The sequence below is a fragment of the Lathamus discolor genome, chromosome 5 (genome assembly GCF_037157495.1).
Source record: "Lathamus discolor isolate bLatDis1 chromosome 5, bLatDis1.hap1, whole genome shotgun sequence".
Classification (NCBI taxonomy): domain Eukaryota; kingdom Metazoa; phylum Chordata; class Aves; order Psittaciformes; family Psittacidae; genus Lathamus; species Lathamus discolor.
In genome coordinates this window covers 56,583,754-56,655,842 of record NC_088888.1, presented here as the reverse complement: position 1 = coordinate 56,655,842, position 72,089 = coordinate 56,583,754, and the positions used below count along the sequence as shown (strand labels likewise).

The window sequence follows — 72,089 nt, the reverse complement described above, 5'->3', positions numbered from 1 at the left end:
TCAGGGGGCTGGAGCACCTCCCGTATGAAGACAGGCTGAGAAAGTTGGGGCTGTTCAGCCTGGAGAAGAGAAGGCTGTGTGGAGACCTCATAGCAGCCTTCCAGTATCTGAAGGGGGCCTATAAGGAAGCCGGGGAGGGACTCTTCATTAGGGACTGTAGTAATAGGACAACAGGTAGCAGGTTAAAACTTAAACAGGGGAAGTTTAGATTGGATATAAGGAGGAAATTCTTGCCTGTTATGGTGGTGAGGCACTGGAATGGGTTTCCCAGGCAAGCTGTGAATGCTCCATCCCTGGCGGTGTTCAAGGCCAAGTTGGACGAAGCCTTGGGTGGGATGGTTTAGTGTGAGGTGTCCCTGCCCATGGCAGGGGGGGTGGAACTAGATGATCTTAAGGTCCTTTCCAACTCTAACTATTCTATGATTCTATGATTTTATGATAAGATTACTCGGATATAAGCAAAGAAATGCATAGAAACACATTGATTGCCCCCAGATGAATGCTAACTCTTTTGTGGCAATCCATAATACTGCACACTGTTTAGCAAATGTATCTATCTACTGAGTAAATTCTCTATAGAACTATATGAGAAATTGTAGAATAAAAGTAGAATGTGTGCTTTACTTCTAAAAGCAATAGAGCTAGTGGCACTTTGGATCATAGGGAGCAAAACAGATCTTGAGGACAGAAGAGGGAAAAACATGCAAATGGTTTGGTTTAGATTCCAAAAGAAAGTAAGAAATCAAAACCAAATATATAAACATGTAGATATTTATCATCATCATTATTGCATGCTACAATGCTCCACATCTCATAAAACCTTTCAGACAAAGATTGTGAAGCCTTAACAGACTTTCAATAATTAATGAAGGTGAAAAGCAAGGCACTGGAATGAAAATTGAGTTGTACAACAATTGGGGGATTTATCAAAGGTCAGGCACTGAATTGGTGACATGTGGAAATAAACGCATGATGTTTCCATTCCAGGACCCTCATCTCACTACTCTACTCCCTATAAAAGTTTTGATGCTTCTCACAGACATTCTTGCAGAAACTGAGGGACTTAATAGAGCAAAGCAGTACAATCTGCTGGGGTTTTAAAACTTGTATTTGCCTGCCTCACCATTTTGCTTTTTTAGGAAACATGATTGAGTAAAATTCCCTATAAAAATGTTCTTGCTTAATGTCAGCTGGACAACTATATGCTATGGATCCTTTAGCCACTCAGTCAGTATGACTGAGCAAAGTAGAATCTACCAAAATAATAGTTCTCCAAGAAAGCTTTTTTATACCTTTTTATACGTATATAAATAAACTTAGATATGGATTTAGATAGTGTCATGGTTTAAACGAAGTCACCCATAAATCATACAGTTGCTCTCTCACTCCCCCACTTCTTGCCTTCCCCCTGCACCCGGAGGGACAGAGAGGAGAATCGAAAAGAATGCAACTCCCACGGGTTGAGATAAGAACAGTTTAGTAACTAAGATATAACACAAATCACTGCTGCTACCACCAATAATAATGGTAAAGGAAATAACAAGAGGATCGAATACAACACCTCAACACCACCCGACCAATAACTCGCCCCACTTCCCCCATCCGAGCACCGACCGATACCTCGTCCAACCCTGCAGTTCACTAGCCCTTCCGAGTAATTCTCCATTACATCCTGGGCATGACGTGCTGTGGTATGGAATACCTCTTTGGTCAGTTTGGGTCAGGTGTCCTGTCTCTGCTTCCTCCCGGCCTCCCCTCCTCCCTGGCAGAGCATGAGGCTCAGAAAGTCCTTGGTCAGACCAAACATTTGAGCAGCAACTGAAAACATCGGCGTTATCAGCTCTGTTCCAAGGCCAAAAATCAAAAACAGAGTTGTACCAGCTGCTAAGAAGGAGAGAAATAACTGCTACTGCTGAACTCAGGACAGATAGGTATAGGTCTGTCTTTAAGTTCAGCGTTAGTTAAATTATCATCTGTCTCCACTAAGCATGTCTCACTGGCTGCTCTCACACCAATGATCCCCTTCATTGTCCTGAGCTGAATTTAAGAAATAAGAACAAGTTTAAGTTACACAAACTGAGTCTACTAGAGATGCCATGTAACACGAGCACTGTTGCAGCCATATTTAACACAACAAACAAGGTCTGTTCAGAGGTTGTGCTGAGCAATCCAACCGCATTAGCCATTTCTGCTGACTGCTGCTGACTGGGAGCACAGGACCGCAGAGTTACCTCATGAGCCTGTGAGCAAGAGAAGCTGCATTCATACACTGAGAACTCACAGTGGATTGCTGTAGCTGGCAGGAAGAGAGTTAATGGTAAGGGTCAGGAATAAAAACCTCAGAATGTGCCACGTATATTGGAGGTTCACAGAATCATCAGAACTTTTTCATGATTAAGTGATCCAGACCAGGCTCCTAATTGCCTGTGGTTTGTCTGTCATCATTTTTACATGTGCCATGACTACTTTGTAAAAAGTTACCCATTTGAAAAGCTAACCCCTTTATTAGGGTCAGACCTATACCACATATAAAAGTACAAGGAACAAACAGAATCAATTTTCATCCTTTCAATGAAGTCTAAATAGCCTTCCCCTTTTGAACTGTTCACAGCAAAAAGAAAGCACAAGAGACTGTCATTTGCTCTCTCTGTATGTTGCCAGGGCAATCTCCAGAAATGCCTTGCAGTATATTGAAGACCTATGTTGCATGTACTAACATGTATCTGAATTAAAAAAAAAAAAATAAAATAAGAAAAGGTTAATTATCTTCAAGACTTGTTTAATTTAAACACCCAGTGCCTGCTGGGTCCCTATTAAGGATATGCCACAATCGTGATGGATAATATTGATTGCAATTTCCACACCCAGGACTGTGACTGAATCTAATTTGCTGGGTGCTTCTACAGCAATGAACTACCAAATTGCAGTGAGACACTTACTGGCATATTTATCAGGTGTATCATGAGCAGTCTTGCATTCAGCCACCAGTAACGCGTGTCAGTAGTCTTCATATTCTCAGTCTACTATGGCTTATCACCATTTAAATAAGTCTTGTATGTGCAGTGATAATGCTTAACTAAAAGTGTTGGGAGATCTACAGGAGGAAATCTGTCTCCAGGAGTGCTCTTCATAAGCTAAAGGTCACTGGTCACTGGTGATTGCAGGGGTCAAGTTCTGCGACTGAAAGCATCCCTGGGACTAACACATGCTTCTGGAAAAAAACAGTCTCTATTATAAATTTCATGGGGGAATCTGGGGATCCTGTTACTGAAAGGTAATGCAAAGCAGTGGTGGATGGCTTAGCCACAATCCTAGAGTTTTAGAATAAGCAGCTGATGCGGTAAAATGATGCTTCAGAAATCAATAATGGATAGTCAGCCAAATTCTGAGCTCCCTGATACTCCAAGTAACTCCAGTGAAGTAATGAATTTACACTTGTCCCAGCAAATGAGATCAACACTGGACCCGTTTAACAGAGCAGATCCCCAGCTGGTGTTACCGTTGTAGCTCTGTAATTATCAGAATCAGTTGATGTTCTGACTGTAGCTTGAATCATAGTGGTAGTGTGTCAACAACTCTTTACAATCCAAAAACTTTCACTGATCAAGACAAACCATTGATCTACTTGTACTTGTCTTTATTGCTGCTTAGGGTACAATCCTTATTTAGACTGGTGAATAAAAGTCAGTGGCATATTCCTTTCAGTGACATTGCCACTGACATCACTGTTGACATCAGTGGTGACGTCACTATTGACATCAGTGGCGGTGTCACTGGTCGGGATACATGTGGTATGCCACATATTCTTAGCTCAGCAAAGAACCGCTTCTTCTAAACACACATCTTTACCTCATCCCTTCTCTCAGTTGGATTTTCAAGTCGTAAGGATGGAGCGCCACACAATCAGGAATATTTACTGTGGTTTGTCATCCCTGCAAGCTTCAGACAAGGTGTTCTGCTTCAGAAAAAAATAATATTTATTTCGGTTACTTGGATTACTGCCTGGACAGGAAACAGTGAAACAGATGTCAGGGAGCCGGATGAGTAATAGAATAATTCTGAAGAGTGATCTGAGCTGCTAAAAAGATGACACTTGAGAGGTCAGAGGCACAAAGCATTTTCCACTTTCCTTCTGAACTCAGAGCTTGAAGCAAAAGTTGTGTGTAATTCAGCCTTGTGGATCTGGCATGGTCGGTGCAGCTATTGTTTAGATATATTCGGTCACTATGAAGGTCTCCAACAGTGCCGTTTGGGGGGGGGGGGTAGGGGGGGAAGGGAGAGAAGGGGAAGATAAAAATATAGAAAAGATGGCAAAAGCAGGGAGGTGTGATACAGCTGGAGAAGCTGTTTCATGTACTGTTGTGCTGTGACAGACACAGATTTACCAGAAAAGCTGAGAAACCATTAGCTACACAGCCCATCCCCGGCAGCACAGCTGCACCACACAGCTGTGCAAGCTTCCCCCTCCCTCCCATTTAGTGAAGATCTGCAGTCAGGGCTGCAGTCAGTGCTAAGTGGATGTTGGATCATTATTTATGCTACAATGATAATGACAGCCCTTCTCTGTCCGGACAGGGAGCCTTCTCCCCACCCCAGTGCTAGTCCCTGGCCAAATAACAAAGATGTTTCCAGCCCACAAAGCCTACAGCCTAAGGTGGTAGGACAGAATAAAGGTGTGTGGTCACCCTGTTTTTATCTCTCCTCTGAAGTGGAAAAGTGGGGGAACCCAGACCTGAAGGAAGCAGTCTGACTTTACAAGGGAATTTTACTACAGGACAGGGAGAGGGCCAGTGGCCTCTCAGTCCCCAGGCACCTTGATCACAAACCCATCTTTGAACAGAAGTTTGTAAAATAGACAGATCTTTACCCAAGTATAACTGGCCTGGACAATAATTCTATCCAGGATAATGGGGACACTTACAGACCTCTCCACCCTTGACATGATGAGCAGCCAAAATCCAAACAGCATTGGAGGGTACAAGGCAGCTGAACAGGGACCCCAAATGAGCATCCCCCTGAGGCTTTCACGCAGCAGGCTTGACATAACACTGTACCAGGGGCAAGTGACAGCTGCAGTTGGAGGACCTCTGTTAACAGTATTACCAAGGCATTAAAATGCAAATAGCAAAGTATTCAGTTATTCTGCTTTTATTACCCTACATTGCAAGTTATCTGTAGACAACAATTAGTAGACTTTCTGGGGATGTTACAGCTCACACTGAAAGCTCTCTGCTCCAGAAAGCAAGCACAGAATACATCTTCATTTACCCGGCTAAAACTGCTTCTAATGTAGAGAACAGAGAAAAACAGGATCAAGCCACAATGCGGAGGAACAGGACTAAAACTGTGTATGGAAGCAAAATGCTGCCACCTTCGGACCAAACCGAGGATTAGCAGAACCCCCATGGAGGTGGAAACGGGAAGTCAGAGGAAAAGGCAGCAAACAATGAACGTCTCAGTGCCGTGTCAGTACTACTTAGTTACAGGTTCTTCTGATACAACATACACCTTTGAAGTGTAAGAAAGAGAGCAGAATAAATGATGACCATGCTTCCTCCAGTTAAGTTCCCTGAGAGCTTAACTCCTATTAACTATTTGGTACAATGCTCTTTCCTGATAAATAAAGGCTTGTAAAGTACTTTAGAATAAGCACATATAGGTTCTGTGCATTGCTATTTAGCATTAAGAAGTCTTTCTCTTGAGGTGAAAGGCAATAGAAACGAGACAGGGAATTGCATAAAACTATAAATTAGTTGTTCAGGTCAAATTCAGGCTAACGCATGAAACTCAGTGTGTTTTATTGCTCATTAGGAAGATGGCATAGATTTCTTAATAGCTGTAGGTACATGAGCATGATCAAGGAGAATAAAAATGTAAAGGAAGGTTTTGCTCAAATAAACCATGGGAAAAGGACGGCCTGTTTTTATTTTTCACCCTATCTCATAGAAGCTCCCTGGATTCCTCTGGTATTTGTACAGATTTTAGGGACCTGGCAGAAACTTGGAACTGTCCATGAGAAAGCCTCTTCTCTCAGCTTTGAGATCTCAGTGCCCTTCTCTGCCAGCTTCTTGGCAATGTGACTCGGTTGGAGTCACGACCTCAGCAGCTCACCAGCCAAAAACCTTAGAGAGCCATCTGCAAGATAAGCTTCTGAAAAGTGGAGAGGGCATAGAGCAAACTTAAGAAAGCCTCTGTTTGTTTTCACTTTGTTATGTATTTGCACAGAGATGGGATGTCTGTATGCACTCTGCACACGATAACCCAGAGAGCTCCCACTTGTGGTTCAGGAGAGTAGAAAGATGATCATGCTACAGGTATGGCCGTCACCCTGTGCAAATTAGGCAAAAAAATTAGCAATCAAGGTTGTTTTGGTGGTGTAGATCAACGGAGCCCATGCCACAGGTGGCCAGGATCTCAGAGCCCACAAGATGGTACTCACCGCACCGTCCAAAAGGGACGTGCTCCATAAACCACAAGCACTGCTTCCCAGCAGGTGTCAGAGCAGGGTACATAGCTGTAAGATCAAAGCACGGTGTGCTGGAACTCGGTGCAGAGAGCAGCCTGTGCCTTCCAAAGAAACACAACCAAGTTCCAACAATGGAATACTGGGTTTCTCTCTGAAAAACAGAAATATACCTGAAGCCTAACAGGCAAGGCTTTAAAAATATAAATATGTATGTGGACATAAATACATTTATAAGATACAGTATTCCTTGTTAGCAGGTTTTCTTGAGGATGACTTTAACTTCTTCTCAGACTTCAGTTATGCTGAAAAAAGTTAGCATCACAAAGATCAGGCTGCATGAAAGTCTGCACCAGTCTTTTTATGTGCAGGAACACATCAAAGGGCTTCAAAGGGTTTAATAATGGAACTATGACAGCCTGAAGAATAAACAGAATTTGAGTGGACAGATGCACAGGACTTAAAGCTTAATCTAGGAGTCTTCAACTTGCTGAAAGGAGCCAATATTAAAGTAATTATGCACTTAAAACAATTACTATTTATTCTTCAAAGAGTCATACTCGAGTGAAGTAACCCATTTTAAATTATTTCTGGTGATTGCATTGCATCCCCAAATTATATGTTGCATACTCTTTGAACTAGGCTTTCCCAAAAAAACCAACCCACCCCTGGATTTTTGCTTAAAGATTACCCCCCATCTTGAATACTTCCCCTCTAGCTTATCATTTCCTGCAAGCGTAATACAGGGTGTTATGCCTGAGCAAATACCACTAATTTTAGTTTCTGTATCTAGGACAGAAGCCAGTTTAACGATGAACAATTGTGAATGCCCAGACTGTTCACTTACTATTAACTTTTGACAATTTGGGAAATTCCATAAAAGTATCAAGGCATTTCTATTAAAATTGTGGTAGCTCACCAACACATAATTGCACTTAGCAAAATGACTGAACACAAACTTAGGAGGGAACAACGTTCTGCTTCACACAGCATAAAATACCTTCCATTCAGGAACCTCAACATGCAAAGTCCGACTTAAAATAATTTCCGGAACTCCCACCATTTCTACTAAGATGAAATCACTGGTAGATGAAATCACTCATCATCTCTACCTTCTGCTCACTAGCTGGGACAGTAGTGTAAATTTCACTTCTAATTAACATAGATAATGATCAGTTTGTGGGGAGATTCTGCTTAAAAATATCTCCTGCTCATATATATGTAGAAAGGCTAATTTTAACTAGCTAGCTGTAATACTGCTGGCAGTGTAAGTGCAGCAGAGCAGGCTCACTACAGACCCCACTCCATGGAACTAGGGTCATTTTGGGCAGCTGAACCGTGCCCAGATCCAGCTTAGTGCCACCTATACTACCAGCAGTACCCGCTGCTGGTTAGCTGGCATCTGGCTCGGATGAGCCTACATGAGCTGTAGTCCCACTACAAAGTTAATATTTGCAGTGAATGCAGTGCTGATTCTAAACGAAATGGTTTGGTTTGTTGCAGACAGGATGCCGCTCCTCTCAGCCTACCTTGAGTCCACCAGACCTATTCATTCTACCCAGAGAGTTACTCTCCCTCTCCTCATCTTGTTACACGGCTCATCCTTCTTTGTTTCATCTTGAGCCTATGTCTAAGGATGGTTTTACCTCACACAGGCATGTGCTATCTAAGCTAGTTGCCTCTTCCAGTCGCATCTTCTACCATGTCAAAAGATCAGCATCTCCAGAGAGGGAATGTTGTGTCTATATCAGACCCTGTCTCAGAGGTGGGAGACCTGCGCATTGAAGAGTAGTTTCCATAACACAGAAAATCTTAGAAGCAAGATTAAAGAGATTTACTTTTGTAATATTTTCATTATTGTTTCCTAAAGTAAGAACAGAATTTCCCTCCCTATAGAGAGAGCACAGATAAGTTGTTTAGTCCTGTTCTCTGGAGCTGAATTCAGTTGCCTGAACATTGAGATCTAGTGAGATCTGATTTGCCACAGGGCATCTAAAACATCCTATGACTTTGGCAGATGTGACAGAGGACATACAAGAATCCCACTCTGTGCTGGTGTGGTAGCCAGCAGCCACACTGGATACCACTGCAAATTGCACAGATACCTACTCTTATACAACTGAAGTGAGTCTTTACTGTTTAGATGTCTAAACTTAGTTATGATTACACCAATGCATATTTTCTAAGAACATATCTTCACTATTGAAAGAGTGTGGAATTTCCATTTTCTGCATACTTAAAGCCTGTGAACTATTCTACAGCTAAAACACAGTCAGAAGTGGGCATTTCCATTTTTCTGTGGCCCACTGATGACAATTATGCATGATGGACCTCACAGTGACAGTAGAATTACAGGGTTTTGCTTATTGCTTTATTTACCTTGGGTAAAAGAAATGGAAAAGAGCTCTAAGCGTGTATTGTATCATCTTACGAGCTACTTATATGTTAGTTCTTGGTCTATTACAGAATTTAGTTGATATGAGCATACAGCATAAATATCTGAAGCTCTGATAGCACATAGACCTCTTTTGGAGCTGTTAAATCCTTTTTAGAACTCATCTCCTTAGGTAATTTCCTGATTAAAATATTTCAAGATCAACCTATTTTCTAAGTACCTTAAAATTCCCTCCTGGGTGCCATCTCAATTCTCTCTTTTTTTTTTTTTTTTTTTTGCGTTTTTTTAAGTAAGGGAAGTTTAAGCAGTCCATTACCATATTCCATAGCACTATCAACCACGTGACATCTAGGGACCTTTTCCACCAATAAGGAAATACGATATTACTATATTTTCCCATCAGTCTCCTACTTTAATTCATTTTTCCTCTTGAAAGAACTTAGATTTATCTTAGTGTCACCCCTGCATTTACCCTGAGGTGAAAAATATACAATCCATACTGCCTGAGGAATTACACATGGGGTAGACAGCTGTTCTAATTCATCTTGTACAGCCAGCTCCTTTTCTTGGTCACCTGGATTTATCTCAAGAAGCACTCTCCCATCTTCCACATCTTCTCTAAGTCAAAAAGCTTAGCCTAACCTCAAGCGTAGTCAGCCACCAAAACACCTGTACAGGACTCAGGGGTCTCCCCAGCACCTGGACATCCTGGTGGCACACTCCCGCTCCAGCAAGTTTAGTGGATCACACAAGCAAACATGCCCTCCTGCCTGAGGCCACCTCTGACCCCAGTACAAAACAGCTTTTCCAGCACTTCAGGCAAGTGGGATGTGGCGTTTTCAGTTCTTTATAATTCAGATTCCTTGCTCTCAACATCTCCTCGAGCTGATCTTTCCTGTGCTGTTTATAATTCTCTCTTTTTTTCTTTTTTTTTCTTTTTTTTTTTTCCATTCTGTCTTTTCCTTCTGCTTTCTGGAAGAGGACACACGAAAAAAACACATTCTTCTTTTGCTTTTTCTTTCAGCAACGCTGGTTTTTATTAGTACAGTTTTTTTAATCCCTAGTCAGCCAGCACCCATTAAAATAGCCTGAACTCACTGCTTGCACTTCCTAGTGTGAAAGTGGTTTACGCGGAGTCTACAGCAAACCCATCCTGTGGAAAAGGTGTGAAGGGTCTGTCCAGGTCCTGAGGGCACCGTCAGACCTGCCTGTCCCTGCTCAGGACCCTAAGGCTCCCCCTACCCTATCCATGGCCCTGAACCCTTGTTAGCCCCTGGGGCCATCAGCCTCTGCCCCAGTGATGCTTCAATACAGCTGGTCTCCAGCTTCCCACAGCCCTGCTGGGTGGTGGGCCCCCTGGTGGGCTATCCCATTCTTCTTCCTCAGGGTGAAGGTGGGAGGTGAATGTCTCTGAGCATCTCAAAGGAAGAGGTTGGTACAGGACACTGGGTAGGCAAGAGCACTGGCAAACACCTTCCAGGCAAGCAATGCAAGACTGCTTCTGCTTTGGTGAACCATCGCGCTGCATTGTTTCCATACTTTCCAGCCTTTGACTGCCTGAACAAGAAATAAGAGGATTCTCCTTTTCTCTAGTTAACTTCTACCATTACCATGCTCCAGATAATCGGAGTCCATCACAGACAGTTATTTAAGGGGACATTTGACACATCTGCAGTCAACTCTATCTCAAAAAAAATGTGTCTATATTGGTCTACATGGACACAGTCTAGCTCAGTGTAGTTCCATGTCCCTCTAACCAGTAAGTCATGAAATCTAGGAAAAGACTATAGGGAAAAAGTATTGAGAGATACTCAGACTTGCCTCTTGTGAAAAAGGTACCTTGCAGTATCATAAGCCCAAATTTGTATCAATGTATTTGTATTTAATAACTCTAGTGGATTTTTTCCCCTGAATTCATCCTGTTACTTTCTGAATCCATTTGTATTTTTGTATTTTCAGCCTCCACAATATTCTGAGTTCCAAGATAAGACTGCACATTGCAAAACATACTTTTGTCTGCCTTTAAGGCAGGTCTAGTGGTTCACTGTCATCCTTAAGAGTTCACATAAAGGCAACACTTATTAGACAGCTTAGATGAGAATTCATAGCTAGGATGAAAACTGCCTCCAGTTCTTCTCTGTTTGGTCTACATCAAGGTCTGCTGCCACTTATACTCTGTTTATGAGACTCAACAGTTAATACAGCATCCCATTTCAGAGGAACTCTGTTCTTTCTGAAGCAAAAAAATACTGAATTTTCAGATTGAAGCACCAAATTCATATTACACTTTCTTCCTGTCAGAGAAATGAGTTCAAATCTACTGCCCATAGAGGCAAATAGAAACTGGGACACAATAAGCCACAAACATGACTTCTGCTCTCAAAATTTTGTTTCTCCAGTAACACCTTATGTAATCACACATTGAATGTACACTGGAGGAGGAAAGAAAGTACCCTAAAATAACATACATGTAAAAACCACCTTATTTAATGACATAAGCAGATACATACCAAAATAAATAAATTCACAAATACAGGCCGAAAACCTGCAAACAAGGAAGGCTGTAAGAGTGAGTAACTCTTTGTGAAAATATTACTAAACCTGCTATTTCTACTCCAAATAAATAAATGGAAGTCCTTATTGTCCAAAGAAAGAAGCTACATGCTAATGCAATGATTTAAAAAAAAAAATGAAGCCATGTAATGTTAGGATTACGGTTTAAGAACAGTTGCTTCTGTTCTATCTTTGATTTTGGACGTGAAAGGATTGTTTTCTCCTAGTATGAAAATGTGGAATGATGTGGTACTCTAGAGCACCTGCTTATAATTGATGAATATCATTGCTTCTCTCTGACTGTGCAGACTTAGTAAGGATATTGTGTTCTCAATACCACTATTCCAGCCCTGTTATTTAGTCATTGACTTAGCATCCTTTGGGCTTATTTCCATAATTGTATAAAAAGGAGGAATCAGTGCGAGTTATCAATACCATGTACGGTGAAGTTAAATGTGTTTGCAGAGCATACCAATATCCTTTGCACACAACCAAGAAATATGCACTTCAGTGGCAGCTGAAGCAAATAGTACAGCTTCTGCAGACTTCTTTCCTCCCCCTACCTGAAGAAAACCAAAGTAAAAAATGTGAAGCCATGAGCTGAGTTGCTCAGTTCAGCATTTCTGCTAATATCGTGAGCTGTCTCAACAAAAGGGTGAATAAGGAACCAAGCTTATTTCATATGTAAAGTGAGGTTCAAAACAATCCACATACATACAAAAACCACTTTACTCCAAGGCTAGTGCATGGTGCAGCTTAGTTCCTGTTATTAAACCTAAACATTTATAGAAGGATGAAAACTATTCTTGCTCTGTGAGCCACATAACAAAATCTTGATCTGTCTGAGAGACACAAGACATATACCGCATCCTTCAAAGTGGTGAGAAGGAGGGCCTCCTGAAAATGTTCACAAATGGGACAAGGTAACGGTTCCACAGGGTATCACTGCGAGATTAGGTTGGGAGACTGGGAATGCCTTTGCACCCACAAAGCCCACACAGTGTTTGAATAGCAGTTGATGACCCATTTCCTCCCTCAGTATAAAGAGATGCCTTGGAGGTGCACCTGAACTGTGTATGAAAAGTGCGGCAGTTTAAAAAAGATGCAAGCAGACAACCTCTGTTTTAAAGTTAAGAGAAAGACTGGGGTTTAGAGTCAACTTTCTCAGTGCCTAGAAACTTCTTTTAGAAGTTTAACTACAAAAAGCTTGAGAGACAGAGATTCATTAAAAAAAAAAAAAAAACTGTCAAAATTCAGTCTCGAGTCCCATTTCGAAAAGTTATTTTTGTGCAGAATTCTTCTGAAAAAAATTAATGGATATATATTAAAAAACAAAACCACACATTCTAGTCTCTTTACTGTCAGCTTTTAGACAAGACAATTTCCATATCTTTACAAGCACAGACTTTCAAAACAAATGTATTGTGATAACTTTTATATGTGGAATGTATAAGATCTATCAGTTATACAAAGTGCCTTCTGAAAAGCACTTTAACCAGAAAGTTAGAGGTTCCTGTTGCCCATAATGAGTGGTCGTCTTTTGCCTGCATTTATAAAGCAGATAAATGAGAATGATTTATGAACAGAACCTTTTCTTCCTTTCTACTCCAATGTGCTTGAGTGCTTGTGCTTGTGTCACATCCAGCTTGATAAGCCAAATATCATCCCAGACCAGAGTTATTGTCTCAGAGTTTCTTAGCAAAAATTGAATCCCATCACTTGAAACTGAGTTGATTGGAATAGTACCTCCAGCCTTGGCAGGCAGGATAGGTTTGTTAGATAACTCCAGGAAACTGGGCTTGTGGTCCTGATGTTCCTGCTTGGAGAATAATACAGGTCCCCCCAAGCAGCTGCCTTTTCACAGATTCTGACATGGCTGTCTGATACCAGCAAATTTGATTCTCTTTGTCTCTAACACGGATAAGCTCAGTCAGGGATCCAGAGACATTTTGTCAAGAGCCTGATGTTGTAGGTGATTGACTGCTTTGCTGTTATCCAGAGCTGGCCTTGCCTCTTGCTCACATAGAAGGTAGCCAAACAGCTAACACTCCCTGAATGACAAGCTGTGTCCTCAGTCTCTTATCCATTCTTATATGAAACAAAGGCATGGTTTGTCTCTTTATAGGAAGTTTTTCATGATAATCAATAATAAAAACCCTTCAGTTTGTAGATACTGTGTTTGTTAGGATACACTTCCACATTTTACTGCTATACTACACTTTGGTGCCATACATAAACCCACTTAATGGCTACTCCTTTTTTTGGTATCAAAGCAGTTTCAGAGTAATAAAAAAAAACCTCCAGGATATTAATTTGAACATGGGAATGTTTATTTATATAAATATATAAATATATAAACACATTTCAGAACCACTCACTCCAAGCTGTCTGTTCTGTCACAATGTACCAGACATGGCAGAAGTATCTCCACTCAACTTCTTTATGGAAGACAGAGAAATCAACTGCTGTGATGGCTGAAATCCCAGCAGAAGGAAGATACGCTTGAGAGACCTGGAGGCAAGGTGGGCCTTCCTGTGATTACAGCTTGAGCAAGTTGGTATGAAGTGTATAAGATCTGCTCCAGTGACCCTGAATGAAATACTTGAATAAACTGCCAAAAGCTTAGAGATATCCTTTTCTACTTTGCTTGTAAAATATTCCAAAGGCCAAGAGAGAAGCTGTCAATGCTACCACCTTTCTGTAGGCCACTGCATATAAAGCTCTTGTCACTGAAAAACACAAAGCAGTTTTTATGTAGTTACACTGAGAGTATATTCCAGTCTCCCACCAATAATAATGCCTCTACAGCCGCTATAAGCAGAGGTGATGTTGGGAATCTGAGTAGATTATAGATGCATAATTAAATGCAATGGCATTAAAACAGTTATTCTGCCGTATGGACAGCTGCATCTATTCATATTCAAGTACATTAAAATCACAACTCCCCAGAGTTTTCCAAAGTCACATCCATGCTGTTTTGGAAGAAGAAAATTGTAACTGGATTCTGCCACACATGTAACGAAATAACCAGAGGAAAGAAATAACCAAACTGCTAAGTAAAAATTAATTAATTAAAGTTCTTCAATACTATCTAGCTGTTCCATAAAACTTTTTAACTATAGTATGATCTAAAGAACATAATTAATTAAATTTTAACTTGCAGTTTGCTTTGTGAGAATATATCATAGCATAAGCTTTACAAAATTACTCCAGGAATTTCCAAGATAAGAATGAATACTAACCCTGTCAGGAGCAATATTTCCTTTTTTTTTTTTTCTATAGTCAGATAGTAAGCAGAAGTGACCATATAAATTACAAACTGATACTGTGCTGTTATCTCAACTGAACGGATCAGAGTTCAGCCGATGAGCATACATCTACCAACCAGGTAGATATACACAGTTACTGAAAGCATATTCTAGATCAATGACATTGTTCAACGATCCAAAAACTGAGTAATTAAATCATTATCTACCTGAAGCTGCAGACATACAACAGTCTGAAAGAGCAATTTCACCACTGTGAGAGGCATCAGCAAGGAAACAGATACAGATGATAACTCTGGTTCCCTTTCTACACTCCACTTAGAGGCACTGCTTTCATTTGAATTTCTCTCACACACCCAGAGCTGGAGTTATACACACAGCAATTAGAACTAGAGTCCTTCACAGGATGCATGCATTTCATGATTGCTTTAACAGTTATTTTTTTTGAACAACTAAATGTCTGACTTGACTTTCTAAGTGGATTCTCAGCTTTATTTCTAGTTCTTAAAACAAATGAATCAAATCACTGACAAGTTAACAGCTCTTTTTACTTTTCATTGTGCTTTGTTTGACTTACTGAGTTTTAATTACTCTGACTAAGCAAAGGGACCTTTTCATTTTGTTTCAATACAGCAAAACTAAAATCCTCCATTGGTTTATTTTGCTTACACTAGCTTTAACTCACTAGTCAATATTTGTTTTTAAAAGTGAAGGGGGCAAATACCTTCCCCTAAACACTTTTCAGGAGTGCCACATACTGCAGTTGTAGGAATGCCAGATGAATACTCTGAAAACTTTTGTTCTGAATCTGTAACAAGGCACAGCAATGGCTCCTTTCCAGCAACTCCTTATTGTATTCAGTCTGAAAGCCATTTTCCAGCTATATCTGCAGCTAGGATCTGTAACTTGAACAAGAGGGGAAGAACAAAAAGGATGCTAGAAGATTAATGATCTTTGGAAGTATATCACCACAATCCCAGTTTCAGTCATCATAAACAGAAACACATGAACAAAATCAATATATCATGTTAACCCAGTCACTGAATATGCTTTCTATAAACTTCAGAAGAATAGCGTTTGGCTAAATTGGGTCTCTAAGCACCACCATGAAAATCAACTACAGCATACTCAAAAATCTTCTCAGAATGCCCCTTATGATGCAGAACTTCCTCTGCAGTTATCCATTCCCACAAAGAATAACGAATGTTCTTTGCTTGAACAAAGAAACATTGCAGACCCTGTTTTGCTAGCATCTGCTGATGAGCAAGCTGCATGCTTGCCCCATTTTCCATACAGTCCACCCTCACAGAGAAGCTGTAGGTGTGCAGTACATGATAATGCTGGATACCTGGAGCAGCTTTGAGTAGCCCACAAACAACTTTCCAGATGCCTACATTGACTTCAATCTCTGTACTTCTGAGATGTCTAATAAGTGCCCAAGAGAGAGTGCAATCTGGACCAGTACAGATATGATGGAATGTAACCAGAGACGCCCTTTATGGTAAAATTGTAATATTTTGAATTCTTTTCACTTCATGCACTGAGATTTCTGTCTTTTCATCTCTCCCTGCACTTCATCTCTCCCCTGTTCTAGAAACAGGGAGTCCAGGAGGAAGGATTCAGACAATGCTGCAAAGATTTTTGTTCTGTCCAGATCTAAGCATATGAGAAACATGTCAGTCTGGGCTGAGCATCTTCTCAAGACTTCAACTTTCATCTAGAGTGAACATGCTCCCCACAGACCATGACCTCATTGGTAGCAATCAGCCTATCTAAAGAGGCTGCAACCTTGTCTGGCCTGTCTTCCTCCTCACCTCCTCTGCTCCTAGCCATGAAGACCCAGTGTCTACTGCATAGGCTGTGGCATCCACTGGATCCTGCCATGATTTGATCTAACTCTCTAAGAGAGATGGCCATTTTTATTTGCCATATTAGTAAGGTAAGTTGTGTCACATGAGACCCAGAGCTAGAACAAGGTAGACAATGCAAGTCTAAACATCTAACACTGAAAGTCTTCTGTGGTTAGCCTCTTCTGTACTTGATAACTACTGTGTCTATGCATCATGGATGAAAGTAAGTTTCATCATGTAACTCCAAAATAAAAATCCAGTGGAGAGAGTATAGTGATTGTATTTCAGAGGCCATGTAAAATAAAAAGATGTATTTACTGTGGAATACTGAAAGAACACCCTGAACTGGGGAAAGAAAGTGTGAAATAAAACTTCAGAGACAGTGTTCAACAGCCTAAATCAACGAAAACTGAACCACAAAGATCATGATAGAATCATAGAATAGTTAGGTTTGGAAAGGACCTTAAAGATCATCCAGTTCCAATCCTCCTGCCATGGGCAGGTATACCTTCCACTAGACCATGTCACCCAAGGCTCCATCCAACCTGGCCTTGAACACTACCAGGGATGGAGCTTTTACCACTTCAAAGTATATTGACATCCTGCCTTTATATCATCTGACGCATCTATAAATTACTCTCATAATGGGACTCCATGCTTCAGTAAGAATTAGCAACCTAAAAGAAAAGTGGTTTTGCTATGATGCAGCAAAGTTTACCCCAAGGGAAGTATTTTCCTTTTTTATGTGGAATGATACCTCAATTTTGTGTGCTGCTGATATGAACGTAAAAAGAACATTAAGCCCCCTGTACTTTACAGTAAAACATTTTTCTCTGGTAGCGGTTACATATTACATGGAAAAATCCTGTGTGATTTTTATTTCTATACAAACCAATATCCACAAATGGTGTGTGCACATAGGTACCTTATTTTAGTTTCATGTGCATAAGACTAGGCAAATGGGAATTTCAGAGGAAACACCCATAGAACATCCTATCCTGCAAGTGCTATCACCAAGAATACCTGACAAATACTTGGCTGGTAGCTGAACCTACAATCAGAAAAAGACATGAAGCAGTAATTTCTTAAAATAAAATTAAAAAAAAAAAGTATTTTAATGATCTAGTATACAAATATTTGTGGAGTTGCTGTTAATCGTGTCGCATTCAATTCCACACAACTGCTCGCAATTGCAATATAGCAGGCAAACCACACAAACAAAAAAATAATTTGAATTTTTTTCTTGTTGGATTTAATTCTCAAACATGTCTAATGATTCTATTGTGATTGATCTAAATATTATGCATTTCCAGCAGCAGTAACTTTTACTACTTGTAAGAGTGGGTTGGATTGCATGCAGTTTAGAGGTATATGTAAGGTTTGTTGACACACCCGCTCAAGAAGTGATACAAGAAGCTTCATATATTGTTTTCAGGCTTAGTCGCTCAGTGTTTTGAATATCTTCTCCCTATCCAAGTGCATGACTGCTAAGTCTTTCCTAGAACATCCTCTGATATGTGGGAAACACATTGAGGGAGAGGGACTGTTCTAAGGAAGTTTTTCCCACTTCTTTATTGACTGGAAAATGAAGAGGGAAACCAGTGACCTAACATATTCATAGAACCACTTGCCTTCACTCCATTTTAAAATGAAGTTACCATAGGCCATAATTGACAGAAAAAAATTACAACAGTTTACAAAAGAGTTATTACAGGTATTTTTACCATTACTGTTATTTTTTAAATCATTGCAGTGCTTTATAAGAAAAGCAAAATCCTAAGGGGTAAGACTCACATGCAATGGCTCTGGTTTATTCTTCCCAAGAGGATAGTGTATTGCCTAAAAGCAAAGAAAGGAAAATAGTGGCAAGCTCACAAAGGGAAGGTGCTATGAGAAAAGTAAGTTAGTGAAATAATTTTTTTAAAATCCTAGCAGCATCACCTGTGCAAAAACTTGGGGAAAGGCATAGATGCATGCATTCTGTTTGTAGGAACTGTACAGTGCTCTTTTCCTCCAATTTAACCATAGTAGTTTTCCCTTTTTTATTACAATTTTTATCTCACAGTTTCCACACATCTACAAATTCTTCCAGTTCTGTGTTTATGAGACTGCTAACTTCCAACCATGTCTTCCCTTTAAATAAAATCATGGCTGGAAAAATCAAATACACAGCTTTAAGAAGACAGACTGAACATGAAAATGAATATATTAATGAATAAATGAATGGAATCAAACTGCCACTAGGAACTGTCCTTGCCTGCGGCAGGCAGGTTACAACTAGATGATCTCTAAGGTCCCTATTGAACCATTCTATGATAATTCTAATATTTGCCCTTCTCCTCCCGTTATGCAATCTGTGCCCCAAAATTCATACAAGTAAAAAGCAGAAATTAGTAGGTTTATTTCTATAACAATGAAAGTATTTTTTCCATATACAAAATGGTCATGACTTAAAATGTCAGCTTTTTTCCTTTATAGTCATGGTTTATCCTATTTGTATAGAAACATTCATAGTTTTCTTGCATGTAGACCAACAAAGTTTCTTATATCAGATTAAGCTGTCACATTTCCAAATATTAATGAATTATATGAAGGGAATGAGTTATATGAAGGGAAGGAGGAGGATGGCATATAGTTCCCTTCACATTTTTATATATGGAGTCATACTAACAAAGACGTAAGTTAGTCTTACAAAAAGTTTGGAAACTGTTTTAAATACTCCTGCAATTGTGTTTTGGTATCTATGTGGTATATATCAAAAAAAGGATTTTATGGAAGAATTTAAGGAATTTATTAGGTTTTTTTCAGGCTACCTGATCTAATTCAAAGGTAAATTGTTTATTTCTGAGTAACAAATATATCACAGAAAAATGTGACTTAGTACTATCAAAGGGTACCAAGCAAGGTACCCTTTTAGCAATTCAGTCTGTGAAAAAGGTGATGGAGACAGATAGGTATATGACAAGTATACATGATTAATCCTGAAGTATGGCACGAAGACAGTGAACAGGGAACAAGTTTTCAGTGTGCTTCACATGACAAGAACTAGTAAACATCAAATAACATTTACAAACAAGTAAAGGGAGATCCTTTCTCATACACAGGATAGAACTGTGAAATTCATTGCCACAAGATATTGTGGGTGGGAAGAAAAACCCATCAAGGGCTATTAAACACTAAGATATCACCTCTAGCACAGGAAATCTGAGCCGTAGATCATTAGAACCTAAAAACTGGGAAGGAGAGAAACAGTTTAACATGACTATATAGTTTATTATTCTTCCACAGTCATCTGCTACAGCCACTGTCAAAAAACAGATGCCCTTTGATAAGATAGACAGGTCCTTAATCTAAATGAGTGCAAACCCTTTTATGCCATCATGTATGACATAAATGAAAAAAAATGTATTAATTTTATTGCCATATATTTCCCCTTTCTGCATATATATATGTACATGTATATGTATGTATATATATACATACCCACATTCATGCAAAAGTGATAACCATGATTTTCTTTGGTTCCGGGCACCCTTTTAGCAGCAATTAATAACATAAACTGCTGCCTTGGGAAACCCTTTGCAGTCTACTGGTACAGGGACACTGCAAGTTCATATGAACTGTGCCACTAAGGCTTATGTTACAGATTCTCATTACAGAGACTCCTGAGCTAGTGGAAACTGCAACTTCAATAATAGTTTTTGTCAGTTTATTTTTGTGTTATGAAACAGATTAAAAGAAAAGAAAAACAACACACGACAAACAAAAACTGAAAAGAAACCAGACCAAATTCCAGCATGTAGTTCCATAATCAGACCCATATGTGTATTTTGCAGGGCTGGAACCTCTCGCTCTTGCCTACAGACATCCGTCACTAACCAGCTCCTCGAGGCATAATCTGCAGCATCCTTGTCATTACTGCTTCAGTTTCCCCAGCTCTCCTGATCCCTGCTTCTTTGTCTGTGGAGTCTTAGTCTGTCTGGCTCTAAGTCTTGCCCAGCCACCTTGTTTCAAGAAGTGTGCCTTTTCCTAGTCCCCCTCCTTTGCTAAATGTCTCCTGGTCTCCTGGCCTGGATGTCATCTTACAGACTTCAGACTTCCACTTGCAGATATTTTTCCCTAAGCTCCCAAACCCAGCATCTTTTTTCAAAATACTCCTCACCTGTGATCTTACATGCCCTTTCTCCTCGACTCCCAGCCTATCCCAGTCAGTTTTGCTCTCCACTTCTTGTTAATCAGGCTTTTTCCTAATCCCACAAGTTTTATCTCTTCCTTTCCTCTTCCCTACAGAAGATCATTTTTTCTATTTTGCATTTAAATCAGGCAATCCTTTGCAGATTTCCTATGTGTGTCTATGCAGTCACATAGGGGGGGAATTTCCCTCCCCTTGCTGGATGCACCTGCTGGGAAAGTACTTTTTTCTCCCAAAGCAAACATCTGTTTAATGAGAAAATACTTATCCAAAATAATTAAGAACATTAGTACACAGCAGTTCTATGTCCCAGCAGTGAACCTCTGGGTAGGGTATATCTCTGTGTTCCTTTGGTTGATGGTTTTTAGTCTCAGACTGTCTTTGTGCTCATTTTGCATGTGTCATCTTGGGCCACTGCTCAAGAGGCTTGTGCTTTCTGCCTTTGTAAAATTTCTTCTTCTGGTACTGACTGATAACAGTCATGGCTCTGGCAATGAATTTGGAGACCACATGTATCCTGAAGAGTCTGAAATCTTTTTCCCCCAGGACCCTTACCATGTTGAGCCATGTGGTGCTCCAGCTTCTGGTCATCCCATTGCATCAGCGGCTCCTCTTCTTCTTTCCCTTGTAAATGTCAGGCCTTGATCTTTGCCATGAGGGTGGTAGCAGCATGGCTCCAAGCACAAGAGGCGGATGCCAAGCAAAAAAGAGGATCTGCTCGACATCTGGGCTCATCCTCTCAAGCCCAACAGGCTGCAAGCCCATGAGACCTGCTCACCACCTCAACAGGGGAAGAGAGGCAGTGTAGTCAATGACAACATAAAAGTAGCAATTTTAGAGTGCTGTTTATCTGAACAGAAAGTAAGCAGACTTTTGACTTAATTAAATGAACTTTACCCACCATATTCTCAATAGTAGCCAAAATATTTTGATGGGATTTTGTACACATGCACATACAGCACCAATCTGTCAGTGACACCTAATATAGCAAAATTTTCCAAGTGACAGGGTTTTATCTGATGAGCATTAATGATTTTAGAAATTGCATCTATAGTAAAATTAGCTGTCAAGGGTTTTTTTGATGTGCAATCTATCACACACAACCCAAAGTTACACTGAAACAGACAGTAATAGACAGCTAACAGCTCTTCACACCTAATTAAATAATGAAAAATCATCTATTTGGTCAAAGACAAAGTGATGATAGCAAAGGGAAAGGTTTTCTGCGTTGCTCTGCAAGCAGTACTTGCATAAGACATTCCATAACATGAGATATTTAGGTTTAACATTGTAAATATCTGTATTTTCTGCACCAGCTGCACACCTAAAAGAGATCATGCTTCCCTGCTTTCTCTGCAGGTCTTCCCCATGCATGGAAAGGGATAAGGAAGGCCAGGAGGAGGAAGCAGTGATACGTAAGGAGGCCTAGGACCACATCCAGGATGGGGTGAATGCACACTATCCCTTTTCCTGTTTGGGTTTGCTTCCAGAATGGACTTTTCAGCAAAGAGAGGATCTAAACTTGGCTCTTCTGAGGAGAGTGACACATACCACAGACTGCCAAAACACCCACAGGACTCTCATTCTCTCCACCATAGAGACAGTTTGCTTTCCAAACATTTTTCAGCTAAGAAAAAAAAAGGGGGGGGGGGTATCCTTCCTTTTTTGGAGGGGGAGCACATTTAATGAATTTTCTTAGTGACCAGATCTGCAGTATTAATCTCTGCCACCATGTTTTTAATCTAATGAAAACTAAATCAACTATTAATTTTTGCATCATTGCATAGTTCAGATTTGCTAAAGGTCATGAACTATGCACAGCTAAAAAGCTTCATTGCAAGGGAAACTATCATCACAAATATTTCACAATAAGCTGGAGGATTTTCTTCTTCTTTTTTTCCCCTCTTACTCCAGGTTATTAGAAAATATGAAACTGTTAAGAGGAATGTAGTAATGGCAGCCAGCACATTCTGTTCACTTGCCCTTTAATCTTTCTGCTGTAATGTAGTGTTATAATTGATACCAATTATTTTCATAATTTTATCTATAATTATGTATGTTTTAAACAGGAGTATTAAGTCTGTAAGACAGTATGAAGTCTGCAGGAAAAAATTCCCCATGGTAGAGTCTTCTTTATCATCAGCGTTTTTGTAGATTTCTGTCCTGTCCTTGAAAACACTGTGAAAAAGTAAAGTCCTATCCAGAGAACGTGAATTCTACATAATAAAACTGAGCAAGTAAAATGTATGTATTGAAACAATCACAGAAATACTCACCATTTCCAACCTTATTCTGGAGTTCCAGAGTGGTGTGCAGATATATAATTGCAGTATTACAAGAGTGCTGTCAGATCCAGTCCCATATCACCTTTTTCAAAGTCAGCCTTTGCTTCCAAAGACCTCCTGTAAAAATTGTTTCCACAGCATTTTATAGGATTAACAACATGCCTAAATGAATTATCTTTAACAGCTTCCAGTAACTAGTCTCTAAGAAGACACAATGAAGAACACAAAATATATAAAATCAATGCTGAATGGATGTCTTACTCTTTTTTTCTTGTGCATTGCATTCTTACCTTTAATTATAAAAGCACACAACAATATATGTGTTGCACTCTCTTGCAATTAGCCACACATGGATAATCTATTTCAGCATGCATATTGCTTTGTATATGCCATGCCTGACCACAAAAGCTATTTATATGATATGCAAGTATAAATTGCATTTACACAATATGCTACAGATTAAGGATAACAATGAGAAAAGTAGTAAATATCTGCTAGCATATTGGCCAAGAGTTGTCTAGATGGAAAGTTATATGCTTTTATTTAAGGTTTGCATTTAATTTAGTTAAACTGATACAAAAAGCTATGCAAGAGCTCATTTCAGTTTACACAAGGCTTATCTCTGGTTTATACTATTTAGAAATAAGCTTAACCTAAATGCAGTTTGATCTTAAGCTAAAGAGAATTTAGCTCTTACCTTGTTCTCTCCTTTATTTTAGAAAGTTCTGTGTAATGAGCTTTAGAGCCAGCCTCATCATTCCACAAAATAACTGGGAAAAGTCTTTGCTAAATAGCTTGCTATATAGATGAATAAGGACAGAAAAAAGCATGCATTTTACAATTACTGTCCAGTACATACAGAGCAAGGAATGCAAAAAGGTGCACAAGAAGCACAGATCCTAAATAATTAATGTGATTTTAAAATCATTGCACAGTTTACAATCCAAATTAGTTTTTGTAGCATGGATACAAGTTACAAACAATTTCTTTCTTTCTTTTTATAAAACATATAAGCTTCTAAGATCACCACGTGGCTAAGTACTATACACTGTATAATCTATTGTATAATTTTCAGCTACCTCAGATTTTAAAGTGGACTGAAACAATAAATTTTAAATTCAAATCTTTTAAAATGTATTCAACTAACAAGAGGATAAATTAAAGGGTTTAAACTCATCTAAATTATGAACAGTTCATTACAATTTCCAATATTCAAGCTATTTACATTTTAAAATTAATAAACATATACATACACATCATATACACGTAAAGCGTGAGAGAAGAATACAAAAGGATGCTGTATGAAGGTCCATCTACCTACAAAAAGGGGAGAAATGCTGTGCAATGTTAAAATCTTCAACTAGTTACCATTTTTTAAGTGAAGATTTTAACTTAGTTAATCCTCAGCTTTGTAATTTCTTCTGCCTGTTGAACAAAATACTGGCATCACATCATTTTATTTATTAACCTTTCAAAAACCCCAGTTTCCAGGTGAGAAGAGACCTCCGGAACAAAACCAGAAAAGTATAGTAGGATGAGGCTGATTTAGAAACTCTTGCAAATATTCTGATTTATTCCTCTGTTAAGCATGCAAATACACTGCCTAAAGCCTTCCCCTTTCAGCCCTGGCCCTCCTATGAAAACATGTAGTCAAATACGTGCAGGCTAGTGCAATCAGAAGATAGATTTCCTAAGGGCCATTCTCACCTGCCAGGTACGATGAAGCATTTTCTTAGAGAGAAACTTCTCTGGAGCAAATAAACAGTAAAAAAAAAAAACAACAAACCATATATTCCCTGAGGAAATCTACTTGCCTGTTAACACTCCCTATTGCTCTAGATATTTTCTCAGGTGTTATTCCAAGCTTTCTGCCCACCCAGTCAGACAGCTTTGCAGTTCTGTGTTTGTGGCACCTGCCTTGGTAAAAATCAAAGTGAATCCTATGGCAAACAGCTGAAAATCAAAGCTATACTCAGGGTCCAGGATAGGAACTCCACTACCATGGAGCCTTCAGTCTCACCTGAACTCATTAGGCACATTCTTGTGAGAAAAACGGAATGATCTGATATTTAACAGGTCTTTCCAACTTTAGGTCTCTGTTGTCAGACTTGGCCAGGTCACTGAGATCTCATTCAGACTTAGATCTGAATGCAAAAATCACACAAGTTCAGCATTAATAGCACTGAATGCTCAAGTTTTCCCACTGCTGATTTCTGAGATACAAAGCAGATATCTATAGGTCTAGATACAAATCTCAGGCTGTACCTACAAAACAGCCAAATAAAGATATTTCAATTGCAATGCAGGTACAGTGAGCTCAGTTTTAAAACTTGAGAAAATTATATGCAAAGAAGTTATAAAAACCTGGGGTTGTATTAGCTCAGATTTCTCTCCTGTCAGATCTCAAAACTGAAACAGGGTTGTCATAGGAAATGTTAGTAAAATCATCAGCAATGCTCTTTCCTCACATATTAAATAGAGATATGAAGATTTTGCTTTTCAACACTATGTGTTGCCTGGTGGATGAGGTATACGACTGAAACAATTTTTGTTAGTGGTCATAAAAATATCCCACTGCAAAGATGTCAATTCTAGTGCCCTGGCAAGGCACTACCAAGTTTGAATAATGATGGTATTCTGTTTTTCTGAAACTTTGTTTCCTCCACAGTAGTACTGTGGATTTCCTATCCTACAATGCTGCACACTGTCGCTCCATGTCCTTTAATATTTTTTCAGCATTACCTTCACTTTAATAAGGTACCTTCACTTTGATAATGTACAGACTACTGCCAAAAGTGTTTATAGATCTTTTTATCCCAGCATGGGTGTTTTATGAACTGCTGTATCCAGAGTCACCTTCCCACAGCACTAAAACCAACGACAAAAAAAAAAAATCCAGACTTGGACGTTTCCTCTCCTGAGAAGGGGTTGAGGCTGCAGCAATTCATCTCCTGCGAGTCCCTCCCTAAAAGTCTGGGAAATTTGCTCATGAAAATCTAACACAAAGTTGGTACCAGAATTCTCCAAGTATTTCATGATTTTACTTGATGACATGTGCTATACACAGGACAACCTGCACTATGGGATGTGGGGTTCAGGATAGACCAGGTATTACAGGCTCCACTTCCTTCATTTTTACTTTTGATAGAAATATCAGTGTGCAGACATTTTCTGTTGCTGCTTCTAAACAAACTTTCATGGGTATTTTAAAGGACATAGTCTTAAAAAGATATGTGGCATGGGCAGTTAGCATGTGCTGCTGATTTCAGTGTTGCTGCCACCCACAGAGGTGCTCCGACTGTCACTTGGACAGCACAAATAACTAAGAAGGTTGCACAGACAAACTTCTGCCAAATCCAAAGCTAGCCACAGACTTCGATAAGCATTCAGTCAGGATTTTAGTGTTTACATTGTATTTTCCTTCTGCTGCACTGCTGAGGGATAATTGTGTTTGTATTTGTCCTAATGATGTGTTTATACCTTGCATTTGCCCTTTTCATGTGATGTCACAGGAGTTAATGACATCCCCTCAGGATTAAACAAAGCAGTAAGCAAATTTCAAACAAAGGTAGCTACTTCTGTGGAAATAAATATATTCAAAAAAGATGAGTATAAAAATGCAAAAGGCCATGCATCCTGCTTCCATTAGTGGAAATAAATGAATTTTATGCAGGTAGGGTCTGGTGAGGAGGACTTTTAAGGGTGGAGGGGTTCTGATTTTACATACATATTTAAAAACTAGTTTATGTGTTTATAGAGATAATAAAATAGCATTGTTTTGAAATACTGAAAATCTGTAATTTTAATAAAATAAACCCACTATCACTAGCTATATTTTCAAATTCTAAGTGTATTATGGATCTTCATCTGAAAAAGGACTACTTAAAAGCTTGGGAATCTTAAAATCAAACCTAGATATGCACAAAGCTGACTAAATAACACTGACCTGATTCTCCTTTTTATTTCCCATATCAAGTGAACCAGACTCTGTACTTTTACAATACAGGATAACAGGAGTGCCTATTAAAAGGATTTTCATTGCCTGGCCTTCACATCAAGGCAGTACAGCATAACCGAACAGCTTCACAGTTGAGGGTTTGCGGTTTTTTTAAATCAATGGCTATTCTATTTTTTTATGTTTTCAAGTGAACGGAAATTGACCTCCATTGTCTCTTTAGTCAATCCAGCTCAGAATCAAAGAGCAAGTTAATTATAACCATTTAAAACTTAACAGTTGAAGCCTTTTGATGTAATATCGCATTCATTTCTAATTAACTGTACATATGTCTTGCCGAGTTATCCAATAACTCTTCAGATCTGTCAGCGTAAAACTTTAATAAAAGCACGAACACTTCAGGATGAAGATTAGACAATCCTTATATAAGAATGAACAGAAGGTGACAGGGAACAAGACTGCATATAGAAGAAATCTTTGCCTGTTTTCCCTAATGTTCTTTAAAACATGGCTGCTCCTGCTGCTGCTGCATAGCGGCTTAGTGTCCTGAGAACCTCAACTGTCAATTTTAGTTTGATAAATAAAACCAAAATGCAAGTAGCTGTATATTTCAGCTTTTCTGACGATCCATTGTGTAAAGCTTTAATTTAGTCAAGCATAAACATCTTCCTGTGGCTATTTACAGCCCCTATCCTGGAACCTGCTCTTCAAAATCAGCAAAAACCACCCCAGCAGCTCAGTGAAGTAAGCTGAAGTTAAGGAGATGCTGTTCCTTTCCCCGTGGATCTCTTCTCTCTAGTTACCAGATTCACCAGGCATGGAATTTGAGTTGGGCTGTGGGCTTTCCAATAGGGATCCACCAGTGTGCTAGGGGAGTTTGGGATCTTTACTTCATTTCTCTGAAAATGAAGCTACACTGTTTCTTAATTCATCAAGTTTACCATTGTTGTCATCATTATTCTTGACACCTCTACTCCCAAAAATGTCATCTTGAAAAAAGACTTCACAACATGGTGCTAAATATGGTTTTCATTCCATACGGATCTTAAAACAGCAATGATCTAAATAGTAGGGCTCAGAAAAAGATTCCAAGTCACAGTGTGCCTGCTTTCTTCAGAACTGCTTTTATCACTCAAGTGACAAATTTATTTGGGTTTTTCTTACATGGTGTGGGAAGGATAGGGGTGGGTTGATTCTCCACTCTGCTTATTCACGTCAGCTTTGAACCCTGTATTGTTAGGAAGACAGAAAGAAACTGAACCAAGCAATGTCCTGAGCAATGTTCAGCCACTGGGCACACCTACCCACAGCTGAGGAATATAAAATGGAGTGTAATCTCTCTCACCACAGTAGTGAAACTCAGTGGATAAAGATTTTTGTTGTCAACAGCGGTAACCATAATTCAGGGTAAGAATGATTGTCATGTGGAGGAGTACAGAAACCAGAACCAAATGGCGAGGAACCCTTTGGAAAGAGTGGATGAAGATTTGGGGAAGGATGCTGGAAAGACCAAAACATCAAGATCAGGGAGAGAAATAGCTGCACTGATTTTTCTTAATTATAATTTAAATGTTATTTGGAGGTTACTCTAGAAGAGAAGTTTATAACACAGGCCTGAGGAAGTTCCAGGACAACCGAAAAAACAGTAGTGAATCCACATTATTCTGAGGGGTGTAATTTCTTATAGCTTATTGTCACGCTGGGAAGGATGAAAATTAATGTGTACTCAATAATTAGAGGGGTCAGGAAAAGAAGCAAGACTGGTGCAACAGTAGGCACCATTGGAGGAAATTCATATATTACAACATTTTCATTTATGAAAATGTGACACATCATGAGTCACACTACTGCACATTCTGCTCTGCCAAGCTCCATTGAAATCAGAGAGGAGACAGGAGCACAGAAATGTCAATCACACTCAAAGTATGTTTCCCAAATTCTTCCACAGGAAGAGGCTTGCTTTATTCTATTTATTGATAATCCATTGTACTCAATAGATAGGTGCAGTATTTTGTTTTCACTTAAATGGATTCTTTGCCCCACTGAGAATTTGCAACCAGTAAACCTGTTCCTGCCAAGGTCTGGGAAGAATCAAACAGAAAGATTTCTGTTGCATAACTCTGTATCCAGTCAGACTTAAAATAAAAGCATATAATTGGCCACAAAAATTAGTTTTGTCCTCATAAAATCTTTCCAAAAAATACTGAAAGGAAATTATGTCACTGAGAATATTTTGTATTCAAACGTTTTTGTTTAGCTTCTCATCACAGCCAGCTAGCTGTCATGAAAGAACTTTTATATTTACAATGTCTCTCAGCATGAACGATCGCAAAATGTTTTGGGTTGGTTTTTGATTTGGGTTTTTTGGTTTTTGTTTTTTTTTAAATGGGAAAATATTCGCCACTGAAATGCAGCCCCTTTGATTTGGAAGGAGGCAGGCTGCTGAACAAATGGAATGTGAAAAGGCCATGCAACTATAAAATTAATCAAATTATGGCCAGTGCTCACCATAAAAGCATGCATCTTATGCACCATTAAAGTGTGGCCAGAACAATTTTAATATCTATACAGTGTTTCTGTTTTGAGGGTCTTCACTGAGTGAGGTCTGCATTGAAACAAAACTTTAATATAGATTCACCTGGGAAACTAGAAGCTGTTGGCCTGGGGTTCTGAGATATATGAAACCTAGTTTGTCAGCCTTTAAGCTCTCATTGCTGTTGCCCTAACCAGATGTAAATTGAACTCAGGATAAATTCAAATGTAATTCTCCAACCTGTACTACCTGTAGTGAAAGAAATTATTACACCTTAGCAGTATGCTGGCCATTTCCTCAGTGTAGCTATACTATGTATCTGGCGAATGGATGGTATTTTTTAGCTTTCATTAGCCTGAGACACTAATGGCTGAATCTGCAGAACTTTTAGATTCTTCCTAGTCTTTCAGCTCTGACAACAGCCAAAATACAAATTCTTCATGTATGAACTATAGCCCTTCAAAGACATCTATGTTCATTTTGCTCTTGCTTCTAATAGTTCCCTAATGCTTCTAATAAATCTCCACCAGAAATTGTCCTCTCAACATGGGTAGAAGAGCAGTCAGCATTATTTACAATGTCCAGGTTTAGCCCAGTCTACTGAGCTAAAGAACTGGCTATAGATACACCAATCACTTTTGAAATGTGATGGCCAGTTTACCAAGCAACTAAAAGCTCCTTCTAGTAAGTACTACATGAAATCCCATTCAGGGATCGAAACCAAGGAACAGTCAGCAGCTTGCGTGATCAGAAACTTTCAGCACAGAAAAAAGTTCTACACAAAAATTCAAGAGCTGCTGAATATGAAAACCTGAAAGATTTTGATGACAGGACTGAAAAATCATTGAAAAAAAAGAGGAAACTTGCATTGGAAAGGAGTTATCTAGTCAGTCATTTATGTTAAATGAATGTGAAAACTCCATTTTGTGGGGAAAAAAAATGCCATGGGATGCTTCTTTAATTTCTAGTCTTTTTAAGCCAGTAAAACACAAAGCTGGAAAAGGAAGCCTGGGGTCCAAACATCTGCTATCACACCCTGCCATATTATTCTTTTCAGAAGTACAATCTGAAGCAATGTGGGTTTTGGTCTGTGTTACTTGTCCTAGCAGGTTATTCCAGAGCATCAGGCTCTTAATGGGTGGGAGGTTGCCTTCTCCATTCCAGTATGAGCCTATCTGTGCTCCTCCATAGACTTTGGCACTTCATCTTACACATTTTTCCTCTTCTTAATACTTCTTACTGGTCTGTTGTCTTTATAGGCAATATAAACATCCCCTCTCACCATTTTTCTTATTAAGCAAAGTAATCCTCACTTTTTGCCCATTGAGTTATTTCTGCTCCCACCTACACCAGCAGGTCATAGGTGTTATCCCTGAAGAGAACCACAACACTTCAAAACTGAGAGGAAACTCAAGTCTCTAATCATCCAAAACCTGCATATAGGGTTTTTCAGAACAACCCACAGAGATACAATGTATAAAATAGATGCTGTGATCTCCAAGGAGTATGTTAACCAGAAAACTGTTTCCATGAAAGGACACAAAAAAAACCTGTAGTGATAGGACAAGGGGTAATGGGTTCAAACTTAAACAGGGGAGATATTTAGGTTGGATAAAAGAAAGAATTGATTTACTTTGAGGGTGGTGAGACACTGGAACAGGTTGCCCAGAGAACCTGTGGCTGCCCCATCCCTGGCAATGTTCAAGGTCAGATTGGATGGGGCTTTGAGCAACCTAGTCTATCAGAAGGTCTCCATGCCCATGGCAGGAGGTTGTGACTATATGATCTTAAGGTTCTTTCCAACCCAAACCAGTCTATGATTTTCTGACACTGCCCTATTTGGGATCGCATTTACCTCACTGAGCTGTACACATTGACATTAGGCCCCTCTATCAAATACAATGTGTACATGTTGTATACATGATGTACATGGCAAAGTTTTGGTAGTGGAGGCTGCAGATCAGCTTCTATGAGTAGAACAAGCTTCTCTGATCATCTTTCAGGAAGTTGAGCAGAAGCTCAAACATTTCGTCTTTACCTTCTTATTTGCATTTGCCTGCAAAGAGCCTGGAGAAGGGTTTCTGCCTTCTGCAAAAGAAAACTAATAAGACCCCCAGCAACCAGGATTCACCAAAGTCTCTGTTTTGAGCACTGAACATTACACACCTAGCAAGGAAGTCTCCTTGCCCAAGTAATAAGAAGGAGGTAGAGATCAGAAAACAGAAGAATCTGAAGGTAATATTACTTATTCAAAATTGTAAGCAGAAAATGCCAAGGTTAGCAATACTGTTCCAGAATTACTCCCAATGAACTGTCCATCAGATCAAAGACACCACACATCAAAAAGATCTGGTAGATAAGATGAGAAAAAGCAAAGCGTGAAATCCTCAGAATAAGAGAGAGGAAGATAAGGGGGAGAGGGAACAGCCTTGAAACTATGTTCATACATGTTAGATGTTTTCAAATATGCTTGGCCTTATAGAGTTGCTTCTACAATGCCAGCAAAGTAGGCTGCTGCAGCACATCAGCAGTTACTCCTGAGAACTCCTGAAGGAAGGGGAGGCATTAAAGGCCTAGAAAATAGAAAATAGTGCCTATCTTTAAAAAGCAAATAAAGGTTTGAATCAACATATCTTCAGTTCTGCTTCAGAAAACAAACCAAATTTGATAAAACCTAAGCACCTAGCAGAAAAGGAGGAGAGTGTGAGTTTGTCTAGAACACATTGTTTCGCACCATTCTAGTTTCCTTCTAGGCCAATATAATAACTGACTTTAGCAAAGCTTCTGTTTCCTACTTGCTCCTACAAAACATGTTCTAGATGAAATGTCCACAGGATGGAAGAGCATTGGCAGATAAGCATACCTGCAGTGTACGGTTATCTAATGGTGTGGCACCAAGTGACTGGAAAGATGGAGCAACTAAAGTTCTGTAAGGGTCTTCCTTGGATGCAATACATTCAGTATTTAAATTACACACCTGAATGAAACACCACAGAGTATACTTAATACAAATACCAGTGACAAAAACTGCAAGGGATTGTAACCATTTTAGATGACAAAATAACAATTTTAAATCAACTTGTTTAGATAAGTAAAATGTTATTCAGGTATGAAAAAGGCAAAAAAAGAGAATAGAAAGCTGCTGGGTAAACTGCAGTTCTGCTGAAACTGACTGGAAGGTTATAAGTAATTAGAAGCTAAACACGAGTTAACAACATCACACTGTTGCCATAATAAATCTTTAAAACAGCAAACAACACACTAGACTTCTAATTAGGATTACAGATTGCAAGATTTATAAAGGGATCCTTCTGCTCTGTCCAACAATAAGAGCTTTGGTATAAAATACAGCTCTCGCCCATGAGGCAGAACCAGAGGCAGAACCAGACAAGTGTGGAGTAGGGCAACAAGAACAATGAGAGCTAGTAAACACCCTTGGCTAGGGAAGATGGACAAAATTAGAAGAGTAACTGAAAAAGAAACGTAGTAAATCTTTCAAAACCAGAATAAACTGAAATAAACAGGAAAGGATTAGTTTATTCTCTTATGTCACTTTAGATGCCCTAATGTATCCCACTTGGCCTCAGCTGCCTGTCCAGGACAGAATCTTGTACGACTTGTTCCACATGAGCCAAGCCTCCAAACATGTCATAGGGCATCGAAAATGTCTTTAGGCACCTCTGACAACAATCTCTCCTATGTGAGAAAAGATGACTGGCATATACATTATGCTGCGGGCAACAGACCTTAAGGCCAAGTTAACAGTGGGCAGTGTGCTTTCTCTTTATGCTCCACTCTGTGAATGACTCATTTCATCCAGAAGTCTTATGTCTTAAACAAACCAGGCAATTACACTGTAGAACTGTTTACTTGCCTCCATTCTCCACAACGAGAGAGTGACGGTGTAGACGTGTGCACCGTAAATATCTACAGTTACATGTGATTAATTTCCCCCCATTGTACAAATATTAACTCCCAGGTCATCCAATATCTTCACTCTATCACAAGTAATGGTCTTGATGCAAGCAATACCAACTGAAATTCTACGACCTGTGCTAAAAAGGTCAGATCGTAAATCCCGTCTATTTTTTTGATTTCACTCTGTATGAGCAATCCCTACCCTACTACACAGTGTTCCACTGAACTTCCTGAACTCTGATAAGAATCACCATTAGACACTATAGAGGTCACAAATCATGAAAATAGCATGCCTGCTCTTCAGGTAATACAATTTCTCAAAATAAAGGAACGGGAAAATTTAGCTGTTATTCATTCAACAGAGAAGTCAACAATTGCACCATAATATGATTATGCTTGGTATTTTATCTCTATATTGTGTTTTAAGCCTCATTGTCAAACGCTTCCAAGAAGATCAAATGAAGTTCATATTTCAGCCTCAGTAAAAGGCCAAACACTTTCCATCTCTGAAAATGGACAAATTCATCCACAGTATAGGCCATCCACCTATAAAGAAATAATCCCAAGTATTCCCAATTGGTTTCTTTTAGTTTCATCTTCGTTTTGAAGAAGGGAAGAAAATACCAAAAAGAAAACAAACCATTATTTTTCTGCAGAAATGTGTTTTCAGCTTTCCTATCTCCCCTACTTATTCTGTATCACTGTATAAATGAAAGCATGGTGAGACCACTGCTCTTACTTTTTTGTCATCTTCTGGCAATTCAAGGAAATAAAACCCAGTACATCTCACAAATGCAACCTCTTCAAAATTCTCAAAGTAGCCTATATAAGAATAAATTTTCTGTGACCCTGATTAGCTTAAATAAGACTTTGGTAATTAACAATTGCCTTTATTTTCCAGAAACATTCACTGTCCTTTAGCACACTGCAAAGCGTCTCTAGAACAGACAGCACTACAGACATGTCCTGGGCATACATCTGTAAGCTATCAACTGGCTTGGCTCTTTGATTCCTCAAGGAGTCTCTGATGGACTTACTTATGAAGAAAATAAATTACTGTTGAGCTTCCAGTGTCAGTTTCTGACATGTTAAATGGTGAAGTTTACAATACTTCTGATGATCCTTGTAGCATAAATAGAAGTAAAGGATACAAGCAATGAAATTAAGTGAAACTGAATGGTTTATGCATGTAAACCTGTCCAAATGTGCACCAAAAAAACTCAGGATCTTCCAGACCTTGAGAGCCTAACTTGGATTTTGCACTTTCACTCTCTATATGAGCTCCTTCAGCACCACCATATAGGCAGCGTGGTATTCTGAGATAACTTGTGTCTAACTCAGAAAGCAGCTGAAAAGTTCACATTCACACTAGTGTTTACAAAGCTGACATCATATAACGGAAGAAACCATGTACAAGTAACTGTGTACACTAGTTTCTGTCCTTCACTTAAATCTCTTGGATACCTGGAGATCTGAGGACAGTCACAAACTTGTGAGGAGGGCCCTGGGGGGCATCTAAAGGGGTTGCAATACTCTGGTTGCACAAAATGCAGCATAAAACTTTGTAATGAGCAATGGTAACTGAAACAAAACTGAATTCATTCACATGGATTCTCTCACACCCACATGTTCATGTCCAGGTAGCTTGGCCGGGGTCACTTCAGTGATAAGGAAGACAAGGGACACTGTCTATTGATCACATCACCTGTCTTCTTACGCTGGTAATCATGTGCTGGTTTTCTGCTGTGTCTTTTGTATCCATTAGGACTTGAAAGGAATGGTGATATTTTGCCTTTTCCATCCTGTAATAACTCTGTAAGTCATTAGGCAAAACTGCTGATTTCCTCATTATTCTTTGGACTTTGTTTCCATAGGTAGCCTGTCATTTATCTTAGCTTGTCCTTCATTTTACCTATCTGGATGTCTTGAGAAGCTGGAAGTAAATGTGCTCTGTCCTTTACCAGTTGCTAATATGGATGTCATCCACACATGCCATTCTCTTATCCTTCTTCTGGTTTGTTTGGGTTTTTTAATTAATTTTTCTGGTGCTTTAATTTCTAGAAACTCTTATTCATGTCAGTCTTTACATTTCTATTATGAATCTCTACATTCTTAATACTCAAAACCAGCAGGGAAAGGCAAGACAAGCAATCTTATTACCCCTTCCTCTGTTTATCCATGAAACAGCAGGCTACACGCCTTTCCTCACCTGAATGCATAATTCATAGAGCACACTGTAGTGCAAAAACAAACAAACAAAACCAAAGTGAATGAGAGTTAAAATTAAGTCCCATTTCATATATGGAAATTCTTTTGACACACTAAGTGTCAAAATGTGATAATTCTGAAACTTTCATCACAATCACTAATCGAACTGCAATACAAAATCTGGAATAAAGAAAAGCAATGTAAATAATAAAATGTCATTAACATTGATCATCATGTTTTTATAAAAGGCACTGCCACTCAATCATCCTGACTGTAACAAAACCATATTTAATATGATCACCACCACTTGCCTGATATACCAAAAGCTTAAGGTAAGCATACACACCCAACAAATTCAGGATACTTTGGCTAATTTTAGTTCTTTAGACACTGACACAGAAAATGTAATGAGTAATGAGCACAGAGTATTGAAAGATGTTTCTTTCTCCCTCTGGCTGTAATTCATGGCATCTCACAGTTGCCCAAGTGCATTATGATATGAGTGTCCTTACTCCTGTGCATTAGAGCAATAGCCATTTTCGAAGGCAACAGAATAACAATGGACAAATGGTCTAGTATGAACTAAAAAAATCCTAAAGGGATTTTGCCTTATTCTCCACTCACCCTTTTGGAAAGGAGCTTTTGTGTTGCCCCTATGACCTAGTTACAGCTCAATATACCTTTTTAAGCATCTAGAAATCTTCAGAGATTCACAGTCTGTCATTTAAAGGAAAGAATGATGTTTTTCAAAGCTATTTTTCAAGCAGTGACATATTTGAGATAATTATGCCACCAACTTCACAAGTTTTCAAAACAGACTATATAGTCAGTGCTCTTCCTCCTGTCTATTAAAATGCTAGGACAGGACTAGAGAAAATGCTACTTGTTGGAGCAGTGGAGGGAGAAGAGGTGGTATTCTGGGAAAGTAAGGGAAAAAGTCTTCTGGATTAAGGTGTCCTTTATAATAAAAAAAGGCTACTGGGGAGCCTTGTTGGAAGTGTTTATATACCAGCAGAGAGGAGAAGGGGTATTGTTATGATGGACAGGAACCTACCTCCTCTCAGGGTGAAGGAGAAAAATGAAGTCTTATCCAGCCCAGTACCACCGTAAGCTTCTGTCTCCATTATAGTCTGAAGTCTGAAGAAAACATGACCTAACTGCCCCAAAAGCCTCAAAGATCCCAGCACCCAGCAATATGATGTACATTGTAATATGTGGTGAAGCTCTATACTTTTTTTGACCACTACTGTAGAAGATTCAGGTACTGTATATAATTTTTTGCACCCATATGTGCCAAGAGTGCACTGATACAAGGCCTACCAGTTACTTTTTGTAGAATATTATATGAAAAAAAAAAAAGTCTAGAGAAAATACAAGCATTAAGAAACTTTTAAAAAAACCAAAAAACAAACAACAAAAAACAACAAAACAAACAAACAAGCAAAAACCCAAAAAAACCCAAACAAAAAAAAAAAAACACTCAAAAAACTGAGGCATAAACCTGTAGAATCAGAATATCAGTATTTAAGTTTCGGATGTTACCTAAAATTTAAATCTTATCTAAAACTTCCCCAAACACTAAAACTCAAATTGGGAACAGGTACATGGTCTTCAAAAGCACATTATTTGTAAGCCTTTATTCCTCACACTGATGAGTATCTCTGGTTACTTGAAATGACAGCTGGCATTCACATGGAAGGAAGGAGTTTCTTTTTCCACTATTACCTCATTGTATGTACAAAAATGTTGTTTGGAGATACGATGTGATTTGACACGAAGTAAGGCAATGGTAAAAAGAATGTTTAAAGGTTTCTTTCAGCTTGGGTGATTCCTGTCAGCTTACGAAACCACGACAGAGCAAAATGTTTTGTGAATAATTAGCAGGTTAATTACCCATAAGCAGTGAGTGATTTGTATTACCTATGTGGTTAGCTCACCACGCTAAGACCCATGCTGATTGCACATGGCCACATTGCCTTTCAAATTAAACAATCAGCCCTACAAGACACTGTCTGTCCTCAGGTCCTACTGTTGTTCCAACAGTGAACAACATCTAATCCAAAAGAGATTCCTAAGGGATGAAAAATGCGTGGTGGATTTCAGACTGGATGACCTAGGACAATGAACTTTAGAAAATAAAGAGTCAAGAAATGCAAAGAAATAGACAAATTTAAGTAACTGAGCCCCACCAAAGTTCTGTTCTGGTTATAGTAATTTTCCTTTATTGTCTGTTCAGTATTCATAAAATGACAAGAATCATCTGTTGTCAGAGGAGCTAGGACAACCATTACTGCAGGAGCAGCCACTGCTCCTGGCCATACACATGCCTACATGCCTTGTGTGCACTCACCCTATCCAGGGACTCACTTTGCCTAAAAGCACATTTCCAGAGTTCCCCCTCAGCAATGTTTAGTACGTGCCTGTGGTTTTCAGTCATGCAAAGACTTCCACATACAATTTGTAGATCAGCAGGGTTGGCTAGCCCTTATTAAACAGACCCTTCTGATTAGATTCAGAGAAATTAGTGGAGTTTTACTATATTGACCACAGTGAAATCAAAATTTCCCCTGACATCACTGTACTCCCAAGTCCCAGTTGAATCCACAAGGTCATTTGGTACTGGCCCTGACCGAAAACAGATGTAGCACAGCACTGCACCAAGATACATGCCAGGAAGGGAGCTGGTTCACTGCCAGTCCCTCCTGCACTCCCCCAGGCAGAGTACAGACAGCAAAGTGCCTCCTGGGGGGCTGGAATGTGGCAAGTTTAAGGCACATCCCCACCACCCAGCCACCACCCCTCTCACCAGGCTGTACAGCCCACCGATAAATGCAACTCATAAACGAGCTACTGCCTCAAACACATTTCCTTTTAATTTAATGAAGCACTGAGGTGAGCTACAGAACTTTGGACTTGGCCTCAACCGGAAACTGCAGTGCTAATAAGGAAAATCGTCAGGCAGCAATAACGACCCAGAAGTGAGTTCTCATTTTTTGGTATCCAAAACCTCTAAGTAAGCATCAGAATGCCAAGCAACCTAGGCTGCCAAGGGAAGTATGTATGAATGAAGCAGGAGGAAGAAAAAGTATCCTGAACTATGCAGAAATTTTACACTATAGTCCAAAGGAAACATGGCTGGATGAATCATCTTTTATTGAATATCAAAGAACAGATACTGTTTTACAGTAGGCACAAAATAATGCCAGCTCCTTCAATTTTCTGCAAACTGTGCACAAATGTATTCCAGTACAAAGCTCTGTTTTGCTTTCTCACCAAAATACTTTAAAGGCTTACAAGGGCTTGCTTTGCCAAAGGCCTGAGAACTGTTGGAAGTGACTTTAGTACAACAGATCCTACAACATGAGAATTACTATATGCTACATATAGGAAAGATAAAAATTGCAAGCTGTAATACAGTATAAATATAAGCTCAGTCATTAGATTACTGCTTGTGTAAGATGGTGCTCCAAATAGTAAGCAAACTAATATCCCATGTGTCTCAATTCTTTTATTCAATATTTGCTTAAAAAATGGGGGTTTAAACTCAATTTTTTAAATTATTAGCTTCTCTGGCTTCAAACAAGACCTGTTATTTAAGCGTAAATTTATGGGCAATTCGTTTACCAGAAATTAGTGTGTGGATTCTTCTTAGTTGCAAATCATTAATATGTGGTCTGTTGAACAGATGCACCTCCTTCCACTCAAAAGCTGTGCACAGAATATTTTCAATGGTATTTGAAACGTTTCTGAGAGCTGCGATTTTGACCACTGGAATAACGTTAGCACCACCTAGGGGCACACGTTAAAACCACGTTCACATCTTACCCAGAAGGATTTTAATTTGAACATGTAAGTATGTTATATCTCTTTAGCTTAAGGAACGTCCCTCTGGCCTACGGCTTTGAGGGCTATTTCTGATACAAAATCGTACTCCAGTGTCTTCACTCAAGGAGCAACGACAAACCTTTCTGAAGGAGCAGCTACTGCTCCTGACAGTACACATACCTGTGTTCCTCATCTGCACCCACACCATTCTGGGACACCCAGAGAAATTTCTCACTTTTCCAAGAAACACGTTCCTAGAGCTCCCCCTCAGCACTCATAGTACATGTCTGTGGTTTTCAGTCATGCAAAGACATCCTATCACTTCATTTCTCAAAACTACCAGATTTTTCTTGTACGTTTTCTAATTTTCTAGTGCAATACTACCACTCTTCATCAAAAAGTTTCCAAAGTTATTTTGTCAGAAATGTCATTAATAGATGACTAAGAGGTTTTCATTTTCACCTCTGACTAGTTTTCTACCTTTCTAAAAATGTACCCTTTTGAAGACTTGTCTGTTTCTTGCTGTATTTTATTTCAACTGAATAAATGCAGTTATTATATACAGCTTTTCTATGGTATCCTAACTGCTTTCTAAAAGCTTGTTTAGTAAAATACACTGTTTTTCTCAGACCAGAGACCCTTTGATGAAGTCTGGTAACTTTCACTAGGACTTTTGACTGTGTCTCACTGTTAATAATATAATTTTTGCTCTCCAGCCTATACTGGGAAATGGAATCCAGCCACCATGACTAAATACTGCATCGAGTTTATCTTTCTAATAATACTGGGTACTCAAGACACCCCTAAACAAATGAGAGTCAATGTTTTTAGCAGATACCCAACATGATACAATTGAGCCTCCTGTAGTATTTTTCTACAAGAGAATTTGAACCTACCCAGTTCTTTTCCTTTAAACTCTGCCACCACTTCAGTACACAGCAGTGTCTCACTATTACGCATGCTTTATTTCTTTCTTCTGTGAACAGTAAAACATTTTTGTGTCATCATGTCTTTCTGTGTCACAACTTAAAATTTTACTATTGCTATTCCACTATTTGATTGCTTTGATACACAGGTTTGTATCTTACTGTGATTATTTCTAGTCATTTGCATCAGTATGAAACCCATCAATTCTTTCATTACGTGTATTGTCTGACTGCTATCAGTGTAATTTCCTTTCTCCTTACTACCTTACTCTAACAGAAGCAAGCAGTTTGACTCTACAGTGTATCCTTTTTGATACTGGAATGCTTCACACAGTCACACAAGAGTTACATGGAGCCCCTATCTCTGACTTCATCTCCTAGCATTTTCTTGAGCTGACTTAAGCAGGAAAACACATTAGTTAAATATTTATTCCAGGCCCCAGGAAATATGTATTTTATTTAATAATAATGTGAATGTGACAGCAGTATTCTTGATCCTGAAAAATGAATCCATAGAAGCACAGAGGTCATGCAGTCCAATCACTTTCCTCGCTTCACCATCACCATGGACACATCCACCAGCTGTGCTCTGCAAGAACAGAACACTGCATCCTCATTTCCAGATAAAGCCTAAGGAACAAAACTCCTAGCTGCTGTATGCAGGCCCCATTTTCTGCCATATGAAAGCATTTAAATTCAGGTAAATGGTGACACTGACAGCTTTTATGCCCAGCCAGCAGAGGATGCGTTGTGCTAGTTGTCCTCCAGGTTTTTCCTGCACTGTTTTTTTACCACTAAGCAAATCACTTAGGGCCTGACACTGAGGCAGTACCAGCCACACACACGGGCCAACAGCAAATGGGTAAATGAAAGCCATGGTGGAAGCCACCTGACACAGGAGGCACACAAAAAGTTCACAGCAACAAAGGCTCAGCTAACGGGAAGGAATGCCAAGGGCTTCTTTAAATGCGAAACTAACGAAACCGCAGCAACTACATGCAAACTACGAGCAGGTGGCGATAGGCAAACGCCCATTAGGGCACAGGGAATAAGTGAGGCCATCTTGGTTAAGGGTAATCCCTTCCCACTCCCGGCAATAAAGGAGGCGGCCGGTCTCACGGGACTTCCGCCCTGGACCAAGGTGTCTGCCCCTTTCGGCTTCTCTCGTTGCGTGGAGCGGGAATGGCTGTCTCCGAGATGTCGGCGCTCCACTGTGCCGCTCACTGCCGTGAATGCCGCGGGCGGGGAGCCTGGCCTCTGGTCGTGGGTGCCCGCTCCCGTGAGGTGAGGGGAGCCCGGCCCGGCTGCGCCTCCCCGCCGCCTCCGTGGCTGCCACCGCTCGGACAGGGAGAGCTGAGGCTTCGGCCTTTCCCTAGCTTAACACTGCCCCGGGTTAAGCTGCTCTTTATGCTTCCTGTGGGGAGTTAGTAACTTTTAAGGATGCGGGGTGCCTCAGCCAGGTGAGAGTTTGAAGTGTTCTGTAGAGACTGTGTTTGCCTCAGCCGAGCAGCGGCATGCTGCGGCCTCGGTGTTGGTGACAGCCTTCCACTGCCTTGTGTCTAGATGGCTCCTGGCTGCCGTCAGAGTGGTCCCAGGTGATGCCTGGCTGAGTTGGTACGGGTGGTGGCGTTTCCCTGTGGTTTCGGTATGTATGCGGGACGGCATGGCACTAATCCTTAACCAGCCTGCTGTGGGCACTGGGATGTGTCTTTCCAAATCAAGAGCAAGCTACTGTTGAAAGGAAGGCTGTGCAAGAATACTGCACTATTGGAAAACATCTGTCTTCAGGTAACACTGGATTCTGCAAGTTCCTATGTCTCACGATTAATTAACACTTAAAGGTATCAGAGACTCGTTATAACTGTCCCTAGCAATGACCTGGTCATTCTGCCTGAGGCTCACAAAAACAACCTTTGAAAGATGTATGCTATCTTTTCTTGCCAGTTTTATTCTGTTCTTGAAAGATCATTCAAAGAAAGAGATTACATTCATGAACATGAAAGCAAGACAGCTTTTTCTTGAGGGTGCTGCTTCCCTTTAGCTGAAATGTCAGTTTAATAATGCCACACTGAGGATGTTTTTTGTTTGTTGGGGTGTGTTGGGTTTTTTTCTTTTAATAAAATACTGTTTTCAAATGCCTTAAGTAGCAAAGGGCTCTGTGATTTCTTGTGTGATTTCTGTAGGTAAAATGATGGAAGTGAGGCACTTTGGTTGGTTGTGGGGAGTTTGTTGGTTTCAGCTCTGCCTTGACAAATCAGCTATTTGACAAATCCAGACGTGGGTTTAAGAACTAGGGGTGAAATGCAGCAAATTGGTACTCATTTTAATACAGATCTTTGTGTCTTTCTCAGTCTGTTGGGGTTTTCAGTAGTGGTTGGTTTTTTTGGGTTTATTTTTGTTTGGTTTGTGATTTTGTGTTGGGTTTTTTGTTTTTTTTTGTTTTGTTTTGTTTTGGGTTTTGTTTTGGGGGGGTAGGTTTGGTTTGTTTGTGGGGTTTTTTTCAGAACTTCCTTAGGGTCAATAGTATTCAAGGCTTTTGTGACTGATCGCTTCTACTGGCAGTCATGGGCAACAGCTCATCTTTAAAGGTCCTGTGCCTCTGTGAAGTCTATGCAGTATGTGTGTGCCTTCACTCCTGTGACACCTGAAAAGGGATAGGATCCTCCAAACTTTCCAGAGTTTAGTACCCTCATGGAAGAGAAAGTCACAGGTTATTTATAGCACCCACAGAAGGAATTCAGCAGCTCACTGCAACAAAAGGGTAGTAATCAGTTAGGTGGTCCCCGAAGCATGGGGGTCAGAGTTCTTCCAGTCAGATGCAGCACATCTTGCATGTAATCCAGGTGTATAGGTAAGGGAAACCAGGGGGAGGAATTGTGGAAAAGTAAAGGGGACAGAGGAAGAGTGGAAACATGCAGAGATGCTCTGTGTTGGAAGCCTCATCAAGAAAAGCAAAGCATGGATGCTGTTTGATCTGTTAAATGTGTGGGTTAGCTCACTTGAGATACAATGAAGAGGCTTTATATGCTTGTGAGGCACAGTTCTTTCTGCAGCATGTATGATTCAAACAGTGTACCAGAAAGGACAGCCTCAGCTGAGGGTCCCCTTGGGAAGGATTGTAGCCATCATGAGGGGATGTGGGAATTCTGTTTACATATAGCCTTTGACTTACAGATTTGCATTATGTTTAGGCTGTTGAGTGAAAAACAGTTGTGGCTGAAAACAACTTTTTACTTCATGCCTGGCAAGAATGTCACAATTCTGATTCCAGAAACCACATCATTTGATGGCAGAAGAATTGTGTAGGTTTAAATAATACTAACAGTTTTCCATTAAAATAAGTGAATTAAGGAATTTAAATTCTGAAAAAATTGTAAAAAAAAAAAAAAAATTGTCGCTCATTACTAAAATACTGGAGTTGTGAAATCCTGAGTCAGTAAAAGCTTTTCAGCTTTTAAAGTGTTAATTTTGTGGCTTATTCTGTAAATGAAATATATTTGGGCCCCTCTGTGCTTCTTTTAAATAAGATGTCTGGTACAAGTTAGTGGTGTTTATAAGCTCTTCTCTGATGTGGTGCTGCAGTAGTTTCAGTGCAGCATGTAAATATGCAGCTAATATGACAAGTATATAACTTTATGATCTGTAACAGACCCACTGGATAAATGTGAATCCTCTTTTAAAAGAGAGATGGTGAAGTTGCCTAGAGGGTCCTTGTACTGCTGACTCTCTGAATCTTTGTTCTGTCACTCCTTTCTCTTTTATAAATTTATCTTTCTTTATTTGTAGTTTTGTGGTTGTGATGTGTGATGGTGGTGGTGTGGTTTGGTTGGGTTTTTGGTGGTGGGTGTTTGTTTTGATTGGTTGGTTTTTTTTTTTTGTTTGTTTGGTTTTTTTTTTGTTTTTTTTTTTTAACAGCATCTCCCAAATGAACTTCAGAACCCAGTGTTTCCTTTCCTTTCCTATTGTTTCCCTATTTGTGATGACAGGATCAGTTAAAGCTTTACCTCTTAACTTCTCAAGAACCTGCTTAGCTCCTCTTAGGGACACAACTAACTCTGAGAGCAGTCTGACCTGCAGCCAGTTGGTGTTAATGAGCTGAGAAGGAGGCAGATGAGTTGCAGGTAAAGTGGCTTGATATATGTATGTACAGGGTCTGCCAGCTGTGCAGGGAAGCAGGTCAGGGACCTGATCCAGGTCCATTATCACTCTTTAGCTGGGATATCTTTTTTGAGGTAAATATCCTGCTGTGAGAATATACTTAAAAAGGCAAAATAATAAAAAAGTTTAGTGATGGTAATATGTGAAGGCTTAAAATGATCAAACTGCATTGCAAAATGAAGATTATTTGTACTGAATTTTGTACAAAAGCCTTACCTGATATGCTTACTGACTTGGTTTATTCTGAAAGTACATTAATCATGGCTCTTGGCTATGTTACTAAGTTTAAAAAACAGATCTTCAATTTTATGCACTCTTTATATATGTGACAGTTACTAGAACATTTTAACAGGAGCCCTAGTATTTATTCTCTGACTCCCTTGCATGGGAGGGAACGTAGCCAAAGCACTCAGGGCTTCTGGACTATCATTCTCTATTGGAGTGCTAAATCAAACTGAAAGTAATCATCTAGAATTGGAGTATAATGTCAAGAAGACTGAAAGCACAGCCTAGTAATTTTAACCTCTACGTTGAAAAGGTGAGAATTAGTTTGCCTTTGTCTTAAGAAATTATGACCTGCCCCAAGAGAAATTTTTTGTGGGGAAGGATGCCTTAATATCTTTGTAACTGTAAGCCGAAGGACAGGAATGAATATTGACTGCAATCTCATTGAAAGACTATTGGATTGAATGGTGATTCATATGGGGGTTTTGGGTTTTTTTGTTGTTTTTTTTTTTTTTCACAAAGCTAACATGTACAAGCCTAAACCTGGTCTTGTGATTCAAAAGGCTGAAAATAGAAGATGTTTTTTAGAATGCATCTCGGAGGCCCGAGTTGCTGGATTAGTAGTGTACCATTCTGGGCATTTGTAGTACTAGCTCAGCAATTTCACTGGCAGGAAGAGCAACATCTTGTTTGGAAAGCTTTGCGAGGCTTTCTGACAAGTGCAGACCAAGAATGAAAATATGTAATTAGCTCAGTTTTGTAAATTACCTAGCATTATTTAACATTGGTATTTCAAATAATTTATATTAATGAGAAGTTACTAAAAATCTGTTTTACTTTGTCTTCCATATATGCTGGCCTTCACTTAGCTATTTCTCAGCTTCTTGATGGGCCTCTGAATTGGGGTTTGTTTGGGTTTTTTCTGTGTAAAGATTAAGTGCATGCATGCTGAAATCTGGGATTTTGGAATTTGTAAAAGTCTGCCCCTGTAGCCATAAAAGTAGATTGGGTTGTCTCAGTCGTATTTCTACCAGATTTGCTGTCCTTGTATAATATCTGCTTGATTGTCTTGTCCAATGCAGTATCTTGGAGCATAGCTGCAGGGTATAATTAGAAGCAAAGGCAGGATTAATCTTTTTAGCTTCAAAGCCCAGTACTTAAAGTGTGCATACCCTTGGTTTTAATAGTACTTGCTTTGGTCTTAAGGCTTCAGTTTTGAACCTGCTAATCAGATGATTGTTCCTCTTATTTTTCTTCAGAAAAATACAGTGCTTCCTAACTTACAGTACACCATCCTTTCTGTCTAATTTATTCATACATTATAGGCTGCTTTGCATCTAAGCTCTGTCCTATCAATTCTCTCAATTTATTTTTATCTTGTTTTGTATCCTGGTGTTACCCCCCCCCCCTTTTTTTTTTTTTTTTTTTAAAGATTGTATCTTCATTTTATGATAATTCATGAGAGTTTCCTTCTACTTCAGTTTTCCTAGCTAGTTTCTCTTTGCTGGTTGGAGTGAAATTTAGAAGCATCTCATAAACATGTAAGCTGCAAGTCAACCCAGCAAGACTGTTTGACTAACTCTTTATAGGTACATTCCAGGAGCCTGCTGTGATTCTTTCTATTTTCTGAATAATCAATCTGTCACATCCTATTGGGGGAAAAAAAAACCCCACAGCAATACTGTTCCAAATATTGTGACAAGTTTCATAAACATTTTTACTTATCCTGAAAGCAATAAAGCTTTAGTCTTTGGGTGTGGTTTTTTGCACCCATCTATTTCTGTTCTTTATTCTTATATTCATTTTAGCTTAATGTGAAAAAATAATCTTATGCGTGGTAATTCAGTGACAGCCATCAGAAACAGCTATAAAAAGTTTGAGATAAACTGAAAACATATTTTGTTCTTACTGAAAACTAGTATTTTGGGGGACGAAAAAGAAGGCATGTTTATATTAGCTAATATAAGCTCTTCTGATTTTGGCAGAGCACAACTGTCATATATTCCTCTTTCAAATCCTTTGATAGCTTTCTCCTCTCACTGTTTTCTGCCCCAGAATAATATTGTGTAAGTTTTCTTTGCTGTGAATGCTGTTCTTTTCAGTTCTAAGTTTAGTGTGGTTTTTGGCTGGGGGAGGGGCATGTAGGGGAGTTCTTACAGGAATTGTGTTATTAAGCCTTATGCTGAGGAACTTTTATGTACTGGATAGACTTTGTGGTTTTTAGTGGTTTCTCAGTGGATATCAAGATGCTTAGTGGAGTTTACTTGAGCTATCTGGGCAGTATCGACTTACAGAAGGTAAGAAGAATATAGCCCAGAGGTTTTTTTGAGGGCCTGCTTTTGTGGGAACAGGGTGGGTGTTTGGTATTTTCACTGTGGGGTTTTGTCCAAATTCAGAAATCTCGGTTACCATTTAAACTCTGTAAGATTATTTGTAAAAGACCTTCTAATTACAAAAGGAGAAGAATTTGTTCCCTCATCTCTCCAACTTCCAGTTCCATTCTGGGGACAAACTTCAGTCTGTTTGTGGTTTTGGTGGGTGTTTTTTGGTTTTGTTTTTTTGAGTTTTTGGTTTTTTGGGTGTTTGGGGTTTTTTTTCCACTGACGGTCATAACAACTTCAGCCACATCTATGTCTGGTTTTGGCACCTGAACGTACTTTTGTCCTTACTACTGCAAGTACTAAGTGTTTTGTTTTGCCTTTTTTTTTTGGACACAGAGATGTCACTTAAGCTTTGTGTTTGTTTTTCATTTTCAATTGCTTTCATAAAGTTATGCAGTATGAGTTGGGCTTTGCTAAGCAAGAACTATATGGTTCTGGTAAGCACCAGCATCCTTTCTGCAGAAAGGACAGGAAAAGTTGCTGTGAGAGATAAAAAGGAAAGTAACTCCAGTTTATAGTTCTAGGTAATAATATACTGAGTTTGTTAATCTGTTTTAAATATAATACTTCTACTTATTTGTATGATGCCTTTCAGGTCACAGATACAGATGCATTCTACTCTTGGACTCTTGGTTAGTAGTATTTGCTTTGTAAGGTATGAAAAACCTTAATCAAATGTTGCTGGAGGGCATCAATTAGTATTGATACTATTAAGTTATCCTGGCTGCAGACAGTATGACTACAGCTTCTGTATTCTTCAGTTATTCACACAGTGGTACAAGAAAACTTTTCATCATGAGCAATCTAATACATATTCTTCAGCTAAAAATGTCAAAAGACTCAAAGGCACAATCTGTATTTTCCCAGAAGGCTCAATTTTGTATGTTCCCGAAATGCTGGCAGTTAAATGCTTAAATCATGACACCTGCAAATCAAACATCTGTATCTAAACAGCTGTATAAACAGCACTCATTTTAGAACTGAAATATCCCATTTCAGTTAATGTGAACACTGGAAGTGTGCAAGCTTGCTTGTTCTGGTTCTTCAGACTCATTTTCCTCCTCCTATTCTGTCACCTGACAGAAGGGGATAGAGGAGTTTTTTAGGTATCCTGGACAGAATGATGATAATACCAAACTGTAGTTACAACTAAAACTTTATTTTCTTAACAGCATATTACGATAAATATAGCATAGAATTTACAGTTAGAATGGCACAGGTTTTCTATTAGCAAAATCAATGTAGTACAGTTTGTAAGTAGTGTAATACAGCATTTACAGCAAGTACAACTTAAGGTTTCTAATCGCCTGAGTCCTCTGCAGGTCACGTCAAATCTTAATACAAGGTTTGCTGTATCAGTGTAACAATCATAATCTACACTCAGTCAAAGAATAGGAGTCACTTCCTCATTCCTGGAAGGAAGCAGCCAACTGTGGAGGTATCCCTTGTCACTGGGGCAGGGTCACAGGTCTCAGTGACCAGCAGCAGTTTGGGTCCATGTGCCCCACTTAGGACTTGGTTGATTTTACAGATAATGTTCTGTGGGCTGTTGTGTGATGGGTTGTCAACAGCACCTGGCTGGCTGTGTGCCTGGGACCTTCAAGGCCAACAAGAAAGGGAGTAATTGGTCTGATGCCCAGGAGCCTTGAGAAGAGTAGGGAGGGGAAGAAGAAATCTGTCTGGTTTGTCTGCTTGGCTCACAGGACCTTCAGCGCTTGATAATGAGGGGAAAGGGAACAAATACATGACCTGTTTGGTCACAGAGAATGGCTGCTTGCCTTATGAAATGATGTTAGCTATACTAACAGCATTACCAGGAGCTGGGAGCCGGGGGTACCAGTCACATCTACATGCTTCTTTACTTTTCATCAACCTTTTGAGAATGTGAGGTGCTAAACATAATAAGAACTTCTTATGCAGTCTTTTTGTATCTTTCTCACTGCTTTTATTCAGTGTTCTACTTTAGTTGGTTTAGGAACCTTTACCTTGTATTGAAATAGATAAACGTGATCCACAGGAGATCAGCAAAGTGCTAGCGTTTGTTCATCAGGTTGAGGGAAAACAGGCTTAATGGATTCCACTCTTCAATCATTAGAACAATGTGTTGAATCTGTCTAAAGCTGATACGTAACAAGTCTGTGAGCATGTGCATTCTTTCTTTGTTTATGGATGGGAAGAGTTTTTTTCTCTTCTGTATGACCATCCTCAACAGTCAAAAAAATCCTTCTTTATTGGGGTACTATTGGGAAACGGTCATTTCAGTTTTAATCCTGATCATGAAAAAGTAGTATATTCTGTTATAAAACTGTCAGTTGCTGTGGGACACTGGGATTATTATGGGATTAGACTGACCTGACAACGAAATGTGGTAGCCAACAGCCTGCTATGTACTGCATTTCATAGGCTGGGCCACTTCATCTGTGTTCTGCAAACCAGTCATTTTTCCAAAAACTGTTGAAGAATATTCCCAAATAATGTCTTTAGGATCTCGGTACTTGCCAAATTAATAATAATAATTTTGTGTTCATGTATCAGGGTAGGCAATTGAAGAAATAAATCTATCTGCTGAACTGAGGAACTCTAGTCTGAAAATCAGATCTTTTAAGGCACCTTCTTCTAATACGGGATAAATTACCTCTTGAATGTGCATGTCTGGAGTCATTAGCTTAGACAACATTTTTGATGCCTGAGGGTGGCTGAAATGTAGCGTGCCTGGAGTGCCATATGCTTGTGGCAGAGTTACTCAGTTATGTCTGAAGTACAAGTGTATTATGAGGATACATTTCTTAATTAATCCTGTATTGTAAGAAAACATTGGAGAACTTAAATTGCCTAATGTGTTCTTGTCCAACTTGAGGCTTTTCTGAGAGAACTGGTGGTGAAAGTCATGGAGCCAGCTGAAGACCTTTTCAGAGCTTTTGAGTACTTTCTTGAAGACCTGACCTCTAAAGCTAATTCAGGAGGCTGTCGATGTTAGTAGTTTGAATGTACATAATCTCTGCTTCTCCAGGTGAAGTGAGTCTCGTCTGTTCAGGACAGATTGTTGGCTAACTCTCTCTCCTGTGTTTCTTCTTTTTTTCTAAGAGAAACAGCTCTTGTAATACAAGAACTTCTTTTAATAAATACCAGTGTGATAATTAAGTTCTTCCCTGTTCCCAGGGACTGAATTTCCGCCAGCTGCCTTTCTCCATAGCTCGGCATTACAGACTTAGTAGGGTGCTGCTCCCTCAATCTATGAAGTTCCCTGAATATGTTATCTTCCTGAATATGAGGGCTTTTTTGCTTTTTTGGCATAGCTTTTTTGCTGCTTATAGCATTTAGATGAAATGCTGTATCAGTCTTGAGTGATTATGTATTATGATGGTACATGATTCTTGCTAAACCACTGTCGTGATTTTTCACTATCATCTCTATGCAGAGACTGCCTGTGGTATAATATGTGTCAGATGAGGCTTGTGGAAGGAGGTAATTGCCTTTTATTAGACTGGCTTATAATGGGACAGAGTGCCACTCAAGCTTTTGGTCACACAGTGAGTGACCTCAGAGGGCTTATGTGCCCAGATGAACATCAGGTCTTTTTTCCATCTTATTAGTCTAATAAAAGGTATTACCACTCCACAGAAACATTGCATGACTTGCAGCCTCCATGATCTAAGGATGCAGCAACATGGCAACCATTACTAAGGCTGACCAACATGCTCTTCTGTGTGCTATTTGCAGTTCCCCCCCCCCCACCCCGTTTGCTGTATGCACTTTTTAGGTCTCCCCGTTACATCCTGGGCATGATGTCCTGTCGTGAAAGGAAGACTTGGACGACTCAATATGAGTTAACAGCAAGCTTGGTTTATTCCAAGTCTTAACACCTATTTGTATGGTTTCTAACTAAGTCACACATATTTTGTTAGATACAATGTAGCTTTCCAAGGACACTGTTTATGGTTTCTAATCAGGTTATACATATTCTGCTAGATACAATTTTCTGAGGATGCTGTGTCCTTGGTGATGATTTGCTGTTCTGTCTTCCTGGTCTTAAACCTGCTGATTGTGGTGGTTACCACATTCCTGCTCCACCAGCTGCAGCATATCTATGTGACCCTTTTTGACAAGCCAATCCCCCACAATTCCCCCGTTTTTATTTGGGGTGCGAGGGCCCCACATTTGTGTTATTGACTGCAAGACTAACTTGTAAGCACATCATAGCAAGCAAGGAAAAAGCATTAATACAGCAAACACTACTAATAAAATGAGAATTTCAGTTTGAAGAAGCTGGTGCAGCCATCCAGTGATGCCCCAATCCTCCCATGGGATACCAAAAAGATCAGTGGTTGTTTTAATCTTAGAGGTATGTTCCTTAAGCCATTGAATTTGTTTATATATGGACTCTCCATGTTGAGATATATTAAAACAACACATACCTTCAAATTCTACGCAACCGTGTCCTTGGGCTAAAAGCAAAAAATCAATTGCTGCTCTGTTCTGTAAAATTGAATGTCGCAGGCTGTTCATGTCCTGAGATAGTTGTTCTAACACTTGTGTAGTAACATTAGATTGCTTGCTGACCCAACAGGCTAATTTGCTGATTGATGTCAAGGCGTGTGCTGTTCCTATATTTGGTACAAGCGAAGCAAAAACTCGGGAGGTGCTGGACCATAATTCAACGTTATTGTCACAGTTTTGGGAAAGTGGCTGGGTGCTGCGTTTCCTACGAGACACAGCCCGTAAGGCGCTGATTGTTGTCTTATTTAGTGCTAATAATGACAACTGACCCAAATAACATGGTCCTCCGTGTGCAAAGCGAGGTATCCCATGCCATGCACAATCTCCACAAATGAGAAAAATGTTTGGGGGAAGTGCTAAGGCACTTTGGTTAGCCCAAATTCGCACGTGATTGGACCCCCACCCATATGCTCGATATTGACCGCATAGGTTGGAATGTTAAAGGTGGGGTTTTTAGGTGTTAACCAAGTTGTATTTTGTCGTTGATGAATAATAAAGTTACCTAAAAGTATGCAACCAGTTTCATTGGCGGTTACGTTTAAACTACGGCTGCCTAACAATTCGATCTCTTGAGGGTCCCATGGCAAGGAGACATTTAACCCGGACAATAATAATGCCGTACACTGGCTGCTATTGTCTGCCCGGGTACAACTGTTAACAGAATATGCTGCAAAACTCTGATTATTATAGCTGGGAATCCCTATTAAACAGGTGTGAAAGGGATTCGTGGCAGAGGCAAGAGCTAGACAAAAAGAATTAGTATTAGTCTGATTGGCCCACGTCACCCACAGGTTAACTCGGGGATCAATGTGCTATAGCACGCCATTTACCCTGAGCGACACACAGCCAATGCCCAGGATCAAGAGGCCCAGTGCGGCGGCCCCCATTCCCCCTACAGGGGGCAGTGGACTTGCCCTCTGGGCTTGAAGTATTATGGATTGTCAGTTGGTTAAGTTCTGCTCAGCGAGTTCTGTCGAGCCAGGCGTCACCGCAGGTTTGGCCCAACGACTAGGCGCCCAGATGGTACCTGTGGGGGTAAGAATACACAGATAACCCCGCCCCATATATATCACCTTGGCAGGGCCCCCCCAAACACCTGTCTGTGGATCCCTGTAGTAAACCTGCATATCAATTGTGGGATGATCAGACATTTTAGGAAAATGAACAACAATGGGAGGTTCGTTATGGTGGCCAAAAATGCATAGGTGATTGAGCACAAACAGCACTTTGGCTAAACGTTCTCTTGGATCAGAAATGTCGTCCTTTAGTTTCGACAAATAATTTTTTAATGTGAAATTTGCTCGTTCTACAACCACTTGCCCAGTTGGCGAGTGTGGAATGCCGGTGACGTGCTTAATGTCCCATAGCTGTAGGAATTGTTTAACGCTGTTGCTGCTGTATGCTGGACCGTTGTCTGTCTTAATAGAGGCAGGCCTTTCCATAACTGCAAAGGAGGCCGTCAGGTGCCTTTTGACGTCTCGAGCTTTCTCCCCTGGCTGTGCAGTCTCCCACATCATATGGCTATAAGTATCTATTGTTACATGTATGAGTTTTAGTCGACCAAACTCTGGGACGTGAGTAACATCCATTTGCCACAGTTCGTTGGACCGTAGTCCTTTGGGATTTACTCTGATTCCGAGGCCTATCCCCTGATTGTGGAAGCTACACACGGGACAGGCCTGAACGATAGCTCGCGCTTCAGTCAGTGAAATGCCAAAGCTGCGTTGGAGGCCCTTTGCATTCCGATGGAAGATCATATGCGCCCATCGGGCCCTCTCAAAAGCGGGAACCGGGGCCTCTATTATTGTGACGAGGCGGTCTGCTCTTGCACTGCCTTCCCCGAGTCCTTCGTTCCATTGGTGACTACGAATATGCAACACTGCGTAACGCTCCGATCTGAGGTCAATAGCATGCTTTAGCTGCATCAAGAGACTTGCCAGCCGCTGGTTCTTCAAATCACGTATGGCGGCGTCCTCAATACAATTAGCTACTCCGGCCACATACAGGGAGTCTGTTATAATGTTGATCTTCTGGTGAAGCCATTGGAGGAATACCCACACTACAGCATACAACTCCAAGGTTTGAAGCGTATCCTTGGGTTGCGCCTGTAAAATCTGGTGCCGCCAGTCAGCCCCATCTTTCCACGTCGCCGCTGCTGTTCGTGATCGTTGGCCGGCGTCTGTAAACACCGTGATTGTGTTTGCAAGGGGCTGAAGCGACTGTTTGGGTTTCTTTAACCAATGGTGGTTAGTCATCCATGCCAGGGTAGGTGATTCCAATGGCCGCGTAGTGATCAGCGAACCACTTTCTAATAGTGCCGCTTGAAGTTCCATAGAGGAGCACAGATACCAATATAAGTCGGTCTGCCTCATGGGAATTTAGATTTCTCTTGGGGGTAGCCCCATAATGGCAAGGATGTGCAGTCTGCCCTTTTTTATCAAGTCCGCCAGAGTGATAATATATTCTTGCACTGTACGGCGCGGCTGCAACGGGGGGGGCGATCCATTCCAATACTATACGTTCAGGCTGGCCACGACCCTCCCCCGTTTTTATTTTTGCCTGGGAAATGGCACCGAGAAGGAATTTGGGGCCAGTTAGAATGGGTAGATCTATCGGAACATCTGGTAGTCGTCGTGCAGTGACATGATTGGTAACAGATTCTGTGATGGATTGCAACAGCCCCTTTTGTTTTGGGGAAAGCTCCACAGTAGAGGCCGGGTCCATTCCCTTTAGTAGGGGACAGAGACCATCAAGCAGTTCATTTGGAATCCCGACAACCGAGCGGAGCCATTGTAGGTCACCTAGAAGCCTCTGGGCATCGTGTAGCATTCGAATGTGTGTATCCACAGTCAGTTTTTGTGGTCGTATTTCATGATCAGTGATTGTCCAGCCCAGGTATTTCCAAGGAGCTGTTTGTTGAATCTTTTCCGGGGCTATTGTCAGTCCACAGTCACTCAGTTTTTCCGCTACAGTTTGCAGTTGTACGGTGGTAAAGGGCTCCTTTTGAGCTAATAAAATATCATCCATGTAATGGTATATAACTACACTGGGCCAGGTCTTACGGAGTGGTTGAAGGGCTGCATCCACATACTTGACAAAGGGTAGGTGAGTTCCGCATTCCTTGCGGTAATACTGTCCACTCATAACGCTGAGCAGGGGCTTCCCGATTAATAGAGGGTAAAGTAAATGCAAAGCGCTGCATGTCATCTGGATGCAGTCCAATTGTGAAAAAACAATCCTTCAGGTCCATAACAAGTAAGGACCATTGGTCTGGGATCATACTGGGATTTGGGAGTCCAGGCTGTAAAGCTCCCATTGGTTGCATTTGCTCGTTGACAGCACGCAAATCATGGAGTAACCTGTATTTACCAGACTTCTTTCTTATTACAAAAATAGGCGTGTTCCATGGACTCATGGATAAGCGGAGGTGTCCTTGTTGGAACTGTTCCTTTATTAGGTGATGAGCTTGTTCGAGACTTTCCCTTTTTAGAGGCCATTGCTCCACCCATTTGGGCTCATTTGTTGTCCATGTGAGGCGGATGGGGAAAGTCCATGCAATGGCCTTATCTAAAAAGGAGAGTTGGATGTGAGTATTACCCCCATTTGGGCTAGCGCATCGCGCCCCACCAAGGCATGTATTTGTGAGGGGAGCGGTATTAATTGTACAGTAGAGTCGACCACCTTATCATCAATGGTAATCTGTAGTCGCGGGGATTGACAGGCGGTCGTTACCCCTCCCACGCCTGTAACAGTGGCTCCTGTTGGGTAGGTTGGCCAGGTAGCGGGCCACTTATGTTCAGCTACCACAGTGACATCAGCCCCTGTGTCTAGCAAGGCAAACAGGTGAATTTGCTGTCCCTTATATTCCAGTGTCATTTGTTTTTGAGGTCGTTGGCCCAGACCCACCGTTAACATTACTGCTGGGCCCGTGGAGCCGAAGCCCCCTTCTCCACGGCGAGGGGAGTCGGCAGGGAATCCTTGAGCAAGGTGTGGTAAAGGTATGAGCTGTGCAATTTTTGAACCGGCAGGAATATATATTGGCAGGTGGAATGTCTGTACCATGATGTGGATTTCACCTTGACAATCAGCGTCGATCAGACCAGTTATGATGTTGAGTCCTCCAATGCTTGCCGACGACCATCCAATCAGAAGGGCCCCAACCGCTTGTTCGTTGATCATTATGGGTCCTTTCACTCCTGATGGGATTCGCTGGGGGGTGTTATTTATTAGGGTAGTATCTATTGTGGTTGCCAGGTCCAAGCCGAGGCTTCCTGCGGTGGCTGGTTGCAGGGTGGTTGGGGAGCAACATGGGGGGCTACTTGTGTCATCACGCGGGTCCCCCTCGCGTTCTGTCCCCCGTTTCCCTGTAGTCTTCGGCAAGCGGCAGGGCTGTGCGAAGCAGATTGGCATTGAGGACACCAGACTGCTCCGGCGGGGCAGTTTCGCCGGAAGTGGCCCTGCTGGCCGCATCGGAAACAGCGGACTCTCAGAGCTTTTGCCGGTACTGGTTGGCTGGGCGAGCGGAGAGGAGCGAGGGCTGCGAACACTTGGTTTCAGGATGTTTCTGCTTGTGCTTTCAATCCCTCCCCTAATTCTTTGATGGCATTCACTAACATAGCCTGATTACCGGTAGGGACTTGCGCGGCACGTTCTAATAACTCCTCAACACTCCAATTCCCTGGCAGTGTCACTATAAGATTTCGAACAGCGCTGTTCCCGTTTTGCAAGACACACTGCTTTAAGGTAGCTCCTTGCATATATTCCGGCACCCCAGCTGATTTTATGGCTGCGGCTACTCTGTCTACAAAGGAACCTAGTGGCTCGTCCCAGCCCTGCCTCAGGGACATATAGGAGGGCAACCCACCAGGGGCCTTAATTCGATCTATGGTGCGCCAGGCAATGGCCATTGCCTCTCTGATTTTGTGAGGCCCTAGGAGGGCCTGCGCCTCTGTATGTAGAAAAGGACCCAACCCCATCAGCTCGGGGATAGTCAGCCCGTATAAAGGATCCCCGGGGTGGCGCTGTTCGGCCACTGATTCTTGGCAAAATGCTTGCCAGTGTGCGTTAAATAACAGCTGCTGGTGTGGGGTTAATATAAGGTGGGTGAGACTCTTGATATCATTGGGGAGTAATAACCCTCCCCCCGAAATATAATCCAACATTTGTTTAGCGGGCTCCCCCTGAATACCACATTCGCTCACTGTCGCTCGCAGCTGCGACAGCAATTTCCAATCTAACGGTGTGATACTAGCTGTAAGGCCACCTTGAGGCCCCTGCTGATAGGTCACCGGGAATGTCTGTAACATATCAGCGGCAGCCTCGAGATCCCCCTCCTGGGCAGCCTGTGCTGCTATCTTTTTCCATGTACATTCACGATCAATACCTATGCCCTTGTTGCCAACTTGCAGGTTTCCCTCCTCCACCAGCTCACTCACGTCCCCAGATTCTGCGTCCTCGGGGGGCAGCTTTTCAGCCAGACCCAGGGAAGCAAGGACTGAGGAGGAGGGAGAGCCGGTGGGTGGTATATAAACCGTATTGGTGAGGGGCGGCAAGGGCCATGGGTCTCCCGCCCCTCCTGAGGTGTTCGAGGAGACTGTGCTGAGTCACTCAGTGGTGGCTTTTGCCGCCTTCTGCTCGGCACAATGCTGATCTAACGCGTTAATAACTACTCACCAGGTTTTTCCCAAATTTTTTGCTGTCTTATCATCGTCAAGGGTGGCTGCCCACAGCTTATCTCCTAGTTTCCGCCACTCGTCACGATCAAAGATCGTATTCGGGTCGAGGAAACAACCTTTCGCTACTCCATAAGCTACCACTCCCGCTAATTCCTTCTTTAACTCCTTCTCTTTAATGCCACACTTTTCTAAAAAGCAATTTAATAAATCTAGGGCAGCTTGCCTCTCCATACCCCCTTTTAAGGTGCTCGCACTCCGTTGCCCTACGAGGCTTCGGCTGCTCCTCCTCCTTGGTGCAACACTGTCGATACAGCCACTGCAAGTCCGGCGGCGCCCAGATCCCATCTATACGGTCGTCCTTTCGCGCGATGCGCCGCTTTGACCCTCTGGGGCAAAATCGGAGCCAAGTGCCAGTTTTCACGGCCGTGGTGTTGTTACCATCCAAGCGAAGACAAGTATCACGTCGGGGTCACCATCTGTCGTGAAAGGAAGACTTGGACGACTCAATATGAGTTAACAGCAAGCTTGGTTTATTGCAAGTCTTAACACCTATTTATATGGTTTCTAACTAGGTCACACATATTTTGTTAGATACAATGTAACTTTCTGAGGATGCTGTGTCCTTGGTGATGATTCTCTGTTCCATCCTCCTTCTGGTCTTAAACCTGATGATTGTGATGTTTACCACATTCCTGCTCCACCAGCTGCAGCATATCTATGTGACCCTTTTTGACAAGCCAATCTCCCACAACGTGCTGTGGTATGGAATACCTCTTTGGTCAGTTTGGGTCAAGTGTCCTGTCTCTGCTTTCTCCTAGCCTCCCCTCCTCCCTGGCAGAGCATGAGGCTCAGAAAGTCCTTGCCCAGACCAAACATTTGAGCAGCAACTGAAAACATCGGCGTTATCAGCACTGTTCCCAGGCCAAAAATTCAAAACACAGCATTGCGCTAGCTACTAAGAAGGAGAAAAGTAACTGCTACTGCTGAACCCAGGACAATGGGATGACATTTGTTGTTGCCCTTCAGTCACTAAGTGAAGAACACTAAAAACTTGTTTCTGGTGGCTACTTTATGCAAGGTGTGCTTCCTGCTTGATATAATAACTAAATTAAAAAACAGTTTAATAAGGTGTTAGGATGTGTCAATAATGATCTGTTCACTTGCACTGTTTTATCTCCTTAGATCTTCTCTGGTTTCATGCATTCAGGTTTTACTTCACGATGAAGGAAGCATGTAATTGTTTTGAGGAGTTCACAATTACTTACAAAATCCAAGTTTCCCTTCACCTTTTTTCTGTCAAATTTGGGTTTTAAGATCTACTGGAATATTTCCCTTGAATTTTTAGGGGAGAGGAAGCCCTTTGGAAGGATGTTATTGATCTTGGAAGCAACTGAGGCATCGACAGCAATGTTGAGGCAGTGAGTATCCATAGCTACTGAGTGATGCTAAAACATAAAACTTTAGATATTTTAAAATTGACTGATTATGTCCGGGTTATGTACCTCTGACACTGAGGAGTATACTGGTGTCTACCTGTAATTGCCAGCTGAATGAACTTCAAAAACATATTTAGATTTAAATAAGAATTATCTAGTGGTGGTTCATGTTGGTAATTCCTACTTGTACCCACTTATTTACTTATACCTGGTTATTTTAGGTGGAGTATTTAATGTCTTTTCTCATGAATGAGTATGTGTGATATTTCTATCATAAATAAAGAAGTAAAATAGTATCAGTATGACCTGTCTGTTTAGGCAGTGACAGTGATCAGGAAGATGGAGCCAGCAAGGCTTGTTTGCCATGATGGCTTTTGTACTGTTAATAAGTCCTGTAGTACATCTGCTCCATTAGCAATAAAAAGTTGTGTGCTAGTACTGTAATGGCTAATGGCTTTCCAGTATGCAAGTTCACTTTTTTTATTTTTTTATTTTTTTTTTTACTGCTAAGTAATTACTGAGAAAACCTCTTTAAGAGCCAAAAACATAGCCATAGTGCCCCAACATGCATAAACTTTCATAGACTCTGTGAATTTACTCTTCTACCAAAATGTGCAAACACTCCCCAAGTCTTCTAACAGTAATCCGAAGAAGCCAGATGTCAGTGTGCTTTCAATGTTACTGAAATCGTGACACTTTAGTAACCAACAGAATGTAGGGACGCATTTTATATGCCTCTAGCTGTAGCCTTTTCCAAATACTGTAGGGGGATTTTTATGGCTTTTGAAGATAATGCATTAAATAAATTTTGGTCAGTTTACAACAGATTGTCTTCATGGGGCATCAGCACTCTAACTCTTCCTTCACCTCACAACTTCAAGGTATATTTTTGCTTTGAAAGTGTCAGCATCCATAATTTTAGTAAAGAGAAATTTAATGTAATTAATTCTACATCATGATTCTGAGTTTTCTTGTCTTATGATTAAAAAAAATCACTCTGATGCATTGTTTTTTTTTTTTAATTACACATTAATATCTAGAGTTAGGCTGATGTGGAAAGGTTTTTTTTTACTATCAAGTGGTATGTGGTCTGTTCTCCACCCCTCCCTCCCCAAATGTTGCATTACAGTGTTACAGTCAAACTCCAGGCCTGCTACAAAAGCAGTGAGTGAAACAGATGGTGAAAGTTAACTTTGTGAAAACAGCTCACCTAGGTGTTCTTCTGCATTGATCTTCATCATTAACATGGTATCTACTATAGGTTTCTCTGAGAATTTTACTCTGTCTGTCAGATCCAGTCCAGGAAACACTCCCACCCTTGATACTGGAGTAATGTAAATGTGAAGAGTGTGTTTAATTCCCTTTGCAGAATACTCACATCAAATAATAAAATAATTATTTAAAGAAAAGGTCTTTTGACTGCAAATCATGGATTTGCTCATGGCTATTTGAGTGAATTAAATTTAATGCTGCTATAAAAGTGCTTTAAATGAGGGGAAATCCCTTTCAGAAGCTTTTTTTTAACACAGTAAACCTTGTAGTGTTTGAAGTCTCTAAATCTGTTTCAAGGCTCTTTCTGAATGGAACTTCTATGAAATCTGGTGGATAAGAACATACATGTACAGCATTTGCAGTGTTAGCAGATTTGGTCTTGCTAGTTGTCTTTCACAGGTCCCTTAAAAGTAATTCACAATCCACACACTTGAGATAGCGGTTAAAAACAAATGGTCTCAAGCACCTATAAAACTTCTTTTGTTTCGGTTGGTTGTTTGCCTTCTCCCCTCCCCCAGTGTTCTTAGCTAGAAACAAGCTCCAAGAACTTAACAGCACTACACTTCTTTAGAGTAACTGGTGCTGTTCAGCACGCATTCAGTCTGTCATGGCTGGAGCTACACTCAGTCTACACTTGAATTCATAGCTTATGGACAGATGTTACAATGAGTGTAGTAGCTAATTAGTATAGTCAGAACTACTCAGCACTTCCTAAGGGTGCAGAGAAAAATTCCCTTCAGAGATTTATCATTTTACCCTGAGCTCTAACTCCCTAGTTTTTTAGCTTGGTAATAATCATCATCATTTTTTGTGGTCTTAAAACAACGCTGATGCAGGTAATAGTTTCTTGCAGTGTGTGTGTTTTTTTCTTATTACCAATGTGTGATATAAATAATTTTATATGAAAGCAGTAAAGAATGTATACAGATGAAAAATACTAACTTTTGTGACTTTGCTATAAGAGTGCTCTGGCTCCCCTGTACCAGTGTGGGTTTTGTACAGTCTTAATGTTTTGTTGGATTTTTAATAATAATAATAATACTTAACTGCATCAGTTCTATTGTGTTCTGATGTGTGTTTTGCAGGATCAGATATTGAAAAAAACATGTTCTTCATGGCATTCTGAAATTATGCCTTAGTTACAGTAATTCTTACTACCTACCTATGGTCATTCTAAATTGCTGTACTTAATAATATGTTTATTTTTAAGCATTCAAGTTAATATCATGCAGTGTTTAAATGACATTTGTTCAGTCTCGAGACAACCTAAAAATGGTAGAAAAATATTTTAATAGTCACACTATACTGTTAGCACAGTAATCTTAACACAGAAATTGAGGAGTTAGCTTTTTTTATTAGACTCACTTGGAACATATGAAAGTGCTCACTTCCTGAAAGATACACTATATGAAGCATTAAGTAGCATAGCAATACTTAATCTGAAATACTGAGAGAGAATGTTCTGCAACTCGAGTTTAGTATTTTACATACTAGGTGCATGGGACTGTAACTTAGCAAGCAAGGGTAGAATGTACTTAAATGAAAATGCCATTTTATTTATTTTTATTCTTTGGATAGCTACCTGGGACCATTCAGTTCCCTACTGAATTTTAAAGTGCCAGATCTGTGTTCTGAATTACTCTGAAAAGCTTTATTTATTGAAAACTCATGGTACAATTAAAGCGTTGATTGAAATGGAGTTTGGGGCCTTCAGAGATGAGAGGGGTTTGAGTGACTGAATAAAAACTGTGTTTTGCTTAAAGAGTAGAAACATAACTTTGGCCTAGCATCTCTAGCCATCAGAGGACCATGTTCCTTTCCATGACAGATGCTAACCTATGAAGGGTCCCATAAAAATACTAAACAATGAAGAGAACAAAACCAGCTGAGTTAAATAAGAGTGATTATGATCAAAATGTTATGGAAAACTTACTTTTCTCTTGAAAAAGAATTTTGACAAATTCATTCTCAAATTTCTGAATGCAGAAATGGAGTGGTAGAAAGTCTGTCTTGATCCTTGTTGATGTGCTGTGGTATGGAATACCCCTTTGTCTAGTTTGGGTCAGGTGTCCTGTCTCTGCTTCCTTCCGGCTTCTTGTGCCCCTCCTCTCACAAGAGACTAAAGTCCTTGATCAGGGTAAGTGCTACTTAACAGCAACTAAAACATTGGTGTATTTTCAGCATTGTTCTCAGACTAAAGCCAAAACGCAGCACTGCACCAGCTACTAGGAGGGAGAAAAATAACTGTTCCAGCTGAACCCAGGACAGGTTGGAACTAGATTATCTTGAAGGCCTCTTCCAACCCAAACCATTCTGTGATTCTGTGAAGAGAGGGCTGGCAGCAGTCCCTTATGATGACAGGAACAAGGGTGAGAAAAGGGACCCTTTTTCTGTCTCCGTAGAGAATTCTTACATGTCTGCTGATTCTCAGGGTATTAACTCCTTTTCACTTGGCAGGTTGAGTTGAAAAGTGAATCTTGAGGTTTTGGTGGTTTCTCTTTGTGTTGGAAGTGGAGTTTAAGCAGAAGCAGGCAGTGGTGAGAGTAAAGTGTTCAGTGAATGTAAGCTATTGTGGTCCAACAGTTGCTCCAAATGAGTCATGAGACACATTTTAGTTCTTGCTGCTGAATGCGAATAGAGTTCTGCCATGTACAAAAGCAGAGTCTTCAGAATGGCAGCTTAAGTTCAATGTTGGTCTGAGGTGAGAATGTTGTTTTTGTTTCAGCTCCATTTCTGATGCCAGTTCTTAGTGCAACTCCTCTCTTGCATGAAGCATAAATGTTCTAGTAGATTTTTTTAAAGGGGGTTTTAGTATTCATCATATGGATATACCAGAATGAACATATATTTGGACGCTGAAACTTCCATCTCAGGTGCTAATGAAATACATCTTCTGGAACAGAGCAAAGACATGATGTCAATAATGCTTTAAATCAACTGTAGTTCTTTTGGGTGGTTCAGTAATACTTTAGACCTGTCTAACAAACTTGAACCATGCAACTTTTCATTTAAATGGGCCTTTCTAGAATATGCTTGCATGTTTTAATGCCAGACATATGGTTTTGCTGATGTCAGGTTACCTCACAGGCTCAGCTGTAGAATGGTAATTTACTGAAGCTTTCTAATATGCATTAAGTTATTGTACTTTCTTTCACATTTTCTGATGAGCTGGAGTTAGGGCTACTGAGCAAAGGTGTCCTGTTTTGATTCCATACTTTACCTGCTTTGCTACAAAGCAAAAGACTGAATAAGCCAATAGGAAGACCTCTGTGTTTTAACACCAAGAGAACGAAACAAAATCTTTAGAAAACGTAGTGCTCGCCGTCTGTATACTCCTGTAAGAAGTGGTTACACGGACAGTGTGAGTGAGCACCTTAACAAGGCTGAGATTGAGAAGCTTGATGCCAGTCCTCAAGAATTCGGAACGTAACTAACCAATTTCACACCTCCACTGCAGGGTATGTGAAGCTACCACCATTTTATAAATTGAGTGAAAATTAGGTTAAGGTTTGCACAGGGCAGTGGCATCATTAAATTATGAGGTTTTCACCCAGTTCCATGCTACAGCCAGTAGACATTGTCTGTTATGTTACAGTGTGAATTGTTTCTATTGTTTAAAAGACTTACCTCTCCTAAATCTCCTTAAACTTCTCCCCAATTGCAAGATTAACTGATTAACTGATGTATTCTAAAAAATAATCCAGTCCTGGCTGCTATCTTCAGTTTAAAGTTATGGAAAAAAATTGCTTATTTGTTGACTATTCACTATGGATGCGCACAGAGACACCCATATGTTGTCTGTGGCTTCAAAAAAATGCTGAAAAACACCATTGCTTGAGTTGAAATGACATGATTTTGTTACAACAAAGAATCTTACTTCTGAAAAAATACTTGGCTTTAGCAGAGACCTTCTCCATTTTTAACTGTTTTGCTCATACAGCTCGAGAGAGAATGTGCATCTGCATAGTAGTATTAACACAGAGGTTCAGACAGAACTCACTCCATAGAAAGATACAACTGAAGTGCAAAACAAGTCAGTCTTTTAAGAAAAAATAGTCATAGGCAGTGTACAAGACAATTTGTTTTACCACTTGCATTTCAACTCCTGTCTGGCATAGTTAGTTCAACTGGGTGTATGTTATACTAAGGCTTATACTATACATTCTTTCCAAAATGGAAGAAACTAAATTTTTCAGTAAAACTTGTGGGGTTTATGCAGTGAAGTATATGGCTGACTTCAGTCACCTTCAGGAGTTTTTTATAGTAGGTCTGAACTTTTGCTATCGTTAGCTTTTATTGGAATGATTCTAAATAACAGTTATTTGCTGCAGCACAGCATATGGGGTGTGTTAATGCTTTATTTTTAGTATGCCTATGTGTTCCTCCCTACAGCATGAGCTGGCTTTCCTTGTTCACATTCCTTGCAGTTCATCTGCCTATAAATGTTTGTAGAGTACATTGAATGGTAATGCAAAGATACTGTTGTGTTAAGTCATTAACAATAAAAATCAAACATAAAACTTTGTGGTGTATTTGGTCTGAACACATTCTACTACCACCTCAGATTCACCCTCTGTTTTCTAACTAAAATCTTATTTGGAAGTGTTTAATCTAAAGCCAGCATTTGTCACACTTGTTGAGAGCATCTTTGGGAGCAAGTCTGAATTTTTCTCCTGCAGAATGCCTAGTGTCTTGTGGAGAAGAAAGATCAAAAGATTACTTGTGATCTTTTGACGAGGGCAGGCATTGTTAACTTTCTCTTGGGGAGAAATTGTGGGTTTTTTTCCAAGTCGTTGTGAAATGAAGGAGCCAGAGAGAGGATATGTGCCTATTAAGACACAATTCAGCAAGTTATACTTTCTGAAAGGTGGGTGGTTTTCATCAGATAAGCCTCATCCAAAACAAAACTATTATTTTGGGATGTTGTGGTATAAAACACTGTGTATTTGCAAAGGAGAAGAGGCTGCCACCTCTTCTTGCTTTACCTCAGTGGTTACTGATGTAAAGGTGCTAACAAACTTAGTTTCTTACAATTCACAAGTTGCGTTTTTTGCAGTGGGCTCCTCAGGATTATTCAGCGTATTGTAGGAGTAATTCTTGCTCTGGTCAAGCCTTGAACTTAAACTGCTGTTAAGCAGGATCTTGTGATCCCACACTGGAAAAAGGGAAAACAGGTGGTAGGGCTAGATATAATGGTTCTTTCCATTTTTACCAGTGCTTTGACGTCTTGCCCTAGGAAGCTTTCCCTTTAGAAAAGATATAGAATAACAAGTAGAACTGGCCAGGCATACACAACTTCTGTCAGCCTCTGACTCCTGCAGTATAAATCCTTGGGTTTAGGAGTTGGTCATTTACTCATTTATGCAGCAACAAAAATTTTACTCTGTTTTTAAAAACAAAACTATTGTTGCCAGTATATGGCTTCATTCAGTAATACTGTAGTTAAATTAGGGGTGTCTGTTAAGGCCTATGTGTAACTTAAAAAAAACCCTAAGAAAATAATCTTGCGTGAACAGTTGATTCATAGCAGTATCTCTGTATTCCTTGCCAGTTCCAGATCCCTATCTAAATAGAAGAGCAGCATACACCCATAGTTGTGTATGCAGCAATGCTGTATTTAAATGAACATTTTCTACCACAGTTCGCTTCCCCCAGAGTACAAAAGATTCGAGGTGAGAATTCTGTGCTGTGTTTGAGTCAGTATAGTCAGCTTTGTACTTGTAAATGGACATACTGTTCTCATCTGCAGCTGCTTGGAGATGAGCAGAAACCACTGTATCACTAGTGCAAGCTTAGATTACATTAAGAAAGAAGAAATAGTTAGAACTGATGCTGCCTTATCTGGATCAGCAAGGCAGATACTAAGTCAGAATCCTTCAACACTCAAATAAGCATTGTACCCAGGTTTGGATTTTCTTTGGCAGAATGACTGGAAAAATATGCCACTTCTGGCATGTTGGTAGCCAAAATCTGGTAGGTTGACAAAACTTTTTTGTAAAAGTATTTTTATGATTTTTTTTTTTTGAAGGCTTTGTAAGAGCCTCTACCCTACCCTTTACATAAATTTTGTCTATGATGCATCTTTTTTCTTCAAACCCTCATGCTAGTAAGTATAGCAGTGTCTAGCTTATGTGAGTTATCTCAAATGGGTATTTAAAAGGGTGAGGCTCTGATTTAAAATCCCACTGATCCTGTACTTTAGGTAGTGGGGTGATTCAAAATGCCTTTGTCAGATGTCTTTAACCTCTCCAGCTGTCCTGTCAGTGAGGATGAGTCAGAAGTTGGAGTCCTACAACTAATGCTCACTAAATCTGGAAGGCTCAAGTGTTAGCATGACTGATTTGGCAGATGGGGCAGGATGTGGACTGGTGCATTACTGAGGTGACAGCAGCATTTCTGGAGTGCTACTGCATCTTTCAGAGAAGAGAAGAAAGTGTCATGGTCCTTTGTTTTGTGCTACACTGATGGTGAAAACAGTATTTTCTAGGAGAACTGAGTTGACTGTGGGCTAACAGTAGAAACAGCTATAGGAACCCCCTCTCAGGCTGGTTGTATGGTGAACACGTTCACTTGCTATGCAGAAGCAGCAAGTCTGGTGTTTGGGGGAAGGTGCAGAACATATAGAACATGCATGATAGAAAGGGTGACTGGGCTGCAAGTCTGCTGAAAGGAAGTAGGTGGCTGGCCCAGCCAGAAAGGTCTCCATTAAGGCTTGAGCATCCCATCTGTTCAGTAGAGAGGTAAACAGTATTTATGCAAACTGAGTGCATGTGTTCAGTGCTGAGGTACCCACACCTGTGTCACCTGACACTAAGGGGACAGAGTGGGTTTTTTAGGTATCCTGAACAGAATTATGATGATGCTAAACCGTAGTTACAACTAAAGCTTTATTTTCATAACAGCATATTATGATAAGTACAGCACAGAATTTACAGTTAGAATGGCACACAATTTCTACAAGCAGAATCAATGTAGTACAGTTTGTAAGTAGTGTAATACAACATTTACAGTGCAACTTAATGTTTCTAATCACCTTAACCCTCTGCAGGTTGCATCAAATCATAGAATCTTAATACACGGTTTGCTATATCAACGTAACAATCATAATTTACACTTAGTCAAAGAATACAAGTCACTCCCTCATTCCTGGGAGGAAGCAGACAGCAGTGGAGGCGTCCCTGCTCACTGGGAAGTCAGGTCTCAGTGACCAGCAGCAGTTTAGGTCCATGTTCTCCACTTAGAGCCTGGTTGATTTTACAGACAGTGCTCTGTGGGCTGTTGTGTAATGGGTTGTCAACAGCACCTGGCTGGCTGTGTGCCTGGGACCTTCAAGGCCAGCAAGAAAGGGAGTAATTGGTCTAGTGCCCAGGAGCCTTGAGGAGAGCAGGGAGGGGAAGAAGAAATCTGTCTGGTTTGTCTGCTTGGCTCACAGGACCTTCAGCGCTTGATAATGAGGGGAAAGGGAACAAATACATGACCTGTTTGGTCACAGAGAATGGCTGCTTGCCTTATGAAATTGTTAGTTATGATAACCACATTACCAGGGGTTGGGAGCAGGGGGTACCAGCCACACACCTGATGCTGGGTTTGGTAGGGCTGTCCTATGGATGTTAAATAGAAAAACCTTCCTCACAATGGGGATGAAAAGAAAAAGACCTGACAGGATGTCATTCTGTGGAAACCATGGCTAGGGCCTGTGTATCAGATTTGTGTGTTCCCTGACTTTTTAAGCCTTTGAAAGGAGAGCTCTGTGCTTCATGGTCACCTGGAAACTGCGTACACAACAAGAGAGAGTGATTTTTCTCTTTTCAAGTTACATCATCTTGATTTAGCCTTACAAACTGCTGTTGTCAGGGTATAGATGTGGCTTGGGTTTTTTTGGGGTGTTTTTTGTTTGTTTGTTTTTGTTTAACTTTTTCCAGAGAAACTCCGTAGATCTAACAGCATGTTTTTGTAAGTCTGAAAAGAAATATCAATGGATGTGTCATTTTAGGTCTATAGATATAAAGAAGTATCTTTCTTTTTTTTCTTTCTCTGTATTTTGTTGATGGCTACCCGGGCTTTATGTTTGTAGTTTGGTTTTGCTTTTAATAGAGTGTTAAAACTTATTACACAAACAATGCTTTCGTTTTATTTCTACAATATCTCCTACATGCTCCAATAGAAATGCACACAGGAAGCAAGATTTACTCCTAGCTTTATAATGCTCTAATTTTTAAAGAGATTTCTTATACCCCGAGGCTGTATTGTTTCTAATACTTTCTTCTTGGCACAGGTTTTTGGTTTGGCACTTGTCTCTGTTGATTAGGAAAATACAGAGCACTTGGAATACTGTTTAACCTATGCTTCTTCCTATGATTTAAAGTATTTTAGAACAGAATTGTCTTGCTTTTGTTATTTTGTTGTTGCCTCTTCACAAATCCTTCAATGGGAGAAGAGAATCTTATAGTATAATATGCCCTAACTGAAGCTTCCTAGCTCTTCACTTCCACTCCTAGAACATTTTCCACCTGGGATGATGCAACTGCTTTTGCATCTGAATTGCCTGAACTGGATCATGGAACTGGCACAGGTTAAAAGTTTACTGTCCTATGGGCGTTAAAGAATTATTTTTTTGGTGTGGATTTTTTAATCCAATATCTAGTAGTTACTGCAGTATAGCGCAGCAGGTAGCCCAGCAGGGAGGGAGTGGAAAGGATTGAATAATAAGGCATTGTAGGGAGAGGTTGGGATGGGAAAATGTTTTCAAACTAGAGCCTTTTACATCCTGAGGTTGCTTGCAGTGTTCTCTCTGGTTTTGAAGGAGCAGCACCTAGCTAAAGAGAACTAGAGAACAGCAGTTTCTGAACAGTAATGTGGAGGAAAAACTTTGTTTCTTGTGAGTAGGGGGAGATTATTATGTTTATGGGCTTCTTCAGTAATATAATTAGTAAATCTGCAAGTAGAATGTCCTAGTTGTCCTGTGTGTGTGACTGGCTTGGTAAAAGAAGAATTTATATACAGCTTTAGAGTACAGATGCTGGCTCAAAGTTTCAGGATAAGGCACCAAACATGCAAAGAACAGGCAGAATCTGTCAGAACTGCGAAGTTCAGATGCTCTGTCTGTATTTAGGTCTTGGATCTGAAAAATACAGATGACTACCAGTTGTGGCTTTGTTGTGTTTTGTTGGGGTTTTTTAACATACATTCTCAACATAATGGCCCATTTGTGTGGGGAAGAATAAATGGCCTAACAAGGAAAACTACATTGATGCAAATTAAAAAATAGCTTGATTACATTGTACTATTAAACAAAGATAATGACAGCTGCAATTGCAGTTGCAGCATAGATAGCATTTCAGTCACCAGCTGTCAAAGGAACTGTAGTGTGCGGCTGCTAGAGCAGTGGTTTTAACTAGACTGGGAAAGAAATATAATCCTGTGAAAAGTACAGAAAATCATTTTTTACACTAGTTATCTCACAAATTTGGGTCATAGTTTTGGAAATGAAGTAATTCTTTTTTTCTTTATAAAAACTTACAGGAATCTGTGCGATGAAAAAAGTGGATTTGACAGACACAGAAGATTACACTTCTGCCTGTTCTGATTCAGGTAAATTAGATTTAGATTAACCACTTTCGTTTGTTGTATTTTCAATTTTCAGTCTGCAGATCTTCCACTTTAAATAGCTTAAAGAAAGTTGTTAAATGGCCATTAGTGTGGGGAAGGATTTGATGTGACAGACTCCACAATCATAGAGCAGATGGGCTGTGTCCATTCAAATAATATTTCTGAATGGCTTTAAGAAGCAGATTCATCAAATATAACTTATTCTTGAAAATAAATTTAATTTTAAAGGTTCTTAAGAACACCATTCATTTTACATGCCTGGTTTTTTTTAAGTTGCTAACTGGTACTTTGTGAAGAATTTCTCCTGTGCTTTTGCACAGAGTAAACCAATGCAAGGGCTGATGATCTTTGAAGGCTTTCTCATGATCTGGAATTGACCTGGCAGAACAGTTACTTTATGGAGGTTCTAATGTTCAGCATGTGAAATAGCATGAAATAGAGACCTTTGAATAACTAAACCATGGATGTAGTATATGCTTGCTAAACTAGCTTCAGGTTAGATAAAAGCTTTTCATGCCTTACTCAGTTTGATTTATGAGCCCTTCATTGCCATAATGTTTGTAAGTTCTATGTTATGAAATCCTACTTGAAGAAACAATCTGGAGAAAATCGTGCAAACTGTTTTTTGTATCTGCTGTTCATTTTGGAATAAAACAGTGTTTGGATGACCAAATATGCTTATGTTTTGTTGTTTTTGGGGTTTTGGTTGGGCTTTGGGAGTTTTTGGGGAGTTGTTTCTCTTTTTTGGGGGGGGGGAGTGGGTTATGTTTTAGTTTGTTTGGGTTTTTTTGGTTTGTGGTTTGTTGTTTTGGTTTTGTTTTTTGTTTTTTTTTTTACCATAGGAACTATTTTTCCACAATTTCCAACACACAGCCACAGCAAACTGCTCTAAAACTCCTATAAAGTTTTCTGCCAGTCATACTGCCCATGAAGCCTCCTTACTTTTTTTCCTAAATCTACCATCCATCCAGAAGCTTTAGTAAAGATATTTAACTTTGCATAAAGCCCTGAAGATCAGACAATCTGGCGTCAATGTGAAACTCATTCTTACCATGTTAAGAAATGAGTTTAGACTCAGATTTTTGTTTCATTTTTGTCTCCTTTATAAAGCAGGGGCGGGTGGGCACAGGAGATATGACTCCAAGCATTTTAAGACTGGATTTTTTTAAGGAAGTTTTTAATTGCATTTAACTTCATTTAATTGAATGCTATCTTAGCCTGTTTACAATATACCTTTTTCAAGTTAGTAACTCCTCCTCTTAGTAAGAGAAAACAGTCTTTTAGGATACCAGTAAGCAGTTTCACTGAGTATAGAAGGTCTTGTCTAATTGGGAAAAGCCTAACTCCTCATACATAAGCTAAGAAAAAATGGGTACTACTTCTGTGCCATTTCCACAGCAAGCTGTCTTGAAGGGTTAGTAGTAAATATGAATATAGGTTTGAATTTTCCTTTTAAGAAAAAAAGCCATTGATCATGAATGGAACTGGGTTTCAGTTGTCACAGCTGAATTTTAAATATACTCTGGGGAACAGTTATTATAACTTGCTTTTAAAATTTATTGCCAGTCTTATTGTATCAGTGTCTGTTAGATATCCGGTGTGATGACTGTGCCATCTGCTCTTCCTGCAGGGCATGTGAGAAGAGAAGGAAAATTAATCAGCCATCAAAACCACTGAGCAGTACTTGAATCAGGTGCACAAGGACAGCATAAAATTTACCAAAAGGGTCCTGGTTTTGGAAGAACAACCTCTTCAGAAGCTCTCAGAAATGCCATCTACCTTGCCTGCTCTAGGCAATTTCATCATGAACAGAGAAATCTCAAAGGCTGACCCAGGTTCAAGGAGGATAGGATTAATTTAAAGCTAATTAATTAATCAATTTAATCACTTTTAATTCAGGGAGATCCTACTATGTGCAGAGTTGGGACTCCTGGGAACACTTTCAGTTGTTTTAAATGTGTAGTACCTTTTTTTAAGTTGGAGGGCTTGCATCAAATTTGGCTGTGAGGTGCTGTGCAGAGTGTTTGATACTACAGACATTCTGGGATGGTTTCCCTGTGGCCTTCTGTGCTTTTTCCAGGGCAAAATATGACCAAGTTTGGTGACTGATTTTTCTTTTGTTTTCATGGGGATCAATACAGACAAATCAATAAAGATTATTGGAGCTCAAAACACAAATTATAGTATGCCTGAGAGTTACAAGGCGACTGTGTTGTTCTTTACTACCTTATCATTGCCAGAATGTTCCAATGTTATGCACTTTGATCAGGACAAATAGTGGTCACAAGAAGAGGAGAGTATCCCCTTGAAATACATCACCGTACCTTTGGCTCCTGTGTCATTTTCAGTTGCTTGTTTTGCATTGTGCTGTTTGTCTTAAGAAATCTAGTATCCCTTGGGGAGTTGGCTTAGGCTTTACTCAAGGTCTGAAGTAACAGGAATTCACACAGATTGTACTTCAGGCTTA

At 40.1% G+C, this 72,089-nt stretch overlaps 1 long non-coding RNA gene across 5 annotated transcripts; it reads left to right on the top strand.

The window, feature by feature from the left end:
- Positions 1–41,509: 41,509 nt before the first annotated feature.
- LOC136015255 (uncharacterized) lies at positions 41,510–71,826 on the top strand. Of its 5 annotated transcripts, none has more exons than XR_010613125.1 (4): positions 41,661–41,829; positions 41,933–42,014; positions 69,536–69,604; positions 71,253–71,826. It is a non-coding gene; the product is annotated as an uncharacterized LOC136015255 (long non-coding RNA). The 5 variants fall into 5 exon arrangements; XR_010613124.1 differs by having other exon boundaries at positions 41,933–42,157; XR_010613128.1 differs by lacking the exons at positions 41,661–41,829; positions 41,933–42,014 and adding an exon at positions 41,510–41,597.
- The last annotated feature ends 263 nt before the right edge of the window (positions 71,827–72,089 follow it).